General features: G+C 50.0%; 4 protein-coding genes across 4 annotated transcripts; 3 read left to right on the forward strand and 1 right to left on the reverse strand.

Annotated features, from left to right (window-relative positions):
• Window positions 1–5,634: 5,634 nt before the first annotated feature.
• CXCR3 (C-X-C motif chemokine receptor 3) lies at window positions 5,635–13,255 on the forward strand. Its single transcript, XM_034793195.1, has 2 exons — window positions 5,635–5,769; window positions 10,248–13,255. The coding sequence occupies exons 1-2, from the start codon at window positions 5,758–5,760 to the stop codon at window positions 11,358–11,360; spliced, it is 1,125 nt and encodes a 374-aa protein (XP_034649086.1). The 5' UTR covers window positions 5,635–5,757; the 3' UTR covers window positions 11,361–13,255.
• An 8,844-nt stretch (window positions 13,256–22,099) lies between these two features.
• On the forward strand, window positions 22,100–27,640 carry LOC117888900 (C-X-C chemokine receptor type 3-2-like). Its single transcript, XM_034792689.1, has 2 exons — window positions 22,100–22,186; window positions 25,205–27,640. The coding sequence occupies exons 1-2, from the start codon at window positions 22,109–22,111 to the stop codon at window positions 26,270–26,272; spliced, it is 1,146 nt and encodes a 381-aa protein (XP_034648580.1). The 5' UTR covers window positions 22,100–22,108; the 3' UTR covers window positions 26,273–27,640.
• Window positions 27,641–53,505: 25,865 nt separating this feature from the next.
• Window positions 53,506–57,532, forward strand: LOC117889225 (anionic trypsin-1-like). Its single transcript, XM_034793142.1, has 5 exons — window positions 53,506–53,584; window positions 55,518–55,674; window positions 55,838–56,097; window positions 56,940–57,076; window positions 57,248–57,532. The coding sequence occupies exons 1-5, from the start codon at window positions 53,545–53,547 to the stop codon at window positions 57,395–57,397; spliced, it is 744 nt and encodes a 247-aa protein (XP_034649033.1). The 5' UTR covers window positions 53,506–53,544; the 3' UTR covers window positions 57,398–57,532.
• A 9,399-nt stretch (window positions 57,533–66,931) lies between these two features.
• LOC117888980 (trypsin-2-like) lies at window positions 66,932–69,632 on the reverse strand. The gene is made up of 5 exons (XM_034792777.1): window positions 69,575–69,632; window positions 69,173–69,329; window positions 68,779–69,038; window positions 67,461–67,597; window positions 66,932–67,268 (listed from the first exon to the last, which is right to left on the reverse strand). Exons 1-5 carry the CDS (start codon window positions 69,630–69,632, stop codon window positions 67,119–67,121), a joined length of 762 nt encoding a protein of 253 aa, XP_034648668.1. The 3' UTR covers window positions 66,932–67,118.
• Between the last annotated feature and the right edge of the window lie 579 nt (window positions 69,633–70,211).

Consider the following 70,211-nt stretch of genomic DNA (forward strand, 5'->3'; position numbering starts at 1 on the left):
TTCGTGGGTAAGAACCTCACTTCTTCAGATGCAAGAAGTGAGGTTCTTACCCACGAAAGCTTATGCTCCCAATACTTCTGTTAGTCTTAAAGGTGCCACAGGACCCTCTGTTGCTTTTTACTTTTTCAAGCTAATGATAGCTGTGTGTATGTTAAAGCCACCACATTGCAAGACATACATTTTAATCTCATTACCACTGCAGGCAATCATATTATTTACTGGCCTGCAGATAGAATTTTGCAAGTAGCCCTTAGATTCCAGATACCCTTTAATTGGACTAGTTTAGTACCTGATCGATTTCAAAATTTGCTTTCACTGTTACCAGAGGTTCAGAAAGAACAGGAGTACTTGTGGCACCTTAAAGACTAACAAATTTATTAGAGCATAAGCTTTCGTCGGCTACAACCCACTTCTTCAGATGCATATATGCATATATATAGTCTCTAAGGTGCCACAAGTACTCCTGTTCTTTTTGAGGATACAGACTAACACAGCTGCTACCCTGAAACCAGAGGTTCAGAAAATCTCTGAAATACAAGGGCAAATTCACATGCTCCAATATATATATCAAGTTGAAAAGTATGCCTTTCATACAGCTTATAGAGTGTCTATTTTATGTACTAAGTATGATGTATTGTGCTTTATGACTAAAACTGTACAAAAAACCCATCATATTATTGCTATGGGAATGTTATTGCTTGTATTGCTATTAGCTAGTGTAGGAGTATGTTATTGTTGTTCTAAAGGACGTAATAATAGTAATACCTTTCATGTCCATGCTCATCATGCATTGTCATTACATCCAATCAAAACCCCTAAGGTTGAAGCATCTGATGTAGAATCTGAATTCCAAGACTTAATGCAAATAGAGATTTGAAAATGTTTGTTGTACTAGTAGTACAAAAGGGGGGGTTGTGGAAGCAGAGAAAGAACTGACAGAAAGGGAATGCAATGCATGACAGTTCGTTAGCAAGAGTCAGGCTAACTGTAACCCTAATAACGCGAGATTTGTAGAAGCGAGGAATGTGTGAGGCGAGTGGGAAAGAACTGTTTGAGAAGTTGTTGCGACCTTGTGTAGATAATATGGACTGTAGACTAAGAGTCTACAGTAGTGAGCAAAACAAGATATCAGAATGACCTATGTATAAACAAAATGCAGCTGTTGCTCATTGTTGTCTGTAACAAAAGGTATAAATGCTTGCTGTAATTGTTTACCTGTTGAGAGACCTGTTTAGCTCTCTCCCTCTATGCAATTGATAGAGAGAAAATAAAGCATCTGACTTGCTGTACCCAAACAAAAAGTGAGAACTGTGTTTTTCTCCGACAAAACTGAGCAGCTCCGTGCCCACCCTCCCCTGCAGCCGTTGTCACAAAACTTTTTCCCATGTGCCCCCCACACACACACCACCAACACACTCTTATCAACCTCCTGCCTCCACTCTCTACCTGCAGCATTCCACTCCTCCCTCCTCACAGCCCAGCAGTGTGGACGCCCAATACCCACTGCACTCAACACCCATCCCTCTGCAGTCTGGCCCTGCTGAAGTAGAGCCCCTGCTGCATCGTACTCCAAAGGAGAAGGTTGGGTATAATCCCTGGACATACACAAATCTATAGCCGTCCCGGGACCCCTCCTCCTCTTGAGACCTTCCAGTCCCGCATCCCCCCTCCCCCTCCCGGCTGATGATTTTTTTCATGTGACTCTCTCCTCTGATTGTTGTCTTTCAATAAAATAATTGTGTTAGTTTGAAATCAATCTTTATTCTATTTAGTGAAAGCAAAAAAAGCCCTGGAAAGCAACATACAATTATGTTAAGGCCCCTTCTTGCATCATGTGCACCAATCACCTCCTAGCATTACAAGCACTGCAATCCCAAGCATAGCAACAAATACTAGTGGCTTTCAGCTTCAACTTGCTACCTCAAAGCATCCTTGATGCTTCTGGCTCCGCGCTGTGCCCCTCTAATAGCCCTGGTCTCTGGCTGTTCAAACTCAGCCTCCAGGCACTGAGCCTCTGTGGTCCAGCCCTGAGTGAAGCTTTCACCCTTCCCTTCACAAATATTATGGAGTGTACAGCACGCGCTACAAGCATAGGAATATTGTCATCGGCCATGTCCAGCTTCCCTTACAGGCATCACCAGCGGGCTTTTTAACGGCCAAATGCACACTCCACAGTCATTCTGCACTTGCTCAGCCTGTTGTTGAACCACTCCTTGCTGCTGTCAAGTTGCCCTATGTATGGCTTCATGAGCCATGGCATTAAGGGATAGGCGGGGGATCACAGTGGGCATTTCGACTTCCCCTACAGTGATCTTCTGGTTCGGTCCCGGCTTGCAGCTTCTTGAACAGGCCAGTGTTCTGAAAGATGCGTGCGTCATGCACCTGTTCAGACCAGCCTGTGTTAATGTCTGTGAAATGCCTATGGTGATCCACAAGCACCTGGAGAATCATTGAGAAATACTCCTTGCGATTAATGTACTCGGTGGCTAGGTGGTCTGGTGCCAGAATTGGAATGTGCGTGCCATCTATCGCCCCTCCGCAGTTAGGGAAGCCATTAGTGCATAGCTATCCACAATCTCACGCACATTGCCCAGAGTCACGGTCTTTCAGAGCAGGATGCGATTAATGGCCCTGCACACTTCCATCAATACGACTCCAATGGTTGATCTTCCCACTCTGAACTGGTTAGCGACCGAGCGGTAGCAGTCTGGAGTAGCCAGCTTCCACAGTGCAATCACCACGCGCTTCTCCAGAGACAGGCAGCTCTCATTCTCGTGTCCTTGTGCCGCAGGGCTGGGGCGAGCTCATCACACAGTCCCATGAATGTGGCTTTCCTCATGCGAAAGTTCTGCAGTCACTGCTCGTCATCCCAGACATGCATCACGATGTGATCCCACCATTCAGTGCTTGTTTCCCGAGCCCAAAAGCGGCGTTCCACTGTGGTCAGCACCTCTGTGAATGCCACAAGCATTCTTGTGTCGTAGCTAGTATGCGTGGTGAGAACAATGTCGCACTCATCTTGCCTTTGTAGTTTAAGGAATAACTCCACTGCCACTCGTGACGTGTTGGTCAGTGCGAGCAGCATTCTGGTCAACAGCTTGAGATCCATTCCTGCAGCCAGAAAAGGGTAGGGCAGGGCGCGTAGTACACAAACCATTGAAAGATGGTGCCAAATGCGGACGGAAGCACAGGGATTGCTGGGATGCAAAGCAATGCGTCACGGGGCATTAGGACAGGACCTGGGATGTCACACGACCCCTTCCGCCTTCCCAGAAGTCTTAGCGGCAAAAGAGAAAGAGGTGCTCTGTGGGGATAGCTGCCCAGAGTGCACCAAGTGTGAACATGCTATTGCGCAGGCAGCTGTCAGTGTGAACACACAACAGCGGTTTTCCTTCAGCGCTCTCTGAGTGGCACTGTAACTGCCGTGCTGTAACTTTGCAAGTGTAGACGTGCCCTAAGTATTGAGAACTGTGAGTTACCTGTAACATCTAGTAGGGTGAGAGAACGCTTGATTCAAATCTTGCTTAATCTGTAGAATTTAGGCTGTGAGTTTATTCTTATTTCTTATGTAACCAACTCTGAACTCTATGCCTGCTATTTATAATCGCTTCAAATCCATCTTTCTGTAGTTAATAAATCTGTTTCATATTTTACCTAAAACAGTGTGGTTTTGGTTGAAGTTCTTGGGGAATCTCAGCTCAGGTTAACAAGGACTATTTTACGTCCACTACTCTTTTGTAGGAGTGGGGAACCAATGAATGAGCTTGCACTGTCCAAGGAAGTCTTGAGCAGTGTAAGACGGTATATTTCTGGGGTGCAAGGCTGGGGACTGGGGTGATTTGCTGGTGCCTCTCTCTGCATGATTCATGAGTAGCTCAGGGAGCATTCATGCAATTTAGTTGGGTGTGGGGCTCCACATGCTGATGGCTGAGTGATCACAGCACCTGGAGGGATTTTGCTGCTTATCACTGGCATAGCATTGTATTAGACAACCCAGGCTGGAGAGGTAAGTGAGCACAGTGTTCCTACAGGTCCAGGTTGTACCCAGGGATCCCGTCACAGACACAGTCGGTGTTATCTCCTGCTCAACTAAAGAAAGCCCATCAACACCAAACAAACAATTGTGGAACTCAGAGGACAAAAGACTTTGTCGATTGCTCTCTTCCCCCCGGGCCCCATGAAGAGGAGACGCGCAACTGAATTCTTCCCAACTGCTGAATTTGCAACTTGAAGCAGAATGGGGGAAGGAACAAAAAACCCTAAACAAGGAGAAATTGTATCTTTTATGGTGCTTGGACTTTGAGGGGCAAGAATTACTAAGCATAAGCAAAAGATCCCCAGGGCTTGGCCTGGTTAGCCCTAAAAGACATATAAAGCTTGCTTATCTGAGAAGCTTCTATTACTTTTTGAAACTTAAGATTGGAATCTTGGCATATATATATACTTGTATATGGGTGGGTTTCTAGACTAGGAAGGGACACTTCTGGGGGCGAGCAGACATGTCAAGTCTCACTTGTTGGGTGAGACTCCCTCATTAGCATGCTATCTCACTCTCACCACATTCTTAAGCTTCTCTCACTCATTTTGAGTAAACATATAAAGATTTAAAATATTTTTACTCAGGTGCTGAAATGGACAACAATATATCCAGGGCCTCAGCCACGCGGCTTAGAGCTTGGAAAGCCACTTCCCAAGCTTGTGTACTGTGGTACCCATGGAAATACAGACCTGTGTTCTAGACACCCATGAGAGATAGGAGGGCTTTTGTGTGTGTGTGTGTGTGAATACTTGACAGTCAAAAAAAATATGAGTTTGCCCAAAAATGAGGAGGACTTGATTGAAAGTTTGTAGGTTCTGCAAAATACAGTTCAAAATTAGAACCACACTGGACAAATTCATGGCCCTTCATTGTCCTGGTAGCAGGCAAGACTTCTTCTTTCAAATATATGCTGTGTCACTGGGAGCTGTCCTAGTTTGCTTTGCATAGAGAATTCTCACGTGCCCTAGACTTTAGTTTGAATTGGGACATTTAAGTGTTGCATGTGCAATATTAAGCAGTGTACATTTTAAAACAAACTATTAAGTGCTGGTTGGATTAAAAACCTGGACTACTGGATGTCACCAAGGACCAAAGAGGAGAGTCCCTGTGTTAAGCAATGACTAACACACCACCTGGAAAATCTCACTCTTTGGCCTTGAATCTCACTCTTTGGAGCTGTAAATTTTACTTTTGAGGATGGCCAACCCTTGGAATCTCTGGGCCAGTGCAATTGGAATTTACATGGGCTGATGTCCATCCTATTCCTCTGTGGTGGAGCAAAAGCCCCCATGCTCCTTGACCATCAATCCAGCAATCTTCCTGAGCACTACAAATGCTATGTCCAGCACCACCTACCCAGGGGCTTGAAAGCACTTTAGCAATGCTCACAATCCACCCTGGCAGTTCTTATCCCAGGCACACTATGGCACAAGGAGCAGTGGCCCATCTCTGCCAGGGTATGTATCACACAGCAGGGCAGAAACCCCAGCTCTCTGGATGGTCACTTCTGAGCTCATCTGCATCTGTCACTGAACAGCGGAGACACTGAGAATGAGTGTGCTGCTTCCTTCCAGCCACTCCGAGAAAGAGAGACTGTGTCACTCAAACTTCAAACCCACAGATACTTGAAGTCTACGCAGAATCAAAGACCACTTCAGTTCTCTCAGAAGCCTGACACATCCAGCACTTTATGCTAGAAAGGTGCCTCATACACAACCATGGATAAATTGGTGAGTTTACATTTGATAAAATCATTGGGAAGATCTTTATTTTACTTACAAATGGGGGGGAGACAGGGGGAATATGGAGGGGCTTGTACTAGGAGAGACACTTATGTCAGAAATGTTGTGTTATGTCAAATTATCAGTAAGATTCATTCAAAAAGGCTAATTCCAAAAGTGAAAAAAATACATTTAAAATCCTTATCCTTCAGCTAAATAACAAAATATAAGCACCTAGAGTAGATAAGCTAATCTAATAAAGATCTGATTACACAGACAGGTCAATTAAATGTTGGAATTAAATTTTGAAAATATCCCAAACTGAGGTTATTACAAAAGTGAATAAATGTAGAAATCCTTTTAAACTGTGCATCCTTGGCGTGGTTGGAAATATTAACATTCATATATAGAAGAAAAGTGTTCTTAATTAATTTCATTCGTCTAAACATTAATTTTGACCAACTGATGTCTCTGAACAGAGAAGTTAAAGTGAAAGGCATAAATGTGAGTAAAAGCAAAGATTCTAACCCCACACTTGTCAGAAAGTTTCCTTTCAGGCTGAATTTTTCTATGCTTGTTGTTAGCTCAAATCTGGGGCGATTTTTCGTTTTGTTTTGCTTTTTGAAAGTTTGAGGAAAATCCCTTTGCTGTTTCTGAATTATGAAATGAGAAATTAAATTTCTCAATCCTTCAAAAAAATGAATTTAGCTCATTCTCTGTAACTCAAAGCAGATTAACCCTGTAAAGTTCAACCACAGTGGATAAAACGACCCGTCTAGAGAGGAAATCACTTTAGCTAGGGGCAGTTTGAATTGTAGATGTTCGGAACATCTGAAAGTGCCTTAACCAAGCACAGGACACAGCTTCAGTACGACTCGCCCCTGTGCTGCGAGGCAGCGCAAGGACTGCGCTTGGGGCGACGTTCATCAAAGTCAGAGACATCAGATTCCGATAGCACTTAGGTGCGTTTGAAAAGCGACAAGTCCAGGGGCACAAAGGGAGGCTGTGGCAGAGCTGGGAACTGAGCCCCAGGCTAGCACACCGGCACTCCTTGGCAGAGTCACCATGGACTAAAGGGCTTTGGATACAGCATCCCCATCCCCATGGGCCAAGCGTATGGGAGGACGGGTTGGGAGGGGCGCGTGTGCTGCCACCGGCCGGTTGCAGATGAACAGAGGACTCCAGGGCTCTCAATCTGGCATCTTTCGGGAGCACTGTATTTGCATTAGTTCCTGGAGGCTGAAATGCCAGAGGCTGCATGAACTCAAAGACTAAGGGAAGGCTCTCCCGTCGCATTGACATTGTCCACTACTGGGGGGATAATAAACATTAACTGCTGGACAGGTACCAGGAGCACGAGCCATGCCAATGAGTGACAGTCCCAGTGCCAGCAGAACAACCTGGGCTTTTACCATCCCCGCAGCCTCCACCTTGCAGGGTATCTGCCGCAACGTTGTCCCCCTGGCGAATAGGCGTCAGACTATTATACCCAGACATGCACATTGCTCTTTAATAGCAATAAAGCAGGCATTTCTGCAAGGACACACAGCTCTGTGTATCCCAACTCGGGCAGCACCGGCATTCCTGCCACGCAGGGTATTCCCTCACCATCTGCTTCCAGCTCATTCTCCCGGGGAATGCTTTGTACACTCGGGACACTGGGTAAGAGACAGGGGCTGTAACCTGGGCTCGTTATCAGCCAAGAGAAACTCTCTGAAGTTATAAACACAGCACCTGGGGTTTGGGGTGACCATGCACACCCATCAGCAAGGAGAGTCAGCTAGGACTGAACTCAAACCATAGCGGGGGCGGGGGGAGCAGGACTGAGCAGCATCTCCATAGAGGCGCAGTAAAGAGATCTGCTGATTCCGGTCAGGTATCAGGCTGTGTCGAGACAGTAATAGTTAATCCAGCCCAGGGATGGTCCCCAGGGTGTCTGAAGGCTCGGGGGTCTTGCAGTTAAAGAGGGAATTTGTTGAAGGGTGTGGCGAATAAGGACATTGCCTCTATCGCTGAAACCAAATGTGCAAGTGAGGGCTCTGTGTTAGGGACACAGGGTGATTTAGAGGGGAATGGAGTGTACAGTTCTGGGACGCAAAGGTCGGTGTCCTGAAGGAGGAGAGCTTGGCTACAGAGCACATCCAGGACCTGGTCCCATCATTAACAATCGCTTCCCTCAGTGACTCGGCTTTAAGAGGAAGTGTCATTCTGAGAAGTTAAATTGCTGGGATCTGAGCCATCAAAGTCAATGCAGACTTTGTTCATCCTGGGGAAGAGCACAAGGTGCTGGTTTTCACACCATGTGCCAGGGCAGCGTCTGCCCAACCTCACCAGCCGAGAGAAAAGCAAACATCTGGGGTCAGATTTTCCAAAGTGCTCTGCACCCAGCAGTTCCCAGCGGGGCAAGGGAAAAGGGAGCAGCTAGTGGAGGAAGAACTGCCTGGCTCTCAACAGGGTCAGGGATGGGAACTCTCCCCAGATCTCAACAGGAGATGGGGCAATGGGGGAGAATTCTGTCCTGCTCTCACTGGGAGTACTGGGTGCTAACGTCTCTTTGTATCTACAGAAAAAAAAATACCACCTCGTTTATACAAACACAAGGCAACAGCACAGATTATGCCTTCCACTGCCCCTGGGGCGCGCGTGTGCGTGCTTGTGCACAATGCAACCACCTTAAAGTGGACAGCGTTTAGATGCTCTCAGGGGGATGGTTTTTCAGTCACCTTTGCAACCAGAATTTCCATTTTGCAGAACCTTCTGACTTTTTGAAAAAATTTCCATTCCGAATCTGAACCAAAAGTTGAAATTTCAACATTTCTTATTAAACAAAAATTATGAAAAATATCCATTTGGGACCATCAGCACGGTTTGTATGATATTAACATATTAAATATTATATGCCTATGTAATATTGTAATACAAAAGTCAAAACACAATGTTTAGACTTTTTCCTGTCAAAAATAATTCATGGAACGCAACAGGTTCCTGCAACACCTTTAGATTTCAATGAAACTGCATTTTGACAGCAACCATTCCATCAGAAAAACACTGACTGCCTTTAGTCACTTTACCTTGTCTCAAGGAACCCATCCAACTCCCAGCAACACCACTGGCCAAACTCCCACTGAGAGCAGGACTGGCCCCTGAGTTTACAGCCCCTTAACCCTTTTCCCAACCCCCACCCAAGCAATTACCCCCTTCCATGCTAGTCTCACAGCTAGAATTACATTGCAGGTTCCCCCACCCCCCGCGGGTAGTGTGGCCCTGGAAAAATAATAAACACAATAACAACATGCTTTGTGTCATTACATCCAGCATGTAACTTGAACACCTCACTGGGCACTGAGACACACCTGGGAGAGTGCAAACATCCCTCTGCGAATAGTTCATTCCCCAAACACTGCAAGTGGGTTTCAGAGTGATAGCCGTGTTAGTCTGTATCAGCAAAAAGAACAGGAGTACTTGTGTCACCTTAGAGACTAAGATCTTGGCTACACTGGCGCTATACAGCGCTGCAACTTGCTGCGCTCAGGGGTGTGAAAATGCCCCCCCAAGCGCAGCAAGTGCAGCGCTGTAAAGCACGAGTGTAATCAGCGCCTGCAGCGCTGCACGCTATTCCCCTTGGAGAGGTGGAGTACTTGCAGCGCTGCGAGAGAGCTCTCGCAGCACTGGCAGCGCGACTACACTCGCGCTTCACAGCGCTGCCGCAGCAGCACTGTGAATCCCCAAGTGTAGCCAAGGCCTCACAAATGTATTTGAGTGTAAGCTTTCGTGGGCTAAAGCCCACTTCATCAGCTGCATGCAGTGGAAAATACAGTAGGAAGATACATATATATATATGAGAACATGAAAAAATGGGTGTTGCCATACCAACTCTAACGAGACTAATCAATTAAGGTGGGCTATTATCAGCAGGAGAAAAAAACTTTTGTAGTGATAATCAGGATGGCCCATTTCAAACAGTTGACAAGATTGTTACACTGATGGGGGTAATGTTATGGTAGCAGCTAGAGGCCTTGACAGAGATGGGGCAACCAGGCACTGCAGAGAGTGAGATGGTTGCTGCCCCAAAGAACCTACAAGCTTCACAGCAAGGCAGGGGAAGGGCAATAGGGGAAGCAGAAGCAGACAGAAGAGGAGATGATTTGCCCAAGGTCCAGCAGGAAGTCAATGGCAGGCTGGAAATAGAACCCAGGAGTCCTGCTCCCAGTCCACTGTCTGATCAATTGGATCTCGTTGCACAGATAACGTTAAGTGGTACTTGTACGCCAAGAGCACTGCAGATTTCACTTTTGCCCAGTGTGCCCAGGGAATAAGCTGAAATATCCCAAAGGCTGCAGCCCTAAAGGGTCCTACCCCTCGCAGACCAGCTGCAGAGTAGAGAGCTGCTGTAGGCAGCTCCAGACACCTTCAGCCAGGAACAGAGAAACCAAGGGTGCAGAGTGAGAATAACCCTTTGATTTTCACATGTCCCCTTTCCTGTCTAGGGTAACAGTGCATTTACCTTCAGCGGAGATTATTTATCTGACATATTTTTGGGGAACACCAGCTTCTCCCCTGACTACTACAACGAGAGTGACACCTGCTGCTCTGTGCCACCCTGCACCTCCAAGAGCATCCAGGCCTTTGACAGGGTCTTCCTGCCAGTCCTCTACAGCCTGCTATTCCCACTGGGGCTATGCGGGAACTGCATGGTGATGGCTGTGCTACTGCAGTGCAAGAGGTCCCTGGCTGGGACCGACGTGTTCATCCTCAACCTGGCGCTTGCCGACGTACTGCTGGTGGTGACACTCCCCTTCTGGGCAGTGCAGGCCGTGCACGGCTGGGTCTTCAGCACCGGCATCTGCAAGCTGGTCGGCTCCATCTTCAAGATAAATTTCTACTCCAGCATCTTCTTCCTGGTGTGCATCAGCTTCGACCGGTACCTCTCCATCGTCCATGCCGTGCACATGTACAAGAGGAACAAGTCGCATCTGATGGTGGCCAGCTGCCTGGTGGTCTGGGGCATCTGTGTCCTCTTAACTGTGCCAGATTTCCTGTACCTGGAAGTCAAGAAGGACTATCGCCTCAACATCACTTTGTGCTCCCACAACTTCTCCATCAGCACCTCCCTGCACTGGAAAACGGCCCTGCGCATGTGCTACCACATGTTGGGCTTCTTCCTGCCCCTAGCAGCCATGCTGTACTGCTACACCTGCATTATTCACACTCTGCTGCGCTCCCAGGGCTTCCACAAGCACAAGGCCATGCGGGTCATCCTGACAGTGGTGGTGGTTTTCTTCGTGTGCTGGACGCCCTACCACCTGGCCCTGCTGGCAAACACGCTGATTGACCTGCAGGTGGTGGGGCGGGACTGTGCCAGGGAGGCCAGCCTGGACATCGCCATGTCTGTCACTGCCAGCCTGGGCTACTTCCACTGCTGCCTCAACCCCCTGCTCTACGCCTTTGTTGGCATCAAGTTCCGCAACAAGTTCCTGGAGCTGCTGGGCCACGTGGGCTGCGTGAGCCATGAATTCCTGCGCAGACACGTACAGACACCGAGCCAGCGCAGGGATTCCACCTGGTCGGAGACCACTGAGGCCTCCTACTCAGGGCTCTAGGGGGAGCTGGGGCTGCAAGGGGCAAACCCCTTCCCAAAGAGGTGTGGGGGAGCTGGGGCTGCAAGGGGCAAACCCCTTTCCAAGGGGGCAGGGAAGGGGTGAAACGTTCCCCAAGGGGCAGGGAATGGGAGACAAGCAGTCACTATAATCATAGCCAGACACAGCCAGACACCTGTGGTTACCCAGCCTCCTGTGCAGCTCACCACAAGCAGGAGTGCAGGAGCGGAGAGACTCAGAATGAGCTGGGAAGAAACAGTAGCAGATTTCTGAGGGGTTGGCGCGATCGCCGAATCTCTGTGGATTGTAGGTGCAGGTGCCAGAGGGTGTACACGTGGTTTCTGAGCAGGCCATGGGTCTGTCCCTTCCTCTAAATCAGTTACCAGGTGCCAAGTGCTGAGCCGTTTCAGTCAATGCAGTGAGGCTGCATTGTCAGGAGCTTCAGATCATCATAACAAGAGAATCTGGAAGTCTCTACTGAGGATATTAGTCTGGCAGGGACAGATGGGGCCAGGTCCTGCAGCAGGGGCAAGCCAATGCTGCAATCTAACATCCCCGGTACATACTGGCTGCACACAACAAAGGGACTCACTGATCTCCGCCAAAAACAGCACTTGGATCAGAGTCCCTGACTCAGCCCAGTGTTCACTCCTCCAACACCCTCCCTGCTCTCTGCACCCCTTATGCTTACAACGATAGCCCCACTATTTGTCTGACAGTAGCATCTAGGAGCTCTAATCATGGAGGCGGCCCACATCAAGCAAGACACCGTACAAACAACAGAACAAAAACAGGCCCTGCCCCACCGGCCAATGACTTTCCTCTTCCAGTTCAAGTCCTTGCTGAGACATTCACAACCAAACACACACCCAGCCCTACATAACCTCCCACAAACACACACATTCCTCACAGCCCCACACCTCCCCCAAACACACTCATCTCCCCCAACTCCCACTCCCCACTGCCCCAATACGCACACCCAAATAACGGCAAAGGGCAATCCCCATGCTGCTTGGTAGCGCGACAACCCTTGGTGTGTTAGACCCATCCTGTCTAACTGAGAGGGTGAGCTCTGTGGAGCCATAACACCGTCTGCATTTGTGCACCCCCCTTCCCCCCCGATCAAGGTGTCTCGGCGCAGCCTCCCCAGACTGTTCCGCCCCTGGCAATTGCTGCATTAACACTTAAGCGAAGCTTTTTGCTGCGAGAATAATCTGTGTTCTCTAGCCAAACTGAGCATTATTGAGAGCACCCCCTGCACCCTTCCCTTCTCTGTCCCTCGTCCCATGGGGCAGGGTTACTCTGCACAGGCCCCCAGCAGTACTGAGAGTAGAAGCATCAGCTTGTAGCCCAGGCAACAGTGACTTTGCTCCCGGTTCAGACTGTGTTTGTATTTCATTAACAAATGCAAACAGGCTTCAGCCTGTGCTGAGCAAAGGAGTCCCTGCAGGTGACTCCCTCCTGCCCGCCCCTGGGGTGAACAGGGATGATTCTCACTGGCTGTTTGCCCAGTCTTAGGAAGGATACCCAATAGGCAGACAAAGATAACTCAGGGCTGCCATTCTGTGCAAACTTCTCCAGCTGTGGGGAAAGGATCCAGGAATGGCAACTGTCAGGGACTCTGCATCTCTCAAGGATGTGGGAACACTCCAGGAGAGCATGATGCTGCAACAGCATGAACACAGACACATTAGCAATGTAAGGAGAGCAGTGGGGTGAAAGTGAAGCAGCATAAGAAACTCCGCAGCCACCCAAAGCCCAGTAGGGGTCTCCTCTCCTATCGGGGCAATCACTTTATATTCTAGTGCTTTGTAGCATTTGCTCCTGCTTGAAAGGTTATTTCATATGACTCGTATGTTGCACTTTCAGAGAGGTTATATTTTCTTGTGCATTTTATTCCCAATAAAAAATTAATAACCATTCTAATCTGACACAGAGTTTGTTTGTTTTCTAAAACACATTTATCAACCAACTTGGTTGAGCAACGTAAGGAGCAATGGCCTACAGGTGCTTTCAGGCAGGAAAGAGTGAGTTATCCTATTTCCCACTTAGGGGATATTGCAGAGAGTGGAGTCTGCATGTTACAACTCTGTGTGCTGCTGGAACAGAAACAAGAGCTTGTGCCTCTACTTCGGCTGGCAGACCTCCCTGCCGTATTGGGTAGGGCCAGGTGACAGAGTGGCTAAAACACCGGCAGCCCCCTGGAGCTGTCTCAGCCCATGCTCCCAGCAGTGCTATCAGGAACAATGCTGAGCTGTGGTATCAGTGGGGGGCAACTTTAGCCAAGAAAGTCATAGAGGGAGCAGTGATTCTGAGCTGCAGTTTGTCTCCCCAATTCTTCCCCTGCTCAGGAACCAGCACAAACTCTGGCCAGATATTCCTCAATTCCCAAATTGCTCCTGAAGAGAGTCAACAAGAGCCAGGATTAGCCCCAGTGTTAACCCCATTATGGCAGGCAGGGATCAGAGACAGGTCTCCTTTTCTGGGCTACTTTAGTACCATCTTATGGGCTGCATCAGGCACTGCCGGTCCCCAAGCCATATTATCTATCGTATCTCCTGGGCGCCTGCAGTGCTCTGCAGAAAGAGGAAACCACTGTCTGCTCCAGAGAGGTTTCAACAGTACATCGGCATGTGCTGCACATGTCAAAGTGCATTACTGACAGGACTGCCTTGAGACTCAAAACCACAGACAGCCCCAGGGGGAGGAGCCCATCAGGACAGCAGCCGTTTTGGTAGGTAACGGCAGGAACTTTATGGTTTGTTTCAGGTTTTTAATTGACGTTTTAACAGATTCATTAAAAATGTCAAAATAAACCATAGGCAGCCTGGCTGAGCAGGGCATGCTGGAGCCAACGGCAGGGTCTGTGGGGCAGACAGGGGTCCATGGGCAGTGAGACAAGGTAGGGTGAGAAGGGTCTGTAGGGCACAGGACCCAGAGGTGGGTATGGGTGGGAGCAAGGTCTGCAAGGCACAGGACCCAAAGACAAGTGTCAGGTGGGAAGCAGGGTCCATGGGGCACAGAACACTGAGACAGGTTGGGGGAAGGGGGAGGGATCCATATGACATGCTCCCCTGAGCTTTTGACAGTCCGTCTGGGTGACCAGTTTGTGACTTCATAGGAGGGTGGCAGCACAGCCAGCTGGGGGGCCAAGCTTATGAGACAGGGAGGAGTGTGGGCACCCTCTTCCCCACCACAAAGGTTAGCGCTGCCTCGGTAACATTAACCACATGATCCACGCCCACCTCCCCTGGAGTGTGGTTTGGGGACCAACAGCAGCCCAGCCCCTGAGCTCATGCCGCTGCAGGCACAGACAGTAGGGTCCTGACAGCTTTGTACTTTCCCTGGTGGGCAGGACGGTGGCAGAAAATGACAAGTGAAGCCAACAAGGCTCAAACATGCTCCAGCACACTATCGCTAAACCGTTCACAAGCGACATTTGCCCTGGGAAGCATCCTGAAAACTGATGTAACAGGGCTCTTGCTAGCATGCATGAGCTAACTACCTGACCACGTTAGCCACAACTAGCTGTTCTATAGTTAACACCCCGCCCATGTGCCTCACGTTTCCCCAAGAGACCAGTGTGACGGTCACACTGTGACCATATTAGCACAAACATTTCCGGTTTAAACCTGTTGACAAAGGACCGAGCCTGGAGTGGGGGGAAGGGAGAGGAGCGGATTATCACTCCACCTTCTCTTCAGGGGTAACTTCTGAAACAGGAACTAGTGGGGGGGAAACAGCAGCAAAGAGAGAGAAAAGCCGCTATATCAGCTTCAGGGGAAAGCGAGTGCAGGGCAGAGAGGTGACATCCCACATTCCACCTAGACTAGGGGCCAGGATTTCACCTACAGGCCAGGGACCTGGATGCAGCCAGCAGCTCACTGTCCCCCTGGGACATGCGCAGCACCTGGACACTATGGGAAGCCTGCGATGGCTCAGCAGGCTACACAGGGCATGGAAATCTCAGGCTGGTGCCTCGTCCTAACTCCTACTGAGTTCCCCTAACATAAGAGCCAACCTGGAAAAGACGTATGTACATGAGCAGCATCCCCAAAGGAATCCATCCTGACAAACTCACTGCAACTGCCTCATGTGTGAGAAGCATCCTCAATGGGCCATTCATTCCCAGCCTGCCACCCGCGATGCGGCTCTTCCCACTCAACCTACCACGTTCCAAACAGGGCCTTTCCACAGATCCCAACATGTCCTCGATGTCACATGAGCAGCATCCCCAGCGGAGCCTTTCCACTGATCCCAACACGTCCTCGATGTCACATGAGCAGCGTCCCCAATGGGGACTTCCCACCAATCCCAGCACATTCCCAACAACTCGCCAGCAGCATCCCCAAGGGGGGGGGGGGGGGGCTTCTTGCTGAACCCAACACATCCCTAATGGGCTCTTCCCACTGAACCTAACTCGCCCACTATGATGCTCAAGCAGCGTCCCCAGTGGTCTTTCCCGTCAAACCCAGCAATGCATACAAGTAACAATATTCACATGCACAAACCTTTGCAAGCTCTTTGGGGCAGGGACTGTCTCACTCTGTGTCTGTGCAGCACCCAGCACAACGGGACCCCGGTCTGTTCTGGAGCCTGCACAGCAATCTGCAATGCCCTCCTCCTCAGTCTCACTGTTTGTACAGTGCCTGGCACAGTGTGGGCTGAATCTCACCTGGGGTTTGTGCAACACCCAGTGCAATTTCCCCTTCCTCCCTCCAATCTCAGCATCTATGTGGTGCCCAGTGCAGTAGGGGGTCTTCAATTGGTACTGGGACCCTTGAGGTACTTCCATAACCCAAATTATTAAATCCCAAATTGATCCAGTCCTAGATCTACCCAGCCTAGCACTGCATTAGCCCACAGGGAGGAAAGTGGAGCTGTGTACAGCAAGGATGATGTGCCTTCCATGGGACATGCTGATAAGGAGGGTGCACTCAGGGCTGATTGCTTGTAAAACAAAAGCACACCACAGTTTCGGAATCAGTGCTGCTCGGTGTTTAAGTTGGCATTTTGGACAATTACACTGACACACACTGAGGGTATGTCTACACTACGAAATTAGATCAAATTTATAGAAGCCGGTTTTATAGAAATCAGTTTTATACAGTCGATTGTGTGTGTCCCCACATAAAATGCTCTAAGTGCATTAAGTCGGCTGACCGCGTCCACAGTACCGAGGCTAGCGTCGACTTCCGGAGCATTGCACTGCGGGTAGCTATCCCACAGTTCCCGCAGTCTCCGCCGCCCATTGGAATTCTGGGTTGAGATCCCCATGCCTGAGGATGCAAAAACAGTGTCACAGGGGGTTCTGGGTACATGTCGTCAGGCCCCTCCCCCTCCATCAGAGCAATGGCAACAATTGATTCACGTCTTTTTACCTGGGTTACCTGTGCAGATGACATACCATGGCAAGCATGGAGCCCACTCAGCTCAGCTCAGTGTCACCATATGTCATCTGGGTGCCGGCAGACATGGGGCTGCATTGCTACACAGCAGCAGCTAATTGCCTTTTGGCAGTAGATGGTGCAGTATGACTGGTAGCCTGCATCAGCTATCTGGGTGCCAGCAGATGTGGGGCTGCATTGCTACACAGCAGCAGCTCCTTGCCTTTTGGCAGTAGACGGTGTATTACAATTGGTATCCATTATTGTCATATTCCTCACTGAGTTTGGTCAGAGGCACCTGGACAGACATGTTTTGTCTCCTGGAGACTCAGTCCTGCTGGCAGTCCTATTGAACCATCTTGACGATGATGGCTAGCAATCGTAATACAGCATCTTCTGCCAAGCACCCAGAAGATGCCGATGGCTATCAGTCATGCTGCATCGTCTGCTGCCAGCTTAAGATGTAAAAAATAGATGGAGCAGATTTGTTCTGTATTCATTTGCTTCCCCCTTCCTCCATGAAATCAACGGCCTGCTAAACCCAGGGTTTTGAGTTCAATCTTTGGGGGGGCCATTCTGTGTGACAGTTGTTTGTGTTTCTCCCTGATTCACAGCCACCTTTGTTGATTTTAATTCCCTGTAAGCCATGTTGTCACTTGCCCCTCCCTCCCTCTGTCAGACAATAGTTTCGTGCCTTTTTTCAGCCCAGATGCCATAGCACTAGGATCATGGAGCCTGCTCAGATCACCGCGGCAATTTGAAGCACTATGAACACCACGCACATTGTCCTGGAGTATATGCAGAGCCAGAACATGCCAAAGCAAAACCAGGCGAGGAGGCGATTGCAGCACGGCGACGAGAGTGATGAGGAAATTGACATGGACATAGACCTCTCACAAATTACAGGCCCCAGCAATGTGCAAATCATGGTGTTACTGGGGGAGGTTCATGGCGTGGAACGCTGATTCTGGGCCCAGGAAACAAGCACAGACTGGTGGGACCGCATCGTGTTGCAGGTGTGGGACGATTCCCAGTGGCTGCGAAACTTTCGCATGTGTAAGGGCACTTTCATGGAACTTTGTGACTTGCTTTCCCCTGCCCTGAAGCGCCAGAATACCAGGATGAGAGCAGCCCTCACAGTTGAGAAGCGAGTGGCGATAGCCTGTGGAAGCTTGCAACGCCAGACAGCTATCAGTCAGTCGGGAATCAATTTGGAGTGGGCAAATCTACTGTGGGGGCTGCTGTGATCCAAGTAGCCAACGCAATCAAAGACCTGCTGATATCAAGGGTAGTGACTCTGGGAAACGTGCAGGTCATAGTGGATGGCTTTGCTGCAATGGGATTCCCAAACTGTTGTGGGGCGATAGATGGAACCCATATCCCTATCTTGGCACTGGAGCACCAAACCACCGAGTACATAAACCGCAAGGGGTACTTTTCAATGCTGCTGCAAGCCCTGGTGGATCACAAGGGACGTTTCACTAACATCAACGTGGGATGGCCAGGAAAGGTACATGATGCTCGCGTCTTCAGGAACTCTGGTCTGTTTCAAAAGCTGGAGGAAGGGACTTTCTTCCTGGACCAGAAAATAACCGTTGGGGATGCTGAAATGCCTAGCGTGATCCTTGGGGACCCAGCCTACCCCTTAATGCCATGGCTCATGAAGCCATACACAGGCAGCCTGGACAGTAGTCAGGACCTGTTCAACTATAGGCTGAGCAAGTGCCGAATGGTGGTAGAATGTGCATTTGGATGTTTAAAAGTGCACTGACGCAGTTTACTGACTCGGATAGACCTCAGCAAAACCAATATTCCAATTGTTATTGCTGCTTGCTGTGCCTTCCACAATATCTGTGAGAGCAAGGGGGAGATATTTATGGGGGGGTGGGAGGTTGAGGCAAATCACCTGGCCGCTGATTACACGCAGCCAGACACAGGACAGTTAGAAGAGTACAGCAGGACGCGGTGCACATCAAAGAAGCTTTGAAAACCAGTTTTGTGACTGGCCAGACTACGGTGTGAAACTTCTGTTTGTTTCTCCTTGATGAACCCTCCCACCAGTTCACTCTACATCCCTGTAAGCTAACCACCCTCCCCTCCCCCCTTCGAGCACCGCTTGCAGAGGCAATAAAGTCATTGTTATTTCACATTCATGCATTCTTTATTAATTCATCACACAACTAGAGGGATAACTGCCAAGGTAGCCTGGGAGGGGTGGGGGAGGAGGGAAGGAAAAGGACACACTGCAGTTTAAAACTTTAACACTTATTGAAGGCCAGCCTTCTGATGCTCGGGCAATCATCTGGGGTGGAGTGACTGGGTGGCCAGAGGCCCCCCCACTGTGTTCTTGGGCGTCTGGGTGAGGAGGCTATGGAACTTGGGGAGGAGGGCTGTTGGTTACACAGGGTCTGTAGCGGCGGTCTCTGCTCCTGCTGCCTTTCCTGCAGCTCAACCATACGCTGGAGCATATCAGTTTGATGCTCCAGCAGCCGGAGCATCGACTCTTGCCTTCTGTCAGCAAGCTGATGCCACCTATCCTCTTCAGCCCGCCACTTGCTCTCTTCAGCCCACAATTCAGCCCTCCACCTCTCCTCTCATTCATATTGTGCTTTTTTGCACTCTGACATTGACTGCCTCCACGCATTCTGCTGTGCTCTGTCAGCATGGGAAGACATCTGGAGCTCCGAGAACATATCATCCCAAGTCCGCCGTTTTCTCCTTCTAATCTTTACTAGCCTCTGCGAAGGAGAAACATTTGCAGCTGGTGGAGGAGAAGGGAGAGGTGGTTAAAAAAAGACATATTTTAGAGAACAATGGGTACACTCTTTCATGTTAAATTTTGCTGTTCACATTACACAGCACATGTGCTTTCGTTACAAGGTCGCATTTTTCCTCTTATATTGAGGGCCTGCCGGTTTGGTGTGAGAGATCACTCACGCAGTGTCAGGCAACAGAATTCGGCTTGCAGGCAGCCACGGTAAGCCACAGTCTTTTGGCTTTTTTAACCTTCATAACATGTGGGAATGGTTTCAAACAGCAGCGCCCTCATTTCCCATACCAAACACCCGTTGGGTTGGCCATTTAAAATGGGTTTGCAATGTAAAAGGAGGGGCTGTGGTTTCCAGGTTAACATGCAGCACAAACTCAACTACCCCCACCCCCATTTCTCTGGGATGATCACTTCACCCCTCCCCCCCACCGCATGGCTAACAGCGGGGAACATTTATGTTCAGCCGAGCAGGAATGGGCACCTCTGAATGTCCCCTTAATAAAATCACCCCATTTCAACCAGGTGACCGTGAATGATATCACTCTCCTGAGGATAACAAAGATAGATAAGGAATGGATGTTGTCTGCATGCCAGCCCTCCCCAGAAACCTTTTGCAAAAGCTTTGGGAGTACATGAAGGAGAGCTTTCTGGAGATGTCCCTGGAGGACTTCCGCTCCATCCCCATACACGTTAACAGACTTTTCTAGTAGCTGTACTGGCCGCGATTGTCAGGGCAAATTAATCATTAAACACACTTGCTTTTAAACCATGTGTAATATTTACAAAGGTACACTCACCAGAGGTCCCTTGTGTGCCCTCAGGGTCTGGGAGCGCGCCTTGGGTGAGTTCGGGGGTTACTGGTTCCAGGTCCAGGGTGATAAACATATCCTGGCTGTTGGGGAAAGTGGTTTCTCCGCTTCCTTGCTGTGAGCTATCTTCATTGTCTTCATCATCATCTTCCTCGTACCCCGAACCTGCTTCTCTGTTGCGTGATTCTCCATTGACGGAGTCAAAGAACACAGTTGGGGTAGTGGTGGCTGCACCTCTTGCATGGCATGCAGCTCCGCGTAGAAGCGGCATGTCTGCGGCTCTACCCCGGACCTTCCGTTTGCCTCTCTGGCTTTGTGGTAGGCTTGCCTTAGCTCCTTACTTGTCACGCAGCACTGCTGTGCGTCTCTGTTATGGCCTCTGTCCTTCATGGCCTTTGAGACTTTTTCTAATATTTTGCCATTTCATTTATTGCTACGGAGTTCAGCTAGCACTGATTCATCTCCCCATATGGCGAGCAGATCCCGTACCTCCCGTTCGGTCCATGCTGGAGTTCTTTTGCGATCCTGGGACTCCATCACGGTTACCTGTGCTGATGAGCTCTGCGTGGTCACCTGTGCTCTCCACGCTGGGCAAATAGGAAATGAAATTCAAAAGTTCGCGGGGCTTTTCCTGTCTACCTGGTCAGTGCATCTGAGTTGAAAGTGCTGTCCAGAGCGGTCACAATGAAGCACTGTGGGATAGCTCCCGGAGGCCAATAACGTCGAATTCCGTCCACACTACCCCAAATCCGACCCGCAAAGGCCGATTTCAGCGCTAATCTCCTCGTTGGAGGTGGACTAAAGAAACCGGTTTAAAGGGCCCTTTAAGTCGAAAAAAAGGGCTTTGTCGTGTGGATGTGTCCAGGCTTAATTCGATTTAATGCTGCTAAATTCGACCTAAACTTGTAGTGTAGACCAGGCCTGAGGCAAAGCCAAGCCAGTTCAGTCAATGGTGAGTGATATTATACTGATGGCTCAGGAATTCCCGCTAGAGACCTCCAGTGGCAGCATGCTGCAAATCCCATTTTGGGACCTGCTCCCTTGCTATTGAATGATCATCAGTAAGGTCCAGTCTTTCCTCATGTGCCCTAAGGACAGCGATGTGGCCCATGCCTCTAGCTCCACAGCCCTGCAATGGAGGCGTCTGCCCCATTCAGACAAGAAAACAAACAACTGCTGGCAGCACATCAGAGACGCACATCATCGGGAATCACAGCTGCAGTTCCCATTGCCACCAGAGCAGCAGGGTTCCCAGAGTGCATCAAACTGCACAAGGGGCTGCTTCTTGGGGAGAACAGGTTACGGCCTGTTGTTCAACGCATGCCACCTCAGGCACAGATGCCCCAGATCAAATCTTTCCTCCCCTCCACCTAGTACAGCCTTGCAAATTAAAGCTTTCCTGTCCCCCACCCCTTCCTCCAAAAATCTTATTCCCCAAGCAGACATCCTACTTCCAGTTTCGTGGAAAAACAGATTCCTTCATTAGAACAGTCATGGGGCAGCCAGGACTCTGGGAATCAACCTCACCCACATGGACCAGAGATTTAATCATTTACCAGACACACAGATGCTGGTGAAAGTTGTGGGGGACAGAAGGCATTCTCTAAAATCTTTGCAATAGCGGGGCTCTACTAGTCTGTACCCAGCCTCATGGTTCTGCCTATCTGTAGTTTCTTTCCCTGACACAAACAGTTCTTTCATCACCGGAAGCTTTTCTATTAGCTACAAGATTACTTGCTGGACAGTTCTGCTTTTTGCTACAGGTCTCACCTTTAGTTTCAGTGCATGATCAGGGAGGGTCTAGGCAGCAGCAGAATCAAGTCCATTGGAAACATGATCAGCACCACAGGCGATTATTACGAGGTAAGTGTCTTCCAGAGCTCAATTTACTGTCTATAAATTTGTTACAGGCTGTGGGTCTGTGACAGAAAGTACCCCGCGCCCATACCCTATACACTATTGTAATAATATTTGTACAAGGTATGGCTTGTAAGATATCATCTGAAAACTCATAATTTTCTGGTCACTATTGTCCTGATAAAACGTATGTGGCAACTTGGATGTGAAGTTATATGATTTCCCTGTATGATGTTATTAACATGTGTTCCAAACTGAGGTTTATCTCAAACAAAGGAATGTGTGCTGTGCTTAATTTGCATATAAGCAGTAAACAGAGTCATCAAGCACAAAGGGAGACAAAGAGAGTTCAAACAGGGGGGAAAACCAGCAGAGAACATCCTTACATAAGGGCACGCTCTTCTGAATCTCATCTGGAAATGTTTTCCAAGAGGGGGGCTGACACTCTAAAAGGGTGGACAAACACCACAAAACACCTCCTCCTCCCTCTCTCTGTCCATTGATTCATTGCACAAGGGACAAAGGAAAAAGCCATTAAACAGAAGAAGGAGTCCTGGTCTAAGAAGTTTGGTCAGTAAGAGTGTTGAGGACACGTGGTGAGAAAAACTTTGCTTTGAATTTAACATAGTTTGTTACATGAGGCACCAGTTGCATTTTATCTTTATTTTTCTTGTAACCATTTCTGACTTTTATGCCTCATGACTTGTATTCACTTAAAATCTCTCTTTATAGTTAATAAATTTCTTTTACTGTTTTATCTAAGCCTGTGGCTGTAAATGGAAGTGTCTGAAGAACTCTGAAATAATATGCTGGCATATGATTATCTTAAAGAAATAACAGACTTAACATACTTGCATTGTCCAGGAGAGGGCTGGATTTCTAGAGGAAAATCTGGGAATGAGTTGGGATCTGGTTCTATAACCAAGGCTGGTGAGAGCCCAGGGGTGGCTGGCTGGCTGCAGCATGCACAGACATAGCTGGGAGTGACTTGCAGGCTGGAGTGTAATGGGCATCCCAGGTCAGAGGGCAGGGGTGACACTGTTATTCATTGGTCTAAATTGTACAGGGTCACTGGTAGAAAGAATGCTGGAATCCCAATGTATCATTTCTGAACCAGGAGGGTTAAGGGCATTAGTAATGGCCATTCACCTAGGAAGTCAGACGGTGTCGTGGGGTCCATGGCCACGGAGGCCAGACTCTGACTGGGGGGGCCTTGTATTAGACACATTTCCCCAGTGTGATATTTAACCTTTGGGGAATGCTAATTGGGCTAACCGGGAGTTCGGGGGCTGGCTTCCAGGTTACATTCTTCAAACCTGACCCTAATGTGTTTAATAGTAAGTGAAGGTGCGTTCCTGCTGCGTAGTGAATGAGATTGATCATTACTCATTTGAAGCTGATAAAGACGGCCTTGGGGCCTTGGAGGTAGGGATAGGATACAGAGGGACCTAGACAAATTAGAGGATTGGGCCAAAAGAAATCTGATGAGGGTCAACAAGGACAAGTGCAGAGTCCTGCACTTAGGACAGAAGAATCCCATGCACTGTTACAGACTAGGGACTGAATGGCTAGGAAGCAGTTCTGCAGAAAAGGACCTAGAGGTTACAGTGGATGAGAAGCTGGATATGAGTCAACAGTGTGCCCTTGTTGCCAAGAAGGCTAATGGCATTTTGGGCTGTATAAGTAGGGGCATTGCCAGCAGATCGAGGGACGTGATCGTTCCCCTCTATTCGACATTGGTGAGGCCTCATCTGGAGTACTGTGTCCCGTTTTGGGCCCCACACTACAAGGAGGATTTGGAAAGAGTCCAGCAGAGGGCAACAAAAATGATTAGGGAGCTGGAGCACATGACTTATGAGGAGAGGCTGAGGGAACTGGGATTGTTTAGTCTGCAGAAGAGAAGAATGAGGGGGGATTTGATAGCTGCTTTCAACTACCTGAAAGGGGGTTCTAAAGAGGGTGGATCTAGACTGTTCTCAATGGTAGCAGATGACAGAACAAGGAGTAATGGTCTCAAGTTGCAGTGTGGGGGGGGGGGTTAGGTTGGATATTAGGAAAAACTTTTTCACTAGGAGGGTGGTGAAGCACTGGAATGGGTTACCTAGGGAGGTGGTGGAATCTCCTTCCTTAGAGGTTTTTAAGGTCAGGCTTGACAAAGCCCTGGCTGGGATGATTTAGTTGGGGATTGGTCCTGCTTTGAGCAGGGGGTTGGACTAGATGACCTCCTGAGGTCCCTTCCAACCCTGATATTCTATGATTTATGGCCCATCACTTACAGCCGGAATGAGAAGGCAACAGATGTGCACTGCGAAGCCAAAATGACTGTGCAAAGCTCCAGAGATGTTTTAAACAGGACAATAACTGAAACACACCGAGTTTTCACATTCAAAGCAGTAGGAACAAAGGGCAGATGTATCCTATAGGGACCCTACCATAATACCAGCAGCATATGACCCATAGGTAAAGCTTTCACCAACACCTGAGTGATTTAGGAACTGAAGTGCCATTTTCAAGGGTCTAAATCCTCACATCTCTTGAAAATGGGATTTAAGAGGCTAAGGAACTGAAATGTCTGAAACTTCTACCCATCATCTATTTCCATTTCTGTGGGTGTGGCCCCGACAGGGCCCATGCAGGGCCTGGAGCCTCATTGTGCTGGGGGCTGTACAAGAGTCCCTGCCCCCAAATACTGAGGTAACAGATGGGGGAGGCCAAGGGAACAAGGAGACTATCATGATGTTTGATTGCTAATGCTGCCAGCTGCCCCCTTGCCACAACCAGGTCCAAATCATTAGTATTCAGCCAACTCTCCACAGAGAGCCCCACCCCACATGGCTCAGCAAGGTTTGGCAGGTGATGTCACTGGTATGTCTGTCATTCCCCTCTAATTCCCCAATCCAGGTTATGCTGATGTCAGCACAGGTGCCCCTGCCCAGCACAGTCACAAAGGCTATGGATGGCATGTAAACTGGCGTCTCTCTCTGGCATCCCCGCTAAGCCCTCCTCTCTCTCTCTCCCTCCCAGGACTACAGCAACTATCCTAACATCAGCGAGGACACTGCCCCCTGCAGGCTGGATGCGGTCGGCGAGTTTGGACGGTACTTCGTCCCCCCGGTCTTCACCCTGGTCTTTGTGGTGGGGCTGGCAGGGAATGGGCTGGTGCTGGTGGTGCTGGGGCGGCGACGATGCCCCTGGCACCTCGCTGACCGGTATCTCTTCCAGCTGGCGCTGGCTGACATACTGCTGGTGCTAGGGCTGCCCTTCTGGGCTACGCAGTTTGCCCATGGCTGGGTGTTTGGGGAGGTGCTCTGCAAATTGGTGGGGGCGCTGTCGGCAGTAAACAGCTACAGCAGCATCCTGCTTCTCGCTGGCATCAGCATCGACCGGTATCTGGCCATCGTGCACGCCGTGCAGCTGTACCGGCGCCTGCGAGCCCTGCACCTGCACCTGGCCTGCGCCCTCCTCTGGGCCATCTGCCTGGCCCTCTCTGTCCCGGAGCTGCACTTCCGCACCGTGCCCTTCCAGCCCCAGGGCCAGGCCTCCATCTGCCACCGGGGCTTCAAAGCCCATGAGGCCCAGGCCTGGCGGGTGGTGCTGCACCTCACCTCCTTCTTCCTAGGCTTCCTGTTGCCACTGCTGGTGATGCTCTTCTGTTATGGCCGCATTTTCTGCACACTGCATCGGGCACAGCTGCCGGCCAGGCCCCGCTCGCTGTGGCTGGTGTTGCTGCTGCTGGCGGTCTTCGTGCTTTGCTGGGCCCCCTTCCACGTCTTCCTGTTGCTGGACAGTCTGCAGCGTCTGGGCTACATTGGCCGCCACTGCGCCCTGGAGCGGGTGTTGGACTTCGGGCTGCTGGTGACCGAGGGGCTGGGCCTGCTGCACTGCTGCCTCAACCCCCTGGTCTATGCCTTCGCTGGCATCAAATTCCGCAGGGAGCTCTCCAAGCTGTGCTGGAAGGGCCAGCGCCACAGACAGAGCTCGAGCCAAAGACAGATCCTCTCCACCCGGGAGCAGAGCCACCATAGAGGGGAAACGTCAGTGCACAGCACCCCAGAGGGGGACACAGACCATGGCTACTCAGTCATGCTGTGAGAGTGGCTGGGGACAGTGCGTGCCCTGCTCCAAAAGGCTGGGAAAGGGCCTCTCTGCTCAGGATCATCCTAATCAGGGACACCAGTGAGGACACTGCACACCCTGTGCATTGCACCCAGCCCAGATTCCTATCCCTCCCTCCCCCAGGGACACTAGAACTGGCTCCTGCACAGAGAGACCCTTTCATCTGTGGTTCCCACCCCCCACCAGCCCCTTTCAAGAAAGGATGGGGGTGTTGCAACAGCCCCAGGCTGGTTACAAAATGCCAAGGATGTAACATCCTGCCCTGCTGCACATTCAACTGGGAGCAACTGGGATCTACCCTCCAGGGTTCATCTGTCTGTCTGGCTCCATGCTGGCAACCGGGGCCAAGGGCCCAAGCACTAACAGACACCAAACCACCAGCTCCAACTGCAGGGCCCTTGCATGGAGAGCTTGGGAATCAGCTGCCAAAAGAGCTACCCCTTGGAGAACACGGCTCCTCTCAGCTCAGAGACCAAGCCAGTAAGGGCCCAGCCACTCTAGGTGCGGCAGGTTAAACCACAGGAACTCAGCGTTCAGAAACATCCAGAATGGCCATGCCCTGCACCAGAGTGCAGCAGCAGCTCTGACCACGCAGAATGATTCCACGCTGCCTCACTGCAGCACCCCTGTACAGCACGGGGGCCAGACTTGGGCCTCTACGCAACAATGCAAAGCTCAACTAGGCTCGCACCCTATTACACATCCTCCCACACTCCAGCAACCCAGTCCCATCCAGCAGGGGGCAGTGGGACTAGCATGCCCATCCCCAGCCAGCACAACACAGCAGCAGTGACCATAGGCCATGGCGTGCTACCAAGCTGAAGATACAGACTCTGCTATGCTGGAGCCAATGGTGCTGGGACAGTTTTTAGAGTGAGCATTCTCATGTTGACTCTGAGCAGTCTGGGGCAGGGACTGCCCTGTCACCACCCAGCCAGGCTTCTCGACCCTACTGCAAAGCACATGATGGTAAAGAGCTCTGCAGCCACCAAAGACTTGCATGAATACATGGGCATCGGGGTTCCCAGTCTGTGCTCATCCCATGTTGGCATCTCAGACTGGCCAGTTCCCAGCTCCTTTCAGCCAGGGGAGCTTGGCCCAGCGAGCAGGTCTGGGGGAGCCGCTGCAGCTGCAAGACGTGTCTGTACCTGAACACATTAGTTATGCTGGGGAGCAACGCCTACAGCATCAGCCATAGACTCTGCACCCCACGGGAGCTCCATCGTGTCCCTCTGCAACAAGAACAGAATCCTCCCTCTCCCAGCCCAGATCTCATGTAGTAGTAGGATTTTATGTTTGTATTTTGTATAATTAAAATGAAGGATAAAGAATAATAATGTAGCATGCATTAAATGTATTGATGTATGATTTGACCATATCCTGCCAGCCACCCTTTCTGAAAGCAGAAAGGAATGGCCTAGTGTGCCATTGGTAAAGATGCATCAGCCAGAATCTTGTGTCTGAAGCTAATTTTCAAGGCAGTGACAGACCTTTAGGGTCACCACCTTGTTGTAGGTTTAGAATTTTGAAATAAGTAAGAGAATGTCAACTGTTGAGAATAGCACACTTCCACCTTAATTGAATTGGCTTGTTAGCACTGACCCCCCCACTTGGTAAGGCAACTCCCATCTTTTCATGTGCTGTGTATTTATACCTCTGTATTTTCCACCCTATGCATCTGATGAAGTGGGTTTTAGCCCACGAAAGCTTATGCCCAAATAAATGTGTTAGTCTCTAAAGTGCCACAAGGACTCCTTGTTGTTTCTGCTGATACAGACTAACATGGCTACCCCTCTGAAACCTTTTAAGACAGAGTCTCTGAGCTGCTGATGGCTTTGGATCCAAAAGCAAGCCGGAATGTGTCTGTGTTGATGCAAATTACCTAACTGATAGAGGAAGGAGAGAACAGTCCATAAATGGCAGCACAAAGGAGCCGCAGATAAAGGACAGACCTGGTCAGCAAACAAATTATCTGAAACCAAAAGGCTCAAATTATGACCCTCCATAGGAAGGTGGAAAAAGGAGTCAAACCTAAGAATAAGAGAGGGATAAGGTTATTTTATATATATCCCTCTCTTATTGTGACACAATATATATATTGTGACAAAGCTCCTCCTCTATCTTGGTGGGTCCTGCGCTTATTGGTGGATTTTCTTGCCTCAGAGATTCACCATGTGGGTTGGGGAACAGCCCAGAGACCTTCCCCTCTGGAAGAACCCACAGTCCAGGTCAATTGGGAGGTTTGGGGTGAACCTGGGCCCGCCCTCTACTCCGGGTTCCAGCCCAGGGCCCTGTGGACTGCAGCTGTCTATAGTGCCTCCTGTAACAGCTGCATGACAGCTACAACTCCCTGGGCTACTTCCCCATGGCCTCCTCCAAACACCTTCCTTATTCTCACCACAGGACCTTCCTCCTGGTGTCTGATAACGCTTGTGCTCCTCGGTCCTCCAGCAGCACACCCTCTCACTCTCAGCTCCTTGCGTCTCTTGCTCCCAGCTCCTCACACTCACACCACAAACTGAAGTGAGCTCCTTTTAAAACCCAGGTGCCCTGATTAGTCTGCCTTAATTGATTCTAGCAGCTTCTTCTTAATTGGTTCCAGGTGTCCTAATTAGCCTGCCTGCCTTAACTGATTCTAGCAGGTTCCTGATTACTCTAGTGCAGCCCCTGCTCTGGTCACTCAGGGAACAGAAAACTACTCATCCAGTGACCAGTATATTTGCCTTCTACCAGACTCCTGTCCCCACTGGTCTGGGTCTGTCACAATACATACATACATACATACACACACACACACTTTTTTTTGTGTATGCAGTGCTGCAATCTAAAGATAGGTACAAAAGGGGTCTGCTTATATGCATGACATCCCTACTTTTTAATTCACCAAAACCCCAAGGATAGAATTAAGTTAAAAAGCCTATGCAAAAAATTTCAAGAGAACATTGAACACACTGGCCTCAAAAACAAATTGTCGAAATAAAAAACATGGTACACCTCTACCCCAATATAACGTGATCCGATACAACACGAATTCGGATATAAACGCGATAAAACAGTGCTCCGGGGGGGCGGGGCTGCGCACTCTGGCGGATCAAAGCAAGTTCGATATAATGCGGTTTCATCTATAACGCGGTAAGAATTTTTGGGTCCCGAGGACAGCGTTATATCGGGGTAGAGGTGTATAACAACATACTTTTAATAGATTTGATGTTAATATTAAACATTGGGATAAACTTAATGTTAATAAGTACCTCTGTAACAATGTATAGTGTGTATGATTTTTGGAAAAAACCTTTAAGGTCATATGGTAATGATGCTTCTCAGCTATTACCTGTGAATAAACTTAATGCTTAGCACAGCAGAAAAAATGTTACAACTTGGTCTGCTGTATAAGAAGAAAAACTGAGGTATACCACCTCATGAATGTAATAACTGAACAGTGAGATAATTTCCCCTCAACCCTTAAAGGCTAAAAACCATTGAAACCTGGCCTCCCTATAGAACAAAAGCACAAGAAAGTATGGGGCTAATTCCTCTGTTTTGCCTGCAATCAACAAGGGTATTTGTAAAAGGAAGGGATATTTTAAGCAATAATCTTCCACCCCAAAAGGGGTAGAAAAATGTTCTTTTTGTCTTTCAGAACTTCAGGAAAAACTGGCACCATCCGAAGAGCAACCCAGAATGCCATGAATCTACTTTTGCGACAAAAATTGTGGTTTGTGTTTTATGTTTTGTTTTGTGTTGTTTGTCTTGTTGCTAGCATTGTTGAGTATTGTGTTATACACAAAAAACCCTACTGCATTAGGCAGAAAAAGATTAATAAGCATTTTAACTGTATTTACAGAGACCAATGTTGCAGAAGGGCGGAGGTCAAGGAATGCCAGTCTGTTAACAGGGAAACATCCTCAGATAGCACACACCATATTAGGAGGGATTGGTTTTGGAGCAGGGATTATGAATACTGTAGACCTGGAGGTAATTAAGAATAAGTTAAGTTCCTTGTCACAACTGCAAGATAGTCTCATTCACAAGCAGGCAGATACTACTGTGGACTTGGTACAAATAGGTCTGGGAAACCTAAAAGCAACATGGAATATATGGCAGTGGTTGAACACCACCTCCTGGCTGCTATATAAACAACAAATAGAATTAGGGAATAAAACTGCCTTGGCCATTAAGGATGTACTGAGATGCAAATTCTTCGTTTAGCGTCACTTGAACACGAAATGCTTTGGGTACTTTCTGGGAATGTTAGGGTATTAACACATCTTTTAAAGCAACGGAAGAGGTCCTTGTTCGACACCTACAAATATGAATGGATGCAATATGTTTCCAGCATGTTTAAGCCTGATTGGCTATTAGGTGAAATTATTGTTAAAACTGCTCACCGACAGTGTGTGGAGACAGAAACATGGAAAGTGAGCCCGCTCCCAAAATTGACCATGGGATCCTTTTGGCTACCCCGGGTTATGGGTCAGTGGGCTTGGTAAGAGGAGAAATTATTGGATACCCGAGAGTGTACGGAGTGGAGCCCTCAGAAATAGGTGTGCTTGTCCCTAACGGTCACCACAGAACCATGTAGTAGGGATAAAACATTGGGAACATGTGTGTGGGATGAACTAGAAAATGTGACGCGTATTTTGTACAACAGACAATGTGTATGTGTTACATGATGGGAAACAGTATTTTGGGATGATGCAAGTATCAGTCAACCCCCAGTGGATGAATGTAGATGTAATGCCAGCATATTATATACTAGCAATCACACGTACTATTTACCAAAGATAGAAAAAGCACAGAGCATTATAACTGCTACCCTGGTTAATCTCTCTGTTACCCTTGGTCTGGATTGGCACGATTTAACTGATCACTTGTCAGAAACAAAGGTGACTTCGTTTTTACAACAGACACAGAGGGATATAGGGAAGCGTGTGATTCAAATATTACATGCAAATGGAGACATGCTAAAAATTGCTAGGTCTGAAAAAGAAATGACAGCCTATCACTGGTATGACATTTTTACAGGCTGGTCCCCAACCTCTTAGGGCATATTGTCTATCATGTTTCACCCATTGCTAGTTGTGTTATTATCGTCCTGTGTTTGCTTGCTAGGAATGTGTTGTTGGACAAAAAAATGTTTGTTAAATTACAACCACAAGCTCAAATGGCCTCTCAGTATATTGCTATGAAACAGTTGTATAAAATATGACCCACTCAAGAATTGTTCTTGAGGGGTCAAAAGAGGAATATGTAGTAGTAGGATTTTATGTTTGTATTTTGTATAATTTAGGCTAAAGGATAAAGAATAATAATGTAACATGCATTAAATGTATTGATGTATGATTTGACCATATCCTGCCAGCCACCCTTTCTGAAAGCAGAAAGGAATGGCCTAGTGTGCCATTGGTAAAGCTACATCAGCCAGAATCTTGTGTCTGAAGCTGATTTCAAGTCAGTGACAGACCTTTAGCGTCACCACTTTGTTGTAGGTTTAGCGTTTTTGAAATAAGTAAAAGAATGCAATGATTGTTTTCTTTTGCTTTGCAACTTGATGTTCCTGTTCAAATGCTTTGTATAAATAAATCCTGTTTTGTGTGTGAATGAGGAATGTGTGTGTTAGAAGAGAAGTGTGAAGGCCATCACCGGACCAGATGTTCTAGGGAGGAATCGAGGACGGACGTAAAGGCGCCAGGAGATTGCAACACGCCCCTATTGAGATGTCAGAGGAGGGCAGATTGACGACTCTAAAAGATGTGGCAGGCACCCATCAATGGGGACGAGATAGCTGTGATTGAAACCAGCCTGGGGTAACTCCCTGACCCTGAGAGACTGATGAAAGAACAAGATAAGGGATGAGAAGAACAATCTAAGAAAACAAGCACTCCTCAAATGGCAATTGATTACAGCATGATGGTGCAAAAGTCATTGGTCTCAATGAAGGAAGAACATAGAATCATAGAATATCAGGGTTGAAAGGGACTTCAGGAGGTAATCTAGTCCAACCCCCTACTCAAAGCCAGACCAATCCCCAACTAAATCATCCCAGCCAGGGCTTTGTCAAGCCTGACCTTAAAAACCTCTAAGGAAAGAGATTCACCACCTCCCTAGGTAACCCATTCCCAGGGCCGGCTCCAGGCACCAGCCCACTAAGCATGTGCTTGGGGCAGCGCCTGGAGGGGGGCAGCGCGGCGGGGCGCTCCGGCCCGAGAACGGGTCCGCGACTGGGCTCGCTGCCCTCCCCCCAGCGCTCTGGCCGCCGGGGGCTCTCCGCCCTCCCCCCGGCACTCTGGCCGCCGGGGAGAGCGGAGAGCCCCGGCCGGGCTCTCCGCCCTCCTCCCGGCGCTCTGGCCACCGGGGGCTCTCCGCCCTCCCACCGGTGCTCTGGCCATCGGGGAGAGCGGAGAGCCCCAGCTGGGCTCTCCGCCCTCCTCCCGGCGCTCTGGCCGCCCTCCTCCCGGTGCTCTGGCCGCCGGGGGCTCTCCACCCTCCCCCCCAGAGCTCTGGCCGCTGGGGAGAGTGTAGAGCCCCGGCCGGGCTCTCCGCCCTGCTCCCAGCGCTCCAGCTGGTCAGGGATTGCGGGCCCGCGGCCGGGCTCGGCGCCCTCCCCTGCCGCGCTGTGGGGCGCGGGCGGTGGGTGGCTTTTTTGCCTAGGGCAGCAAAAAAGCCAGAGCCGGCCCTGCCCATTCCAGTGCTTCACCACTCTCCTAGTGAAAAAGTTTTTCCTAATATCCAACCTAAACCTCTCCCACTGCAACTTGAGACCATTACTCCTTGTTCTGTCATCTGCTACCACTGAGAACAGTCTAGATCCATCCTCTTTGGAACCCCCCTTCAGGTAGTTGAAAGCAGCTATCAAATCCCCCCTCATTCTTCTCTTCTGCAGACTAAACAATCCCAGTTCCCTCAGCCTCTCCTCATAAGTCATGTGCTCCAGACCCCTAATCATTTTTGTTGCCCTCTGCTGGACTCTTTCCAATTTTTCCACATCCTTCTTGTAGTGTGGGGCCCAAAACTGGACACAGTTGTGGAAGCAGAAAAAGAACTGACAGGAAGGGGATTGCAATGCATGACAGTTTGTTAGCAAGAGTCAGGCTAACTGTAACCCTAATAACGCAAGATTTGTAGAAGCGAGGAATGTGTGAGGCGACTGGGAAAGAACTGTGTGAGAAGTTGTTGCGACCTTGTGTAGATAATATGGAATGTAGACTAAGAGTCTACATTAGTGAGCAAAACAAGATATCAGAATGACCTATGTATAAACAAAATGCAGCTGTTGCTCATTATTGTCTGTAACAAAAGTATAAATGCTTGCTGTAATTGTTTACCTGTTGAGAGACCTGTTTAGCTCTCTCCCTCTATGCAATTGGTACCCAAACAAAAAGTGAGAACTCTGTTATTCTCCGACACAGTACTCCAGATGAGGCCTCGCCAATGTCGAATAGAGGGGAATGATCACGTCCCTCGATCTGCTGGCAATGCCCCTACTTATACAGCCCAAAATGCTGTTAGCCTTCTTGGCAACAAGGGCACACTGTTGACTCATAATAAACTATATAATCACTATATAAACAGGTTGCTTTGCCATGAAACTTTGGGTTCATCCTGCCAAGACTTCCCCAGAGCATCATTTCACGACCAACAGAACCTGGGTCCTCTCTATCCGTGATCAACCTAGCTGGCCACTAGATTGATCTGGACTCTGGACTGGTAACTATATCAACTGGCAGGACAACGTGTGCGTGTGATTGAATGCATATGCTAATTGTTGTATCTCCAATAAACACGGCATATTGCCTTTTCCCCTGAAAAAGATCCCGTGTGCTTCTTATAAGCATAACACTCATCCACACCCCACCCCAGTCACCCACCGGGCTCTCTGCCTCCTAGCCCCTTCCACTGCAGCCTCTCTCCAACCCGTCTCCTCTCCTCACTCCATCTCCCAGGGCCTCAAAGATCCAAAGGCAGGCTGGGCGCAGGCCAAGGGTCAGGGAGATTTTCTGGCTTCAGAGAGGCCTGGTAGGTTGAGATTCTTGGATGGAGAAACTCCCATCGTGAACCCTGGCACAGTACCCCCTCCAGCAGGTCCCAGGTAACCAGCCAGCTGCCACATGCCCTGATTCTGGGATAAGACAGCTGAGGGTTACACCCCCCTGCACTCTCATGCACCGCTGTGGAGTTAGAGCCACTGCTCACTGCCTTAGGGGACATGGTGACAATCGGCCTCAGAATGCTAGAGGGGTGTGGAATATCCCATAGCCAGGGGAGAGGGAGGCCAGAATGGGGCTTGCCTGGGAGCCGGTGAATAATGGGGGAAACTGCAGGAGAGCAAGAAAATACCCAGAGTACGATGCAGCTCTGCATCCTGCTGCATAGCTACCTCGTAGTAAATGAAAACAGCAGCCCAAAGCTGGGGATGGGAAAGAGATGGGAGGGGGGGTTTGCAACCAAGACTGGGATGGAGCTAGACAGTCCAAGAGCCAAAAACCGAGGGATTTAGAGGCACCAATAAAAACCCCACAATCATCCACAGAATGCATGTAAAACAGCAACACCTTCCAATAGCCCCTCTCCTCACACCCACCACGGTGAGCACAGGCCCACCCTGCCGCCTGTGGAACAACCGCCCCTTCCACACATACCCCCAGGCATCACAGACACTACAGGCTGCCCCTGCCACCTCACCCCCCAGCGATGCTGATGGGGCTCACGGAGCTAGGGCAGCAGAAGAGCAGGCGCAGCAGGTAGCAGACCCAGTGAGGCACCCACAGATCCAGCACCTCTGCCCCTCATGCCCTGGTGAGAGCCTGGCTCCCTTCAGCAGCGATTGCCTCTTGTTCAGTTCTCAAGAGCCGGCCCAGGAATCGGCTGATCACAGCCCAATAAACAAGCACCAGGGAGCTGGGCTAAGCACCAGGATTAGTAACTGCCCCTTAGCACTAAACAGAGGGAGCCCTTGTGCAAACAGCACATGTGGAAAAGCTCTAGAGATAGGCCATGAACCAGGCCTCTCCATGCTGAGCAATGGCTCCTTGGCATCTGTTTTTATAACCAAGGTTGTGGCCCTTTCCCAGGCTCACAGCAGCGACCTGCCGCCAGCCCAAGGGAGCTACAGAGCTCTCCATCAACTCATACATACACCTGCCCCACCCCACAACAGGCAAAGCCACAGAGATCTCCAAGCTGACACACAACAGCAGCTGCAATGCAGGGAAGCACAGTGTGTTACCAATAACACAGCCCGGCCTACAGATGGCACCGATGAGCATCCCGTCCATCACACCACACAATCCAGTTACCCTACTTCCCCATCCCTCCCCATGACCTCCTGAACCTCCCATCCCTCCCACCCATCTACCTATTCCCCCCTCCACATCCCCCCAATCTCCCCCATCACCTCCATCCCCATTCCCCCCACCAATCTGCCTATCCCTCCCTCATCCCCCAGCATAAGAACGGGCAGACTGGGGCAGACCAAAGGTCCATCCAGCCCAATATCCTGTCTACCGACAGTGGCCAATGCCAAGTGCCCCAGAGGGAGTGAATCTAACAGGTAATGATCAACCCCCCCATCCCTTCTCACCAATCTACCTATCCCCCTCCTCGTCCCCCATCCCCATCCCATCCCACCAATCTACCTATCCCCCCCCCCCTCATCCCCCATCCCCATCCCATCCCACCAATCTACCTATCCCCCCCCTCGTCCCCCATCCCCATACCATCCCACCAATCTACCTATGTAGTAGTAGGATTTTATGTTTGTTTGACTTAGAATGAAGGATAAAGAATAATGAGACAATAATATAGCATGCATTAAATATATTGATGTATGATTTGACCATATCTTGCTGGCCACCCCTTTTGAATAGCAGAAAGGATTGGCCTAATGTGCCATTGGTAGAGATGCATGAGCCAGAATTTCTGTGTGTCTGGGATGATTTCAAGGCAGTGACAGACCTTTAGGGTCACCACTTTGTTGTAGGTTTAGCATTTTAGAATAAGTAAAAGAATGCCATGATTGTTTCCTGTTCAAAATGCTCTGTTTAAATCAATTCTGTTCTGTGTGTGAATGAGGAATGTGTGCGTTAAGAGATAAGTGTGAAGGCTATCGCTGAATAGGGTGACCAGATGTCCCGATTTTATAGGGACAGTACCGATTTTTGGGTCTTTTTCTTATATAGGCTCCTATTACCCCCCATACCCTGTCCCGATTTTTCATACTTGCTGTCTGGTCACCCTATCGCTGAACCAGATGTGCTAGGGAGGAACCGAAGACAGACGTAAGGGCGCCAGTAGGCTGCAACACACCCGTATAGAAATGTCAGAGGAGGCCAGATCGACAACTCTAAAGATGAGACAGGCACCTATTAATGGGGACAAGATAGCTGTGATCAAAACCAGCATGGGGTAACTCCCCGAGGGACTTGATGAAAAAACAAAATAAAGGATGAGAAGAACAATTTAAGAAAACAAGCACTCGTCAAACAACAATTGATTATAGCATGACAGTGCAAAACTCATTGGTCCCAATGAAGGAAGATCACTATATAAAGAGGTTGCCTTGCCATGAAACTTTGGGTTCGTCCTGCCAAGACTTCCCCGTAGCATTGTGTCACGACCAACGGAACCCGGCTCCTCCCTACCTGTTAGGGTTAGGGCAGACAATCGTTTCGCGCCATTTTTCAGTGCACACGCCATACCGCGGCAAGCATGGAGCCCGCTCAGCTCAATGCAGCAGTCATGAACACTGTAAACACCTCATGCATTATCGTGCAGTTTATGCTGAACCAGAACCTGGAAAACCAGGCGAGGAGGAGGCAGTGACAGCAGCGTGGCAACAAGCGTGATGAGGACATGGACACAGAATTCTCTCAAAGCGCGGGCCCCGGTGGTTTGGAGATCATGTTGTTAATGGGGCAGGTTCTAGCTGTGGAACGCTGATTCTGGGCCCAGGAAACAAGCACAGACTGGTGGGACCGCATAGTGTTGTGGGTGAGGGACAATTCCCAGTGGCTGCAAAATTTTCACATGCGTAAGGGCACTTCCATGGAACTTTGTGACTTGATTTCCCCTGCCCTGAAGCACAAGAATACCAAGATGAGAGCAGCCCTCACAGTTGAGAAGCAAGTGGCGATAGCCCTGTGGAAGCTTGCAATGCCAGACAGCAACCGGTCAGTCGGGAATCAATTTGGAGTGGGCAAATCTACTGTGGGGGCTGCTGTGATGCAAGTAGCCAAAGCAATCACTGAGCTGCTGCTACGAAAGGTGATGACTCTGGGAAATGTGCAGGTCATAGTAGATGGCTTTGCTGCAATGGGATTCCCTAACTGTGGTGGGGTGATAGATGGAACCCATATCCCTATCTTGGCACCGGAGCACCAGGGCAGCCAGTACATAAACTGCAAGGGGTACTTTTCAATGGTGCAGCAAGCACTGGTGGATCACAAGGGACGTTTCACCAACATCAACGTGGGCTGGCCGGGAAGGGTTCATGACGTTCGCGTCTTCAGGAACATTAATCTGTTTGAACGGTTGCAGCAAGGGATTTACTTCCCAGACCAGAAAATAACCGTTGGGGATGTTGAAATGCCAATAGTTATTCTTGGGGACCCAGCCTACCCCTTAATGCCATGGCTCATGAAGCTGTACACAGGCAGCCTGGACAGGAGTCAGGAGCTGTTGAACTACAGGCTGAGCAAGTGCAGAATAGTGGTAAAATGTGCCTTTGGACGTTTAAAAGCGCGCTAGTGCAGTTTACTGACTTGGTTAGACCTCAGCAAAACCAATGTCCCCATTGTTATTACCGCTTGCTGTGTGCTCCACAATATCTGTGAGAGTAAGGGGAAGATGTTTATGGCAGGGTGGGAGGTTGAGGCAAATCGCCTGGCCGCTGATTATGCACAGCCAGACACCAGAGTGGTTAGAAGAGCACAGCAGGGCTTTGAAAACCAGTTTCATGATTGGCCAGGCTACTGTGTGAAAGTTCTGTTTGTTTATCTTTGATGAAAACCCGCCCGCTTGGTTCACTCTACTTCCCTATAAGCCAACCACCCTCCCCTCCCCCCTTTGATCACCGCTTGCAGAGGCAATAAAGTCATTGTTGTTTCAAATTCATGCATTCTTTATTACTTCATCACACAAATGGGGGGATAACTGCCAAAGTAGCCCAGGAGGGGTGGGGGAGGATGGAAGCACCGGGTGGGGTGGTGGAGGAGGCAAGGACAAGGCCACATTGCACTTCAAAACTTATTGAATGCCAGCCTTTTGTTGCTTGGGCAGTCCTTTGGGGTGGAGTGGTTGGGTGCCCGGAGGCCCCCCGCCACTGCATTCTTGAGCATCTGGGTGAGGAGGCTATGGAGCTTGGGGAGGAGGGCAAGCGGTTACACAGGGGCTGCAGCAGCGGTCTGAGCTCCTGCTGCCTTTCCTGCACCTCAACAATACGCCAGAGAATATCAGTTTGATCTTCTAGTAGCCTCAGCATTGCATCCTGCCTCCTCTCATCACACTGATGCCACCTATCATCTCAATCCCGCCACATGTCCTCGCATTCATTTAGTACTTTCCTGCACTCTGACAGTGTCTGCCTCCATGCATTCTGCTGGGCTCTTTCAGTGTGGGAGGACTGCGTGAGCTCAGAGAACATTTCATCACGAGTGTGGTTTTTTTGCCTTCTAATCTTAGCCGGCCTCTGGGACACAGATGATACGGGGAGCGTTGAAACATTTGCAGCTGCGGGAGGAAAAAAGGGAGACTAGTATTTTAAAAGACACATTTTAGAGAACAATAGGTAGCCTCTTTCACGGTGAACCAAGCTGTTAACATTACATGGTTTCAAACAGCAGTGCCCTCATCTCCCATACCAAGCACCCATTGGGTTGGCCATTTAAAAGAAGGGGCTGTGGTTTTCGGGTTAATGTGCAGCACAAACTCAACTAACCCCCCCCCACACACACACACCCCCTATTCTCTGGGATGATCGCTTCACCCCTCCCTCCACCGCGTGGCGCACAGCGGGGATGATTTCTGTTCAGCCACAGGCAAACAGCCCAGCAGGAACAGCCACCTCTGAATGTCCCCTTAATAAAATTCCCCTATTTCAACCAGGTGACCATGAATGATATCACTCGCCTGAGGATAACACAGAGAGATAAAGAACAGATGTTGCTTGAATGCCAGCAACCACCGGGACCATACACTGCCATGCTTTGTTATGCAATGATTCCAGACTATGTGCTACTGGCCTGGCATGGTAAAGTGTCCTACCATGGAGGATGGAATAAGGCGGCCCTCCTCAGAAACCTTTTGCAAAGGCTTTGGGAGTACATCCAGGAGAGCTTCACTGAGATGTCCCTGGAGGATTTGCGTTCCATCCCCATACACGTTAACAGACTTTTCCAGTAGCTGTACTGGCCACGAATGCATCCCAAGTGTTCAGGGCAAATTAATCATTAAACATGTTTGCTTTTAAACCATGTACAATATTTACAAAGGTACACTCACCAGAGGTCCCTTCTCTGCCTTCAAGGTCAGTGAGCCCGCCTTGGGTGGGTTGGGAGGGTACTGGGTCCAGGGTGATAAACAGTTCCTGGCTGTCGGGGAAAACGTTTTCTCCTCTTGCATGCTGGGTGCTATCTTCCTCATCCCCAAAATCCGCATTCCTGTTGCGTGAGAATCCATTGACGGAGTCCACACACAGGGGTGGGGTAGTTGTAGGGGCGCACCCTAGAATGGCATGCAGCTCATCATATAAGCAGCATGTCTGGGGCTCTGACCCAGAGCGGCCATTTGCCTCTCTGGTTCTTTGGTAGGCTTGCCTGAGCTCCTTAAGTTTCATGCAGCACTGCTGCGGGTTCCTGTTATAGCCTCTGTCCTTCATGTTCTTGGAGATTTTTTTCAAATATTTGGGCATCTCGTCTTTTGGAACAGAGTTCTGATAGCACAGATTCGTCTCCCCAAACAGCGATCAGATCCAGTACCTCCCGTTCGGTCCAGGCTGGAGCTCTTTTGCAATTCTGGGACTGCATGTTCACCTGTGCTGATCAGCTCGCCATGCTGGCCAAACAGCAAATTAAATTCAAAAGTTCACGGGGCTTTTCCTGTCTACCTGGCCAGTGCATTGGAGTTGAGAGTGCTGTCCAGAGCAGTCACAATAGAGCACTCTGGGATAGCTCCCGGAGGCCAATACCGTTGAATTGCGGCCACACTACCCCAAATTCGACCCAGCAAGGTTGATTTCAGCGCTAATCCCCTCGTCGGGGAGGAGTACCGAAATCGATTTTAAGAGTCCTTTAAGTCAACAAAAAGGGCTTCGTCATGTGGATGGGTGCAGGATTAAATCGATCTAATGCTGCTAAATTGACCTAAACTCGTAGTGTAGACCAGGGGTTAATGTAGCCCACCAGTTTATGCATGAAGGAGTGGAAGGGACTTTAAGTAGGCTACAGTAAGTAGCAGAATGGGAGTGTATGGAAGATGATGTTAAAACATGGATGCGAAATTGTGCGCAGTGTGCTCAGGACAAGGCTCATCCTCCGCGCTAGCAACCCAGGAAGCACCAACAAAGGCTTGGGCCATGGCACAGGGTTCAAATTGATTTTATTGATAAATTGCCAAGGAATAAGGAAGGATTTGAGTATTTATTGGTGATAATTGATTCCTTTTCAGGATGGGTGGATGCATTTCCTACTAAAGATAATAATTTGGTAGTGGCCAAAAAGATTTTAATGAGGTAGTATGTAGATATGGCACCCGCGAAATAACAGATTCTGACAATGGGGGAGCCTTTGTAGGAATTAAAAAAAAAAAAAACACGACAGTGATACAAGCCTTGGGAATTAAACAAAAGCTCCATATACCGGCCATGTAGAGCGCATCAACTGCACTATTAAGGAAGTGCTCCAGAAGGTAGTAAATCACACGGGGAAAGACTGGCTGGATAAACTGACTCTGATTTCGGCTGCTATCTGCAGCAGTAATAGACCAAGGACTAAAATTCAACCCTTCCAAATTCTGTTTGGACATCCAATGTGCCTAATAATTGATCCTAGTTACCTGGTACAGGATCAAGACGAGAGATCTAATATAACCCAGCATGATTATTTTCAATGGCTCAAACAGTTACAAGAAGATAAAACCACCCTCCAGTATAGGGTTAATCAGGCCATCAAACACATGAACAACAAAATTCAGAAACAAAGGCACACAAAGGCAGCCTTGTGGGAAACAGGGGACCAAGTCATGTACCTTAAAATGTGAAAAAGGGACCACTCACTGGAATCAAAGTGGATAGGCTCTTACTCCATAGTGGACTATCTGAGACCACTGGTATACCGCATTGAAAAAGATGGAAACCTGAAATGGTTACATGTTTCACAAATTAAACTATTTACATAAATAATGATGTTTGGATTCTTTCCAGAAAAGGACATCCCGGAACCTGAGCACGAGGCGCTGCTTAACCACCGCAATTTTAATCCACAGAGAATGAGACTCCAGTGTAAGGCCTGGTTTTACCTACTTCTGGGAACTTTTAGTTGGGGTCAGATGACACCTTCTGCCTGGGAAACTGGGCAAAGGCTAGAGGAGGAGCCGGGGTGTGTGGCTAGGTGAGACTGTGGGAAGGGGTTTCAGTTTTGGAGCTGGCTGGGGAAATGGAGGGAGGTCCAGCATCGGGATCTGAGCCCCCTGCCCCACCAAAATGGACCAGACTGAAAGGTCCTGGTTTCTGTACCTACAAGCTCTGTTTTGGACTGTGTTCCTGTCATCTAATAAACCTTTTGTTTTACTGGCTGGCTGAGAGTCTCGGTGAATTGCAGGAAGTGGGCGGTGCAGGGCCCTGACTCCCCCACATTCTGTGACAACTGGTGGCAGAAGTGGGATGTACTGCACCCTGTGGATGGCGCTTCCTGCAGTAAGTGACTGGGGAGCAGTAAAACAGAGGGCGATTAACGAGGACCAGGTGTGCTGAAGGCTCAGAGAGGAGCGGTTTCAGAGGGGGGGTGGTCGGAGAAGCTACGCTTAACCCTTAAGAGGGTGTGACCAGCGAGAAGGACTGTTGCAGTAATGGGGTCCCCCTGGAGACCGCGGTGACAGATTTCAGGGGTGGAGAAGTCGGTGGCTTGACCCTCGGAAAGAGGTGGTGACCTGGATAAGGGCTGGCACAGTCGGGGTTCTTCCTGGAAACCATGGGGAGCTGAGAGCACACAGGCCTGCCAGTCCACAGCCACTTGGGAACAACGGGAAGATGTATAACTATTGCCTTAAGAGCGACCTGGTCGAGCTGTGCAAGCAGAGAGGGCTGCGCATTGGAAAGCTCACCAAAGAACAGCTGATTGCCCAGATGGAGGAGGAGGATCGCTCGGAGGAGCCGATCCCCGTCTGAGGGAAGCAGCCCGACAGATGCAGCGCGGGCACCGTTGTCTGGCTGGCTGAGAGTGGTTAGACTGCTGCCGAGGACATTCTGACGCCCCTACTACCTATGGCTAGGGGAGGGGCTGGAAGGAGCCCAGTGAACTCTAAGGGCACCCTGACCTCTGCATCCAGCAAGGGATCCTCATGGCAGAGCTCCCCATCGCTGGAGCTGAGGTGGCTGGAACGGGAGAAGGAGATAAAATTTAGAGCTGGAGAAGTGGGAGAGAGAACGGCAGCAGGAACTAGAGTTGGCAAGGCTGAGGAGCAGACAGCCCCCTGCTGCGGTGAGTGAGAGGGGACCCAGGACTGCATGGAGCTTTGATAAGTGCATCCTGTCCCAGTTTAAGGAAGGGGAGGACATAGATGAATTCCTGATTGCCTTTGAGAAGGCCTGCGAGCTGAACAGGGTTGACCCTGCAGACGGGCTCCGGTTTCTCACCCCCTTACTGGACCCCAAAGCTGTAGGGATGTACAGCCGAATGGAAGGGGACTATGAACTGTTCAAAAAGGCCCTGCTACACAAATTTGGGCTGACTCCTGAGGCATACTGGAGCAACTGTATGAACAATGCCCATCTGACCTGAGGACATGGTTGGTGGACAAAAGTTTGTGGACAGCCGGTCAGGGGGTGGAAAGAAGGAGTCCCAAAAGAATAAGTGCACCATGATGCAGAGAGAGACTCACCCTGGGACCCACCCAAAGGGGGAATGTGGAGAACCCCCTCCCAAGGGGAACAGGACCAACCGACCGGCTCGAGGGGACCCACAGGACATGGGCTGCTATTATTGTGGCCAGAGGGGCCACATACGGACCCAGTGCCCCAAGCTCAAGGACAGACTGAGCAGACCGAACCCACACAGGGTTAACTGGGTAGAGACACAGCCGGAGGAAGGACAGGCTTCCCAGGCAGGAAGGCTGACAGCTTACCAACTGCTCAGGAGGGAGGAGTTTCCCAGACCAGTTCCTCTGGGAGTCTGGATGCTCCGGACTCAAGGTTCTCATTTTACAGGGTGGGTGCGGGGTTGTCCCTGCCAAGCGAGTGCCTTGTTCCCCCTAGAGGTGGATGGGAGGAAGGTCAATGGATACTGGGACATGGGCTCTGAGGTGACGCTGGCCCAGCCCAAGGTGGTGGTCCCAGATCGGGGGGTGCCCAACACCTACCTGACCCTGACAGGGGTGGGTGGGACCCCATTCAAGGTGCCCATGGTGAGGGTACATCTGAAATGGGGGGCCAAGGAGGGCCCCAAGGACATGGGGGTCCACCATCATTTGCCCACTGAGGTGTTGATGGGGGTGACCTAGAGGACTGGTCAAGCAACCCCCAGAACACCCTAGTCGTGACCTGTAGCCAGAGTTGGTGAGGGGCACTACACCCTGACATCAGGGAGGGTACCTCACCGGAGGTGCAGGACCCTACCCCGGTGGGGAGGAAGTGCCAAAGGAAGGGACAAGGCTCAGAGGGGTGGCAGTTTCAGACCCGGCCGGTGAGAGGGAGCAGATGCCCATCCCTACCCCAGCTGCTGAGTTCCAGGCTGAGTTGCAGAAAGATCCCTCCTTGTGGAAGCTAAGGGACCTGGCTGGCCTCAGTGCGGCACAGACCATGGGGAGAGGTTCCCAGGAGAGGTTCCTGTGGGAGAAGGGATTCCTGTACCGAGAATGGGTTCTCCCAAGGGAAGTGGCATCATGGGGGATCCGGAGGCAGCTGGTGGTCCCCCAGAAGTATTGCCACAAGCTACTGTACCTGGATCATGACATCCCTCTCTCAGGACACCAGGGAATCTGGAGTACCAGGCAGAGGCTCCTACAGAACTTTTACTGGCCTGGGGTCTTTACTACTGTCCGACAGTACTGCCGATCCTGTGACCCCATCAGAGGGTGGGGAAGGCCCGGGACAAGGGGAAAGCAGCTTTGAGACCTCTGCCCATTATAGAGGAGCCTTTTCAGAAGGTGGCTGTGGACAGAGTGAGGCCTCTCAGCAAGATGACTCTGTCGGGGAAAAATTACATTCTGGTGGTGGTAGATTTCGCTACCCGCTACCCCGAGGCAGTGGCCTGGTCTTCTATTGAAGCAGACACTGTGGCGGATGCACTGCTGACCATTTTCAGCCAAGTGGGGTTCCCCAAGGAAGTCTTGACAGACCAAGGATCCAACTTCATTTCAGCCCTGCTCCAGTGCTTCTGGGAGAAATGTGGGGTCCGGCACATCTGGGCCTCAGCATATCACCCCCAATCCAACGGGCTGATGGAGTGGTTCAATGGAACTGTAAAGATTATCCTGAAAACCTTTATGAACCAGCACCCGCAGGACTGGGACAAGTACTTACCCCACCTGCTGTTCGCATACAAGGAAGTGCCCCAGGAATCTACCGGGTTTTTGCCTTCTGAACTGTTATATGGAGAAGGATAAGGGGGCCCTGGGATCTGATGAGAGACGAATGAGAGGGGAAGGCCGTTCCCAATGGAGCATCAGTGGTGGAGTATGTCTTGACCTTCTGAGAAAGGCCTGCTGTGCTCATGGGCTTGGCCAAGGAGAATCTGGCCAGAGCCCAGAGGAAGCAGAAGGTCTGGTATGACAGCATGGTGCGGGCCCGTGCCTACGCCACCAGAGACCAGGTGATGGTTCTCATCCCCGTGAGAACAAAAACTACAAGCTGCCTGGGAAGACCCTTTCAAGGTTGTCAAGCATCTAAATGAGGTAAACTATGAGGTGGAACTGTCCAACTGGGCACTCTGTCACTGGGCGTACCATGTTAATATGATGAAGCCATATTATGACAGGGGGAATGTGGTGTTGGCTGTGTGTGGACATTGGGAGGAGAAGGGACATGACCATTTGTAGATCTATTCCCTGAGACAGGAGCTGGCTCCTCCTTGGAAACAATTCCTCTCTCTGATCAGCTACACCCTGTCCAGCAAGCTGAGATCAGAGGGTGCTGCATTTGTACTGACAGCTATTTTCCAACCAGCCTGGACTCACTAATGTGACTGTTCACTGGGTGGAGACAGGATCGCATCCTCCTATAAGATGCTTCCCCTTTCAAGTTGCAGGGAAAACTTCTCAGGGCCTGGAAAGAGAGGTCAGTGACATGCTGCTTTGGGGGGTGATCCAGCCATCTTCCAGCCCTTGGGCTTCACCTGTGGTGCTGGTCCCCAAAAAGGACGGGTCAATCCAGTTCTGTGTGGACTATCCGAAGCTTAATGCCATCACTGTGTCTGATGCCTACCCCATGCCTGACGAGCTCCTAGACAAGCTGGGAGGCGCTCGGTACCTTACCACCATGGATCTTACAAAGGGCTACTGGCAGGTACCACTGGATGCAAATGCCAGACTGAAATCTGAAATCTGCCTTTACCACCCCTCTGGGGCTCTATGATTTCCTAACCTTGCCTTTTGGCCTCAAGGGGGCGCCAGCCACCTTCCAGCGCCTGGTGGATCAGCTACTGAGGGGGATGGAGAGTTTTGCCGTGGCGTACATTGACGACATCTGTGTCTTTAGCCAGACCTGGGAGGACCATGTGTCCCAGGTTAAACAAGTGCTGGACCGACTCCAGGAGGCTGGACTGACCGTAAAACCGGAGAAGTGCAAGGTGGGGATGGCTGAAGTTTCTTACCTGGGCCACTGGGTGGGGAGCAGCTGCCTAAAGCCAGAAACAGCCAAGGTGGAGGCGATCAGAGACTGGCCCGCTCCCCAAACCAAAAAGCAGGTCCAAGCCCCTTTTGGGATGATGGGGTGTGAGCGTTTGAGCCTCTGGTTACAGGGCAGTACAACCTAGTGGCCAGAGTCCCTCCCACTCCACCGGGCCGCGGCCTATGGCCCTAACTGCGGTGTAGGACTTTGCCACTAGCTCAGCGGGGGATGTGGGAGGTCCTACCGAAACACGCTGAGGCTTATCAGGGGCAAGGTACCAGTCTGTCACCCTCCCCTCGGGTCGCTTCCTACCCGCTTGATAGTTGGGGTCTCCCATGAGTCCCTAGGTTCTCTGCGGGGCTCCGGGTCACTTGCCTCCTCAGGTTCCTCTCGTAGTAGGGCTTCGAGCCGGCCTGGAGAGGCTTCCATCCCCGGCACCTTCACGGGCGGTGGCTGGTCCTTCACAGGAGCTTCCCGGTCAGGTCCTTCCCCTGTGGCCGCCAGCCCAGACTGAGCTGAGCTCCCTCCTTTTATACTCCCAGAGCACTTGGCGCATGCCCAGTACGGAAGGAGCGGAACTTCTGCTGTCAGTGCTACTGGTCTGACACTGCTGGGGCTAGTGCGGGGTGGTGCTGCCCCATCACACGGGGTATTAGCAAAGATTTGTGCCACACTTTAGCTCCATAGCTGCCCCCATCACTGAGCTACGCAAGAAGGGGAAGCCAGATTAGGTGGTCTGGACCGAGCAGTGCCAGAGGGCTCTCCGGGTGCTGAAGGAGGGTCTGGTCAGTGGCCCAGTTCTGGCAAACCCAGACTTTGACAAGCCCTTTATGGTGCTGACCGACGCCTCAGACACAGGGCTGGGTGCGGTGTTAATATAGGCTGATGAAAAGGGGGAGAGACACCCCATCGTGTACTTGAGGAAGAAGTTGCTACCCTGGGAGCAGAACTACGCAGCCATCGAGAAGGAATGCCTGGCCACGGTGTGGGCCCTGAAGAAACTAGAGCCATCTCTCTTTGGGCGACACTTCACCGTGCACACCGACCACTCTTCCCTGGCCTGGCTGCACCAGATGAAAGGAGCCAACGCCAAGCTCCTGAGGTGGAGCCGGCTCCTGCAGGATTACGATATGGACGTGGTCCATGGGAAGGGAAGTGCCAATGTGATAGCTGATGCGTTGCCCCAGAGAGGGGGGCCTGAACTTCCCCAGGTCACTGGTTACAGCAGGGATGGGCAAATTGTATGCAGGGCCAGGGCAGGGGGCAGGGGTGCAGGAGGGGGTGCAGTGTGCAGGAAGGGGCTCAGGGCAAGGGATTGGGGCAGAGAAGGGGTGCAGACTATATGAGGGGGCTCATATAGTGGGGAGTTGGGGGCAGGAGGGGTGTGGGGTGCAGCAGGGGGCTTAGGGCAGGGAATTGGGGGGCGGGGGACAGGAGGGGTGAGGGCTCCAGCCTGGCGCCACTTACCTAAAGTGGCTCCGGGGTGGCAGCGGCGCACACTGGGGCCAGGGCAGGCTCCTTGGAAGGAAGCGCTGCGGCCCCTGGGGGAGAGGGGGTGGAGGGCTCCACATGCGCTGCCCTTGCCGCACCTCCAGGTACCTCCCCCAAAGCTCCCATTGGCCGCAGTTCCCCGTTCCCAGCCCATGGGAGCTGCTGGGGGTGGTGCCTGGAGGCAAGGGCAACACACGGAGCCCTCTGCCCCCCTGCCTGGGGGCCCCAGGGAAGTGGTGCTGGCCGCTTCTGAGAACGGCGTGGGGCCCGCGGCGCCATGGGGGGCAATTCCAAGGGCCGGATCCAAAGCCCTGAGGGGCCGGATGCGGCCTGAGGGGCCAGATGCAGCCCGCGGGCCGTAGTTTGCCCACCCCTGGGTTAGCGTGACCCACTCAGTTCAGTCTCGAAGGGGAGAGAGAGAGTTGATGGCGTAAGGAGAATTGACCTGGTAATGTTGCATGGGAGTTTTACTGGTACTGTCTGCATTGGTGCTGGTGGGATATCAGGGGGTGACTTGAAGGATGATACTGGAGCACGTAACCTGAGCCCAGGAGGAGGTTGGGGCCAGGTGACACCTGCTCGGGAAACTGGACAAAGGCTGGAGGAGGAGCTGGGGGCTGTGGCTGGGTGAGACTGCGGGAGGGGATTTCAGTTTTGGAGCTGGCTAGGGAAATGGAGGGAGGTCTGGCACCGGGGTCTGGGGTCCCTGCCCCCCAAGATGGACCGGACTGAGGGGTCCTGGTTTCTGTACCTACAAACTCTGTTTTTGGCTATGTTCCTGTCATCTAATAAACTTTCTGTTTTACTGGCTGACTGAGTGTCTCGGTGAATGGCAGGAAGTGGGAGGTGCAGTGTCTTTACTCCCCCACACTCCGTGACACCCTCCTCATCCCCCCATCCCTTCCCATCTACCTACCTCCCTTGTCATCCCTTCCCATCCCCCATCCCTTCCCATCAACCTACCTACCCCCCTCATCATCCCTTCCCACCCATCTACCTATCCCCCTCATGCCCCTATCCCCATCTGACCCCACCCATCTACCTATTCCCCCCTTCTCATACCTCCACCCCCCCCCCCATCCCTTCACACCAACCTATCATAGAATATCAGGGTTGGAAGGGACCTCAGGAAGTCATCTAGTCCAACCACCTCCCTAGGTAACCCATTCTAGTGCTTCACCACCCTCCTAGTGAAAAAGTTTTTCCTAATATCCAACCTAACACCCCCCCCCCACACACACACACACACACTGCAACTTGAGACCATTACTCCGTGTTCTGTCATGTGGTACCATTGAGAACAGTCTAGATCCATCCTCTTTGGAACCCCCTTTCAGGTAGTTGAAAGCAGCAATCAAATCCCCCCTCATTCTTCTGTTCTGCAGACTAAGCAATCCCAGTTCCCCCCTTCCCACCCATCTACCTATCCCCCTCCCCATCCCCCCAATACCCCCATCCCTTCCCACCAACCTATCCCTTGCCTCATCCCCCCATCCCCTCCTCCTCCCCCTCCCCACCCATCTACCTATCCCCCTCCCCATCCCTTCCCACCAACCTACCTATCTTCCCATCCCTCCACACAGACATCATGACCACCCCTCTCCCTAGACACACACTCCTCCAACCAAAGCCCCCTTCCACACACACGCAGCTCCTCCATCCCACCCCATCCCCCCTTCCATACCTCCACACACACACACGGGGTCAGATGGAGAGACGGGGCTGGGGAGGGGAAATAGGGAGGTCTGTCGCTCCACACTCACCTGGGACAAGTGGCCCCTTGCCAGCACATCCGGCTCTCCCCACAGTCCAGCTCCTGTCTCCTAGACCATGAGGAGGAGGGGCACAGACTGATAGCACTGGTCTACAATTTTTGAGAAGTCGTCTGCTTCAGAGATACATAATAAATAGCACATTTTATTTTGATGTGCTGAATTCAAATATGACAATTAAAACAACTGATTAGCTACTGTTTAAGATATTTAAGTTTTTACATTTTATGTCTATGTATATTGTGTAGATAGTAGAGTTTTAATCATAAATTGTAAACCTAGGTCTTTTCATGTGTTTATGGTTGCTTTACATGATAATATTTCACCTGTCCTGTTTATGTAACACTTTAAAAATCAGCAAAAGGGTTATATAAATAAAATTTATTACGAAATAAAAAGGCAAAAAACTATTATGTACATAGTTTAGTCCTATTCAGTGTCTACTCGGCGCTTCTTGGCTTGTCTCTTGTATTCATTAAATGGAGCATCTCTTGTCACTGTCCAGCAATAGTCTGCAAGCATTGATGGGCTCCATTTGCTTTGATAGTGTTTCTCCATTCTTGCAATGTCCTGGTGAAATCGCTCGCCGTGCTCGTCGCTCACTGCTCCGCAGTTCGGTGAAAAAAAATCTAGATGAGAGTGCAAAAAATGTATCTTTAGTGACATGTTGCAACCAAGGCTTTTGTATGCCTTGAGGAGGTTTTCCACCAACAACCTGTAGCTGTCTGCCTTGTTGTTTCCGAGAAAATTTATTGCCACTAACTGGACGGCTTTCCATGCCGTCTTTTCCTTGCCACGCAGTGCATGGTCAAATGCATCATCTCGAAGAAGTTCACGAATCTGAGGACCAACAAAGACACCTTCCTTTATCTTAGCTTCACTTAACCTTGGAAATTTTCCACGGAGGTACTTGAAAGCTGCTTGTGTTTTGTCAATGGCCTTGACAAAGTTCTTCATCAGACCCAGCTTGATGTGTAAGGGTGGTAACAAAATCTTCCTTGATTCAACAAGTGGTGGATGCTGAACACTTTTCCTCCCAGGCTCCAATGACTGTCAGAGTGGCCAATCTTTCTTGATGTAGTGGGAATCTCTTGCATGACTATCCCATTCGCAGAGAAAACAGCAGTATTTTGTGTATCCAGTCTGCAGACCAAACAAGAGAGCAACAACCTTCAAATCGCCACAAAGCTGCCACTGATGTTGGTCATAGTTTATGCACCTCAAAAGTTGTTTCATGTTGTCATAGGTTTCCTTCATATGGACTGCATGACCAACTGGAATTGATGGCAAAAGATTGCCATTATGCAGTAAAACAGCCTTAAGACTCGTCTCCGATGAATCAATGAAGAGTCTCCACTCATCTGGATCGTGAACGATGTTGAGGGCTGCCATCACACCATCGATGTTGTTGCAGTCTACAAGATCACCTTCCATGAAGAAGAATTGGACAAGATCCTTTTGACGGTCACGGAACATGGAAACCATAACATCACCTGCCAGGAGATTCCACTGCTGTAGTCTGGAGCCCAACAGCTCTGCCTTACTCTTGGGTAGTTCCAAATCCCTGGCAAGGTCATTCAGTTCACCTTGTGTTATGAGGTGCGGTTCAGAGGAGGAGGATGGGAGAAAATGTGGGTCCTGTGACATTGATGGTTCAGGACCAGAAGTTTCATCCTCTTCCTCGTCTGACTCAAGTGAGAATGATTCTGGTGCATCAGGAACCAGCAGTCCTTCTCCGTGGGGTACTGGGCGTATAGCTGATGGAATGTTTGGATAATGCACAGTCCACTTTTTCTTCTTTGACACACCTTTCCCAACTGGAGGCACCATGCAGAAGTAACAATTGCTGGTATGATCTGTTGGCTCTCTCCAAATCATTGGCACTGCAAAAGGCATAGATTTCCTTTTGCTGTTCAACCACTGGCGAAGATTTGTTGCACAAGTGTTGCAGCATATGTGTGGGGCCCACCTCTTGTCCTGATCTCCAATTTTGCAGCCAAAAGAAAGGTGATAGGCTTTCTTAACCATAGTGGTTATACTGCGCTTTTGTGATGCATAAGTCACTTCACCACAAACATAACTTCTGCTATCTGCACTGTTCACACAAGTACGAGGCATCTCTGCTCATTTTGGCTAAACAGAAATGTGTCCCTTTGCAAAATCAGGTTTCAGAGTAGCAGCCGTGTTAGTCTGTATCCGCAAAAAGAACAGGAGTACTTGTGGCACCTTAGAGACTAACAAATTTATTAGAGCATAAGCTTTCGTGGACGTTGGGTTGTAGTCCACAAAAGCTTATGCTCTAATAAATTTGTTAGTCTCTAAGGTGCCACAAGTACTCCTGTTCTTTTTGCAAAATCAAACACTGACAAATAAGAGCACGACACTGTATGATTTCTAGAGCTGATATAGGACAATTTGTTCAGCAGAGTGATGTAAGCTTTGTTATGATTGCATCATCCATGACTTCTAGGAATAACATGATGCAATTCATATCATGTATGATGCAATACCAGCTTCAGATTGCATCATTCATTGTTTTGCCTAAAAAGCAAGTACTGTCCAAACCCAGTCATAGATTTATTCATAGATCCAGTCAAAGATGTATTTTAGTCATTTCTGGTTTAAATTGAGATCCCTTCTCTTTATAACTCACTTATCCTCCGCCATTCCCAAGTCAAGGATCATATATACTGACCCAATAGCATATCTTGAAAACTAGAGCCAATCAACAATTTTAAGCATCATTTTCGTTCTCAGTGACCCAGAATTAGTAATGTTTGACTACATTTATTTCAGAAGTATTTTGGCTGTAGAGCAGTGTAGCCTGTCCCTCATCGCCAATAGCACCACTAGTTAAACACTAGGAAAGCAGGTCTGTAATTCACTGCTGGGACAGCTCTGCCCGCGGCATCTGGAGAGTCCAGTGGGTTCAGGTTACTGTACCATGGGCATGGCTGACTTTCCCAGTCTGGGGTCAGGGCCCCATCACACCCCTGGCTGTACACACAAGAGACAGACCCTGACCCAGAGCTCACAGTCTAAGCAGCCAGCCACTAAGGAGCTTCCCCTGCTCCATAGCCCTGTCTGTACTGGAGAAGAGCCAAGGTCCCCAATGGCTCAGTGCAGGTACAACCTTAGCAAGACCTCCTACAGAAAGGGAGCCATGAGGCAACAACCCTGCCATTCTCACAACTTTCTCCAGGTGCACACTGCATTCCCCTCTCAAAGCTTATTGGGATTTGCCAGGACAGGGGGCTTAAGAGCGACCTCTCACAGCTGATGGCATGGGGTCTTCAGCAACCACAGAATCCATGGCCAGGGTAACATGTCCCAGCCTGAAAATGGTACCTCCAGCAGCACAGTGCCCCCTACTGCCACACTGGGGTATTGGGGCCCGCACTGACTGCAAGGAGAGAGTGTGTCCATTCACATCCCCACCTTGCTCTGTGTAATACAGCTCCCTCTAGTGCCATGATAGGGTACTGGGCCCAGCACTGACTGAGTGGGGAGAGCACCCCCTAATAGACCCCAACCCACTGACTGTAGCACAGCAACCCCTAACACTGCACTTGGGCATTGACTGCCAGGGAAGAGCATCTCTATTGAGCTCCCACCCCACTCCCTGTAGCAACCTGGGTTTTTACTAAGACCAACTGTTAGGAACGGTATCCAGAAGTCCAGACACCTGCCATTGGACTGCTCCTATGGTGCACATTGAGGTGTCTAGTATTAGAAAAATAGATCTGGCTAAGAATCAGAAATAAACAAGCCAGACATACTTTATCACATGTTTCATTACCCTGTCAGTGGCTCATGTGAAAGCCGCATCTGCAGCCCACCTGGAGAAACCTCCAGCAAGCAGATTAGTAATAACCTTTCCATAACAGCTCCCCTATAAATACCTGAGGGCTGGGGCTTGTTCTTTTCTGTCCAACAGCCTGCAGAGAAGTATGACAATGTGGCTCGTGCTGGCGTTGCTTGCGGTGGCAGGTAATTATGTTGTATGCAGCCAGGCTAGCTTGTGGAGCTCGGTAGTGACGAGTGGCAGGGACATAGCTGCAAAGTCAGAGTGAAATTAAACAGGCTCCAGCTAAGGATTAAAATGAAACAAAGTGTAATTTCTGCTGGAACTAGTGCATTAGTAATGGAGCAGCTGAAACCTCTGGGTTCACCTGGGCATCGCTGCGTCCATGCTCTGTATTAGGGACGGATGAAGGGCCAGGTCCTCTGCTGTGTCCTGCCTCTGTCCAGCAGGAGTGGAGATGTGTGTTGACTAATATATGCTGGGCTAGTGCTTATATAACTCACATTATCAATAGGTATGTGTTTTAATACTTACTGATATATAAGAGCAATATAACCGTTACATAGCCTAGAGTGGTCTATGCTTGTTACAGAACCCTGCTCACTTATGCTAAGTATCCCATAACCCCTTCCATTTTCTAAAGAAAGTTTTGGCTTAAGCAAATAGGGAAGCTGTCAAGCCCAGGACAGATGACAGTTTTACCATAGCACCAGATAAGGAATTGCTCTTACAGGCCTATACTGGAATGTCCCTAAGGAAAAGGACAAGACATGATCATTCTACCCTCTCTCAGACCCAGGAGGTGCCTTCATGCTCTTTGGTCCCTGGAATGCAAGTCTTCAGAACAAAGAGATAAGGGGTAGGACATGGTATTAGTTAAATCTAGTTTCAGATGACATACAGAGTACCTTGTACTTGTAAACAGACAGGGTATAAAAAGATGGCTTTAGGGGCGCAACTTCATGAGCACACCTTCCGTGTTAGGTGAATGTAACAACGCTGAATGAGACGGCTTCCTGGAGACTGGTATCGTATAGAACCTTTTCCCTGTACTATCTTATTACTGGCTTTCAGCAATAAACCTCGCTGATCCTGGTTATTTGGTCACTTGAATCTACCTCATAACAAACCGAAGTGTAGTCAAGCAACAGCCTATGCAATTTAACAATCCATGCAGATAAATGGTAACAGAGCAGTGGCGCACTGCCGCACAGGAGAGAGCCCTGTCTATCTAACAGTGGTATTTAAAATGACTATTGCCAAAATAAGGCCCCTAATCCAGCAACTTATAGTGCACAAACCCAATGGGCTGACTCACCTGAGTAAGGTCATATGTATGCACGAGTGTTTGCAGGATCAGGGCCTAAACAATGAATCCCACAAGCCAAATGGGCATCCTAGACTCACACGTGCTCAGTCTGCACCACCTTGCCAGTGCTCGAGTTTAATGCTCCTGACAGACACGTTCCCTCCCCCTGCAGATTGTAAACAAGGCCCTTTATCTCTCTAAGAGTTTATCCAAATGACACTGGAGGATCATTTTCAATGTCTAAAATGCTCCCATGTCACTGATCATGGCAGAGACTGGTGCAAACGCCTGAGTTCTAGTCACCCCGATTGGGATTTATTCACCTTCTGCATTTTGCTCGTCTCAGGCAAGTGGAACAAGTCTCAGCAGTTTCATTTCCTGGCTTCTGTCTGCATGAGTCAAGGCTCTTGTGGTGCGTTTCCAACACAGCAAGAAAATGTAAAAAACCCAAGGAGAGACAGCAGCAGTCCCCGATCCCACAGTCCGACCCGTACAGAGAGCACTAGCCCACTGGAGTCCCACTGAGAGAACATCTGTGTGGATCCCATTACAGGAGTGGGCTCATGGTCCCATTAAAGCAACACTCCTGGGTTTAGGTTCTCTAAAGTCCTCCAATTACAAAATCGACACCTAAGGATTCGACACACTAACAGCATCCATCCTGGTCAGCGCCAGGGCCCACCACCAGCTCGTCAGACCCAAAGAGGGGACGGGAACAAGAGTCCAGAGCTTTCCCAGCCCCGCTGCAGGCATTGCCACTTCATTACAGATGTCACCCATGTAATCCAGTGGATGCTTTCTCCCCACAGCTGCTGCACCACAGGGAGTAGACAGGATTGTCGGGGGATACGAGTGCAGCCCCCATTCACAGCCCTGGCAGGTCTCCCTTAATGTCGGGTACCATTTCTGTGGCGGATCCCTCATCACGGACCAGTGGGTGGTGTCAGCTGCCCACTGCTGGTACTAGTAAGTGTGGAATTCTGTCTGTGTGTGTGTGTGTGTGTGTGTGTGTGTGTGTGTGTGTGTGACTGCATCTTTATTGCAGCACCAGGTGGGTGGGAGCAGGCTGAGATTAGAGGGGCTGGTGGGACCTGTCCAGATGGGCTCTGAGCCACCGTTCGTTTCCCAGCCCCGACTCCATGCAGGTGATCCTGGGAGACCACAACATCCAGGTCTTTGAACACACCGAGCACCTGATGCGCATCGAGACCATTGTGTGGCACCCCAGCTATGACTACCAGACAATGGACCATGACATCATGCTCATCAAGTTGGCTCACCCTGTCCGGACTGACGCCTATGTCCAGCCCGTTTCCCTGCCGACCGCCTGCCCAGCTGCCGGCACTTCCTGTGTGGTGTCGGGATGGGGCAATATCCTCAGTGACGGTGGTGAGTTTCGCCCTTTCTGTCTCAGGAGCTCCGAGGCTGCTCAGCACCATCATCTGCTGATGACACGGCCCACGATGTACCAGGCATTTGTGGAAGTCCCTGCCCAGAGAATTCCTAGTCAAAGCACAGACACAGAGAGGCAGGGTTCGGGGGGGAGGGACAGCAAACAGGGATTTTATACAAGTGGGGTACCCTGACCTCCCAAACTCCACTGGAGCCCCCTTCCACAACCCTAGTGATGAGCGCTGAGCCCATCTCTGCACACCCTCCGCCCTGTATTGACACTGCCCAGACCTGGCCAGCTGGCACAGCCCAGAGGTTAGCGTCCGCTGAGGCCGGCTGAGAACTGGTGCTTGAAACAGCGACAGGTGCATGGAGTTAGCACAAGGCCCTTGTTCACATATCTGAGAAAACAAAGGCCAGACACAAGGCAATGGGTATTGCCAACAGTAACTAAACCATCCTCACATGTGCCCCTTCCCCACCCCACAGGGAGCCCATCCATATTTTATAGAGGGGGGAAACTAAGTCAGAGCCCCTCAAGAGCTGTGGACAGAGCCCAGGAGTCCTGACTCCCCCACCCCACACACACCCTGCTCTAACCCACTAGCCCCTATTCCCCTCCCAGAGCCAGGAGAATACCCAGGAATCCTGGCTCCCCCCAACTCTAATCCACTAGCCCCTACTCCCCTCCCAGAGCCAGGGAGAGAATCCAGGTGCGCTCATGCCCACTCAGAGCATTCTGCCTCCCTGGCTAGTGCTCAGGCAGATTTCATCCCTCCCGGGTGCAGCATGGGAAGGAGGAGAATGCCTGGTGCTAACAATTCCCCTCTGCCTTTCAGTGTTCAGCCCCTACAACCTGCAGTGCGTCAACATCCCCATTCTCAGCAACGCAGAGTGCGAGGCCTCCTACCCCGGGATGATCACCAGCACCATGCTGTGCGCTGGCTACCTGGAGGGAGGCAAGGATGCATGCCAGGTGAGGGCTAATAGCCACAGCCCTGTCAGGCTGTTAGAGAGACTCTAGCCCTCCTGCCAGCAGACAGGGGGAGGGATCTGGGTGATGCATGCAGTATAAGGGACTGGGGAGGTACAGTGATTAACCGCCCACTAATTTGCTGGCATCTCCTTCCTCTCAACTTACACACAGGGAGACTCTGGTGGTCCACTGGTCTGCAATGGGGAGCTGCAGGGCATTGTGTCCTGGGGGGTCGGCTGTGCCCAGAAGGACCAACCCGGAGTCTACACCAAAGTCTGCTCCCTGCTGCCCTGGATCAAGAGCACCATGGCTGCCAACTAGTTCGGACAGAATGTTTCACGTCTGGGAACATGTACACTCTCACCACTCCGCTGGACCCAGACAAGGGGAAGAGGGAGGCCATCTCGGTGAGGAGTGGTGATACATAGCCAGAGCAAGTGCAAGAGACCGTAATAAATCCAGCTGCCGCAACAAGTTATTTCTGTGTGTGTTGTGCTCCGGGTCCTAACGATTACAGACTCAGCTAATTAATAATAATTAACATAGCAACTAGTGTTTTAAGGCCAGAAGAGACCTAGTCCGAGCCCTGGAACAGCACAAGCCAGAGAATCTCTCCCAGCGACTCCTGCACTGTAGGGAAATGTTCTGCCCTCTTGGTGCCCCTTTTTTATTCAGTGCTTCTCAAACAATCCCCAAACCTGCAGTCAGATCCGAATGTACACAGGGTCACCAGGGCCTGACCACGCAGATCCCACTGCACACTCAGTGCCACGCAGTCACATCAGTAACTCACCCAGCGCCGCATGTTTGCGCCTTTTGTATTAAAGGGCACGGGTTTAAAAGGGTGTCGGGGCTGGGTGCTAGGCACCGACCCCCAGACACTGCATACATATACCCTGAGAGTTAAGTTCCTCTCCACCAGCCCCCATCTGAGTATTAAGGCTTTCAAGATAGATTGTAGAAACACAGGAATGGCCCATAGTGGGGTGGGGGTGTTTCTCATTCACCGCTCACAGCCCCTACAAAAGGATGGAAATCGTTTTGGCAAATGATCCAACGCTAAAAGCTCTGGGAGCTTGCAGGGGCAGGTGAGTAACTCCATTGACTACAATGGGTTTGACTCACATGAGTAATGTTATGTGTCTGCAGGGTCTTGGTCTTTTCAGGACACAGATTAATTGGGTTTCTAACTGGTGTTAAATGGGGACATTCCAAGCCTGGGGCCAGGAGGGCAAACACCAGAGTGGGATGATTGCTAAACTCTACGGGACATGCAATAAACGCATGAAACTCACTGAGGTGCTCAGACCTCCCCCCACCGCCCCCCTGTTCAGCGATGGGGAACCAGGCTAGTGCAGCGGTTCTCAACCTATTTACCATTGTGGGCTGCATCCAGAATTACCTGCATGGCCCTGAGGATGTCACATGGGCCGAGCTGTGTGTTGATTGAGTGGAACAACAATTCACCGCCAAAGGGATGGCCAGCTGAGTAGTAGATTGCAAAAGGACACAGGTGATGGCCTGGGCACCATTTAAAAACCCAGGACAAATACTGCAAATCACTTCAGGATGTTTGTGGTTCGCGCTCACCTAACAGTGGACAGCCCTAGCCCAAACAGTGCCCCAGACAAGAAGTGTTTTCGGTGCCCCTCCCCCATTTGTTAAACTTTTGAATACTTTATTTTTTTATTGCATTTGTAACTCCTTTCACAACTATGATGCACAATTGCATGCATGATTTATCCCTGTCGTTTCCCCCTTTTGCTGCCAACATCAAAAACCGCACCCTGAACCCAACATCCCCCCAAGCCCAGTAACCAAGGTGGTTGCCTGGGTCACCGGCCCCTAAATCCAGCCCTAGAGCTGGCCCTGAGTCAGGGAGGTAGCAGAGATTTGGTTGTCCTGATCTTGTTGTTTGCACTTTTGATAAATGCAAAGTAATGCACGTTGGAAAACAATCCCAACTATACATACAAAATGGAGTCTAAATTAGCTGTTACCACTCAAGAAAGATCTTGGAGTCATTGTGGACAGTTCTCTGAAAATATCCACTCAGTGTGCAAAAGCATCTGAAAAGGTTAACAGAATGTTAGGAACCATTATGAAAGGGATAGATCAGGGATTGGCAACTTTTGGCACATGGCCTGTTAGTGAAATCCGCTGGCGGGCCAGGATGGTTTCTTTACCTACAGCGTCCGCAGGTTCGGCCAATCGCAGCTCCCACTGTCCGCGGTTCACTGTTTCAGGCCAATGGGGGCTGCGGGAAGCAATGCGGGCCAAGGGATGTGCTGGCTGCCCCTTCCTGCAGCCCCCATTGGCCTGGAATGGCAAACCATGGCCAGTGGGAGCTGCGGTCGGCCGATCCTGTGAATGCTGTAGGTAGACAAGCCATCCCGGCCTGCCAGAGGATTTCCTTGACAGGCCATGTGCCAAAGGTTGCCGATCTCTGGGATAGATAATAAGATATAAAGTGTCCTAATGCCACTATTTAAATCCATGATAGGCCCACATCTTGAATACTGCATGCAGTTCTGGTCACCCCATCTGAAAAAAAGATTTGAATTGGAAGAGATACAGAGAAGGGCAACAAAATTGAGAAAACGTATGGAACAGGTTCCATATGAGAGATTAAAAAGACAGGGACTTTTCAGCTTGGAAAAAGAGATGACTCATGGGGGAATATGATAGATAAATGGTGTGGAGAAAGCAAATAAGGAGGTGTTGTTTACTCCACATAACACAAGAACCAGGAGTCACTCAATGAAATTAATAGGCAGCAAGTTTAAAACAAGCAAAAGGAAGTACTTCTTCACACAATGCACAGTCAACCAGAGGAACTTGTTACCAGATGATGTTGTGCAGGCCAAAAGTATAACTGGGTTCAAAAAAAGAATTAGATAAGCTCCTGGAGGATAGGTCCATCAATGGCTATTAACAGAGATGGTCAGGGATGCAACTCCATGCTCTGGGTGTCCCTAGCCTTTGATTGCCGGAAGCTGGGATTGAACAACATGGGATGGATCACTTGATTGCCTGTTCTGTTCGTTCCCTCTGAAGCACCTGGCACTGGCCACTGTCGGAAGACAAGATACTGGGCCAGGTGGACCATTCATAGAATCATAGAATATCAGGGTTGGAAGGGACCTCAGGAGGTCATCTAGTCCAACCCCCTGCTCAAAGCAGGACCAATTCCCAACTAAATCATCCCAGCCAGGGCTTTGTCAAGCCGGGCCTCAAAAACTTCTAAGGAAGGAGATTCCACCACCTCCCTAGGTAACGCATTCCAGTGCTTCACCACCCTCCTAGTGAAATAGTGTTGCCTAATATCCAACCTAGACCTCCCCCACTGCAACTTGAGACCATTGCTCCTTGTTCTGTTATCTGCTACCACTGAGAACAGTCTAGATCCATCCTCTTTGGAACCCCCTTCAGGTAGTTGAAAGCAGCTATCAAATCCCCCCTCATTCTTCTCTTCTGGAGACTAAACAATCCCAGTTCCCTCAGCCTCTCCTCATAAGTCATGTGCTCCAGACCCCTAATCATTTTTGTTGCCCTCCGCTGGACTCTTTCCAATTTTTCCACATCCTTCTTGTAGTGTGGGGCCCAAAACTGGACACAGTATTCCAGATGAGGCCTCACCAATGTCGAATAAAGGGGAACAATCACATTCCTTGATCTACTGGCAATGCCCCTACTTATACAGCCCAAAATGCGGTTAGCCTTCTTGGCAACAAGAGCACACTGTTGACTCATATCCAGCTTCTCGTCCACTGTGACCCCTAGGTCCTTTTCTGCAGAACTGCTACCTAGCCATTCGGTCCCTAGTCTGTAGCAGTGCATGGGATTCTTCCGGCCTAAGTGCAGGACTCTGCACTTGTCCTTGTTGAACCACATCAGGTTTTTTTTGGCCCAATCCTCTAATTTGTCTAGATCCCTCTGTATCCGATCCCTACCCTCTAGTGTATCTACCACGCCTCCTAGTTTAGTGTCATCTGCAAACTTGCTGAGAGTGCAGTCCACACCATCTTCCAGATCATTAAAGATATTAAACAAAACCGGCCTCAAGACCGACCCTTGGGGCACTCTGCTTGAAACCAGCTGCCAACTAGACATGGAGCGATTGATCACTACCCGTTGAGCCCGAGGATCTAGCCAGCTTTCTATCCACCTTACAGTCCATTCATCCAGCCCATACTTCTTTAACTTGCTGGCAAGAATACTGTGGGAGACCGTATCAAAAGCTTTGCTAAAGTCAAGGAATAACACATCCACTGCATTCCTCTCATCCACAGAGCCAGTTATCTCATCATAGAAGGCAATTAGATTAGTCAGGCATGACTTCCCCTTGGTGAATCCATGCTGACTGTTCCTGATCACTTTCCTCTCCTCTAAGTGTTTCATAATTGATTCCTTGAGGACCTGCTCCATGATTTTTCCAGGGACTGAGGTGAGGCTGACTGGCCTGTAGTTCCCCGGATCCTCCTTCTTCCCTTTTTTAAAGATGGGCATTACATTAGCCTTTTTCCAGTCATCCGGGACCTCCCCTGATCGCCATGAGTTTTCAAAAATAATGGCTAATGGTTCTGCAATCTCATCCGCCAACTCCTTGTGGGCAAATAGAACAGGGGGGCCTTCCTTTTAATAGCCAGAGCTTTGAATCTGAAGGCCCCGAAATAAACCCTCTAGCAGAGATATGTTATGCTGACGGCCTTTATACAGAGTAGTACAGGCCTTAGCATGAGCAAGACTGAACAACACGGTTCTCTGCCAGACTCGGTCAAGGGTAATAACCAGAGGAGTGGGGGGAAAAAGAACCGTGTTGTTCATTCTTGCTCATGCTAAGGCCTGTACTACTCTGTATAAAGGCCGTCAGCAGAACAGATCTCTGCTAGAGGGTTTATTTCGGGGCCTTCAGATTCAAAGCTCTGGCTATTAAAAGGAAGGCCAACCGGTTCTATTTTCCCACATCCTTTAGCATCCTCGGATGCAGCGCATCCGGCCCCATGGACTTGTGCACATCCAGTTTTACTAAATAGTCCCGAACCACTTCTTTCTCCACAGAGGGCTGGTCACCTTCTCCCCATATTGTGCTGCCCAGTGCAGCAGTCTGGGAGCTGACCTTGTTCATGAAGACAGAGGCAAAAAAATCATTGAGTACATTAGCTTTTTCCACATCCTCGGTCACTAGGTTGCCTCCCTCATTCATTAAGGGGCCCACACTTTCCTTGACTTTCTTCTTGTTGCTAACATACCTGAAGAAACCCTTCTTGTTACTCTTAACATCTCTAGTTAGCTGCAACTCCAAGTGTGATTTGGCCTTCCTGATTTCACTCCTGCATGCCTGAGCAATATTTTTTTATTCCTCCCTGGTCATTTGTCCAATCTTCCACTTCTTGTAAGCTTCTTTTTTGCGTTTAAGATCAGTAAGGATTTCACTGTTTAGCCAAGCTGGTCGCCTGCCATATTTACTATTCTTTCTACACATTGGGATGGTTTGTACCTGCAACCGCAATAAGGATTCTTTAAAATACAGCCAGCACTCCTGGACCCCTTTGCCCTTCATGTTATTCTCCCAGGGGATCCTGCCCATCTGTTCCCTGAGGGAGTCAAAGTCTGCTTTTCTGAAGTCCAGGGTCCGTATTGTGCTGCTCTCCTTTCTTCCTTGTGTCAGGATCCTGAACTCGACCATCTCATGGTCACTGCCTCCCAGGTTCCCATCCACTTTTGCTTCCCCTACTAATTCTTCCCTGTTTGTGAGCAGTAGGTCAAGAAAAGCTCTGCCCCTAGTTGGTTCCTCCAGCACTTGCACCAGGAAATTGTCCCCCACACTTTCCAAAAACTTCCTGGATTGTCTGTGCACTGCTGTGTTGCTCTCCCAGCAGATATCAGGGCGATTAAGTCTCCCATGAGAACCAGGGCCTGCGATCTAGCAACTTCTGCTAGTTGCCAGAAGAAAGCCGTGTCCACCTCACCCCCCTGGTCTGGTGGTCTATAGCAGACTCCGACCACGACATCACCCTTGTTGCTCACACTTCTCAACTTTATCCAGAGACTCTCAGGTTTTTCTGCAGTTTCATACCGGAGCTCTGAGCAGTCATACTCCTCTCTTATATAGAACGCAACTCCCCCACCTTTTCTGCCCTGCCTGTCCTTCCTGAACAGTTTATATCCATCCATGACAGTACTTCAGTCATGTGAGTTATCCCACCAAGTCTCCGTTATTCCAATCGCATCATAGTTCCCTGACTGTGCCAGGACTTCCAGTTCTCCCTGCTTGTTTCCCAGGCTTCTTGCATTTGTGTATAGGCACTTAAGATAACTCATCGATCGTCCCTCTTTCTCAGTATGAGACAAGAGTCCTCCCCTCTTGCGCTCTCCTGCTTGTGCTTCCTCCCAGGATCCCATTTCCCCACTTACCTCAGGGCTTTGGTCTCTTTCCCCCGGTGAACCTAGTTTAAAGCCCTCCTCATTAGGTTGGCCAGCCTGCTTGCGAAGATGCTCTTCCCTCTCTTCGTTAGGTGGAGCCCGTCTCTGCCTAGCACTCCTTCTTGGAACACCATCCCATGGTCGAAGAATCCAAAGCCTTCTCTCCGACACCACCTGCGTAGCCATTCGTTGACTTCCACGATTCGACGGTCTCTACCCAGGCCTTTTCCTTGCACAGGGAGGATGGACGAAAACACCACTTGCATCTCAAACTCCTTTATCCTTCTTCCCAGAGCCACGTAGTCTGTAGTGATGCACTCAAGGTCATTCTTGGCAGTATCATTGGTGCCCACATGGAGAAGCAGGAAGGGGTAGCGATCCGAGGGCTTGATGAGTCTCGGCAGTCTCTCCGTCACATCATGTATCCATTGGTCTGACCCATTATGGTCATGACTATGTAGATATTGTTGTAACCACTATTATAGATTTTCAGCAAATCTTGTAGAAAATGGGGCATGTGGGATGTCTAGGAAAAGGTTAGGATTATGCTATCTGTATACATGTATCTTTTTGTATTTGAAGTTATGAGTATTTGCTCTATATCTGTATTTCAAATGTTTGCTCCTAGGGTAACTAACAAGGTAGTTAGCCAGCACATCTTTGAGGGACTATTCAAATTGAGTGGCCCATCAAAAGGGCACTTAACTCATAATGGACCATGGGAGACGCCCATCGACACGGAGTGGCTGTGTAGCGAAGCGAAGACTCACCGGTGCAGTGCCTCCTGCTGGTCATCCAGGGAATTAGCTCTTTTCCAGCTCCAGAGCACCCTCTGCAGGCCGGTGTCTCACCTGCTTCAAGCCCCATATCCCTCCCAGACCCCAGTACCCTTTTCCTCAGGGCTCTGCCCCAGCAGTACCCCCACACCCTGGGTCTCCCCTCCCAGGGGAACCCCCAACCCTCTAAACCCACCTTGTCTCAGTGGCTACTGCCAGTCATCATCTAGCCCCCACTCTCTGGGGCAGATGACAGTCTGTAAAGGCCACTCATCATGGGCAAGGGGGTCAGACCAGCTGCCTCTGCCTATCCCCGGGCTACACCTCTGCAACCCCTGTGCCAGCTTTGGCCTTTAGCAAGGCCCACAGCCCAGGGATTTACCAGGCTGGAGCTCTGCAGTGCCTCCTACCTTTCCCCAGACCTGCTCCATTCCCTGTATCCTGAGCTCCCAGGTAACAGGTCCTTCTCTCTCCACAGCAAAAGAGAGACTGTCTGACCCAGTTCCTCCCTGAGCCCTTATAACAGGGCCAGGTGTGGCCTGGTTGGAGCATGGCCCCAGCTGAGGCTGCTTCCCCAATCAGCCTGGCCTTTTCTCTAGGACCGGGTAGCTGTCCCACGGCAGGTTGGCCTGTAAACATGCCGTCTGGAGTATAGGTAATGGCTTCCTGCAATGACTGAGCAAAACTGGGCATGAACATGTGACTTGTCCATGTGACTCAAAACACTATCTGGTCACCTGTGATTCTTCGCTAGCAATGCTGAGGTTTTTGTTTCAAACAATGGGTTTCCCTCCACATGGCAGAGGAGATCAATGGCCCTGGAAACCCCTCCATTTTGCTTCTATCCTGCTCCAGCCTCTGGACTATGAACTTATACTAATGGGAGCATCTAACCAATGGACTGACGACCTTCCAATGATTTGGAAGCAGCCAGAGACTTGACTTAAGCCAGCAGTTTATTTCATCGCTGCTACAAGCCTGAACCAAGAACTTCACAATTACTGTATGTATTTGATTTCTTTAACCAATTTTTACTCTTACCTTTCTTTCTTTCATTTTATGAATGAACCTTTAGATTTTAGATACTAAAGGATTGGCATCAGTGTGAGTTTGGGGTAAGATCTAAGTTATATATTGACCTGTGTGTGTGTGACTGGTCCTTTGGGATCAGAGGAACCTTTATTTCAGGGGTAGGCAACCTATGGCACGCGTGCCGAAGGCGGCACACGAACTGATTTTCAGTGGCACTCACACTGCCCAGGTCCTGGCCACCAGTCCAGGGGGCTCTGCATTTTAATTTAATTTTAAATAAAGCTTCTAAAACATTTTAAAAACCTTATTTACTTTACATACAACAATAGTTTAGTTATATATTATAGACTTATAGAAAGAGACCTTCTACAAACATTAAAATGTATGACTGGCACGCGAAACCTTAATTTAGAGTGAATAAATGAAGACTCGGCACACCACTTCTGAAAGGTTGCCGACCCCTGCTTTATTTAATGAGTCTGGTTGTAAAGAACCACTCACCTTTAAATCTAGTGTTTTCAGTGGTAATACAAGGACTGGGATGCCCACGGAAACTGCTTTTATGACTTGTTATTAGCCAGTGTGGTGAAACAGAAGTTTACTTTTGTTGCTGGTTTATCCTATGGGGGGAATAGCCACCTGTCTTGGGGTGTATCTGCCCTATTTCTCAGCAGTCCATCCTGAATTTGGCATCCTCAGCTGTGACCCACTGAGGCACGGTCGCACCCATTATGGCCATTCTTATGTTGTTGTTGTGATGGGTAGCCTCCCACCTTCTGGGGTGCCACCTGATATACTGGGGTACAACTGAGCCCGCCTGTTCCACCAGCCTGGGCTCCCTCACCCTGTCCTGCTGAGCCAGGCCCTCCAGCCTCCTCCAGCCGCACAGGTAGGGACACGCCCAGCTGCAGAAAGACACAGACACTGAGATCAGTTCTGCCTGGGAAGACTCAGCTCGGGGATTACCCAGTACTCAAGTGCACACCCCCTCTGGAGGGTAAACCCAAAATAGTATTGTCCTGTGCTGCACAGAGGCACCCCCACCCCACTATGGGCCATTCCTGTGTTTCCACAATCTGTCTTGAAAGCCTTAATACTCAGATGTTGGCTGGCGGAGAGGAACTTAACTTATGCCCAAATAAATGTGTTAGTCTCGAAGGTGCCACAAGGACTCCTCATTGTTTTTGCTGATACAGACGAACACGGCTACCACTCTGAAACTTAACTTTCAGGGTAAATGTGTGCAGTGTCTGGGGGTGGGGTCGGTGCCTAGCACCCAGCACCCTTTTAAACTAGTGCCCTTTAATACAGAAGGTGCAAACATGTGGTGCTGGGTGAGTTACTGATGTGACTGCATGGCACTGAGTGTGCAGTGGGATCTGTGTGGTCAGGCCCTGGTGATCCTGTGTGCGGTCGGATCTGACTGCAGGTTTGGGATTGTTTGTAAAGCACTGAATAAAAAAGGGCACAAAGAGGGCAGAACATTTCCCTATAGTGCAGGCGTCGCTGGGAGAGATTCTCTGGCTTGTGCTGTTCCAGGGATCGGACTAGGTCTCTTCTGGCCATAAAACCTAACAATGGCTAGTTGCTATGACGCAGAGCACGACACAGACAAGACTAATGTGGTGACAGCTGGATTTATTGCCATCTCTTGCACCTCTTTCCATCTTACTGTGGCATTGCCCCTCCCAGCACTGAGATGGTCTCACCATGTGTATGGAATGTGAGTTCGGTTTTGTGCCCAGGTCCTGGCCCAGCAGAGTGAGGAGAGTCCATGTTCCCAAGTGGAAAGTGTTGTTCTGTCTGAGCTAGTTAGCAGCCATGGTGCTCTTGATCCAGGACAGCAGAGAGCAGATCTTGGTGTAGATGCTAGGGTGATCCTTTTGGGCCCAGCCGAATCCCCAGGACATGATGCCCTGCAACTCCCCGTTGCAGACCAGAGGTCCACCAGCATCTCCCTGTGTGTGAGTGGAGGGAAAGCAATACCACCAAATTAATGGCCTGTTAAAGTCACTGAATCCCTCCAGTCCCTTGTACTGCATGCATCACCCAGGGCCTGCATTGACAGATCCCTCCTGACCTCTGGTGTGTTAGCAGAAGGGCTAGAGTCGCTGTAAGACCCAGACAGGACCATGACTGTTAGCCTTCACCTGGCATGCATCCTTGCCTCCTTCCAGGTACCCAGCGCACATCATGGTGCTGGTGATCATCCCGGGGTAGGAGCGCTCACACACCTGGTCGCTCACAATGGGAACTTCGACACACTGCAGGTTCTTGGCGCTTAGCACTAAAAGGCAGAGAAGAATTGGTCTTACCAGGGATTCTCCTCCTTCCCACACCACACTGGTATATTCCTTCAGGGGGAGTGACGGTAAGTCATTGAGTTATATCACTATCCGGAATGGTTTCAGAGTAGTAGCCGTGTTAGTCTGTATTCTCAAAAAGAACAGGAGTACTTGTGGCACCTTAGAGACACATTTATTGTAGCATAAGCTTTCGTGGGCTACAGCTCACTTCATCAGATGCACGTAGTGGAAAATACAGAAGGAAGATATATACACACACACACACACACACACAGGGAACATGAAACAATGGGTGTTACCATACACATTATAAGGAGAGTGATCAGATAAGGTGAGCTGTTGTCAGCAGGAGAGGGGGGAAAAAAACTGTTTGTAGTGGTAATGAAAATGGCCCATTTCCAGCACTTGACAAGGAGATATAAGGAACTGTAGGGGGGCGTGGGGAAGATAAGCATGGGGAAGTAGTTTTACTTTGGGAGTGGATGGGCCATTACACAAAGTAAAACTATGAGATACAGTTCCTTGTATCTCCTTGTCAAATGCTGGGAATGGGCCACTTTCATTACCACTACAAACAGTTTTGTTTTTTTTCTCTCCTGCTGACAACAGTTCACCTTAACTGATCACTCTCCTTATAGTGTGTATGGTAACACCCATTGTTTCATGTTCCGTGTGTGTGTGTGTGTGTGTGTATATATATATATATATATATATATATATTCCTTCTGTATTTTCCACTACATGCATCTGATGAAGTGGGCTGTAGCCCACGAAAGCTTATGCTACAATAAATTTGTTAGTCTCTAAGGTGCCACAAGTACTCCTGTTCTTTTTACTCTCCTGAATGTTGCACACGGTGGCAGCACGCTCTGAGTGAAGCACTTCAGATTCTGTCCCAGTTCTGGGAGTGGAATGTGCTCCTAAAAGGGCTACAGCAGGGGGGACCTGGGAGTCAGGCTTGTATAAAATCCCTGTTTGCTGTCCCTATCTCTAGCCTCAGTCCAAGCACAGACACAGCTGGGCAGTGGGTCTTTGGGCAGGACAGGGACTGTCCCCTCCTGAACATCTGCACAGTGTGGGCTGTGTCATCCGCATATAATTATTAGACAGCTGAGTGTGATGTGCTGAGTAGCCTGGGACTCCCGAGACAGAGGGAACTCACAGCCATCGCTGAGGATGTTACCCCATCCTGACACCATGCAGAGAGACCCAACCTCTGGGCAGGCGGTCGGCAGGGGAACGGGTTGCACGTAGGCATCCGGCTGGATGCGGTGGGCCAGTTTGATGAGCATGATGTCGTGGTCCAGTGTCTGCTCGTCATAGCTGGGGTGCAACACGATGGTCTCGATGCGCATCAGGTGCTCGGTGTGTTCAAAGACCTGGATGTTGTGGTCTCCCAGGATCACCTGCATGGAGTCGGGGCTGGGAAACGAACAGTGGCTCAGAGCCCCTCTGGACATCCCCCACAACCTCCCTAGCCCCAGCCTGCTCCCACCCTTCTGGGACTGCGATAACAACAGTGACAAGCACACACAGACGGTGAGTTCCTCACTTACTAGTACCAGCAGTGGGCAGCTGACAGCACCCACTGGTCCGCGATGAGGGATCCGCCACAGAAATGGTACCCAGTGTTCAGGGAAACCTGCCAGGGCTGTGAATGGGGGCTGCACTCGTATCCCCCAATTATCTTGTCTACTCCCTGTGGGGCAGCAGCTGTGGGGAGACAACGTTAGTGTGGTTATAGGGGTGAACTGGTAACAAGAGGAGATGCATGCAGCCTCGCTGGGGAAGATCTGGACGCTCATTCCTGTCCCCTTTCATCTGGCCTGGCCCAGGGTCTGATGGGCTGTCACTGAACTCAGTGGCTGCTGTGACCATGCTGAGTTTCCCCGGGGTACATTTTGTAAATGGGAGATTTTACCAAAACCTAAAACCAAGAGTGTTGCTTTAATGGGAACCAGGGTCCCAATCCTGCAGTCGGATCCATACAAACTCCGACGGGCTGGTGCTTCCCATGTGGGTTGGACTGCGAGATCGGACAGTAGCTGTCACCTTAGTTGTTTGTTTGTTTGTTTGTTTTTTAATTTCCTTGCTGTGGTGGAAAACTAAAGACAAGAACTTTGGCTCATGCAAGTGGGAGCTAGAAAATGCAACTGCTGAGTTTTGTTCCACCTGCCCGAGACGAGCAAAATGCAGAAGGTGAATAAATCCCTGTGACGGAGTAGGGAGTATTAACCTGATAATTTTCAGAGTAACAGCCGTGTTAGTCTGTATCCGCAAAAAGAAGAACAGGAGTACTTGTGGCATAAGCTTTCGTGGACTACATCCGAAGAAGTGGGCTGTAGTCCACGAAAGCTTATGCTCTAATAAATTTGTTAGTCTCTAAGGTGCCACAAGTACTCCTGTTCTTTTTTTAACCTGATAATGTTGCATGGGACTTTTACGTTTACTGTCTGCATTGATACTAGATGATGATGGGAAATAAGGGTATGATTTCACGGAGGGATGATGCCTGACGGCCAGCACGTAAAGCAGGCCTGCACAACATGCGGCCCGCGTGGGCTCACTGTGTGGCCCGCAGGGGGTGAGTAGGCA

Source organism: Trachemys scripta, chromosome 16 (assembly GCF_013100865.1).
Source record: "Trachemys scripta elegans isolate TJP31775 chromosome 16, CAS_Tse_1.0, whole genome shotgun sequence".
Taxonomy (NCBI): Eukaryota; Metazoa; Chordata; order Testudines; family Emydidae; genus Trachemys; species Trachemys scripta.

Bases quoted from the DNA above. Each gene is read 5' to 3' on its own strand.
- LOC117888900 (XM_034792689.1), top strand. From the start codon at position 22,109: ATGATCAGGGAGGGTCTAGGCAGCAGCAGAATCAAGTCCATTGGAAAC. The intron at 22,187-25,204 runs GTAAGTGTCTTC...TCTCCCTCCCAG, and splicing joins CCACAGGCGATTATTACGAG to GACTACAGCAACTATCCTAA.
- LOC117889225 (XM_034793142.1), top strand. From the start codon at position 53,545: ATGACAATGTGGCTCGTGCTGGCGTTGCTTGCGGTGGCAG. The intron at 56,098-56,939 runs GTGAGTTTCGCC...TCTGCCTTTCAG, and splicing joins CAATATCCTCAGTGACGGTG to TGTTCAGCCCCTACAACCTG. The intron at 57,077-57,247 runs GTGAGGGCTAAT...ACTTACACACAG, and splicing joins GAGGCAAGGATGCATGCCAG to GGAGACTCTGGTGGTCCACT.
- LOC117888980 (XM_034792777.1), bottom strand. From the start codon at position 69,632: ATGGGAAGCACCAGCCCGTCGGAGTTTGTATGGATCCGACTGCAGGAT. The intron at 69,039-69,172 runs GTAAGTGAGGAA...TTCGTTTCCCAG, and splicing joins GCTGCCCACTGCTGGTACTA to CCCCGACTCCATGCAGGTGA. The intron at 67,269-67,460 runs GTGAAGGCTAAC...ACTCACACACAG, and splicing joins GAGGCAAGGATGCATGCCAG to GGAGATGCTGGTGGACCTCT.